Source organism: Tiliqua scincoides, chromosome 5 (genome assembly GCF_035046505.1).
Source record: "Tiliqua scincoides isolate rTilSci1 chromosome 5, rTilSci1.hap2, whole genome shotgun sequence".
Taxonomy (NCBI): Eukaryota; Metazoa; Chordata; class Lepidosauria; order Squamata; family Scincidae; genus Tiliqua; species Tiliqua scincoides.
In genome coordinates, this window is record NC_089825.1 from 110,189,598 (window position 1) to 110,261,110 (window position 71,513).

Below are 71,513 nucleotides of genomic sequence, written 5' to 3' on the forward strand. Positions count from 1 at the left end.
ACTCTTAATTACATCACATTCAGGGTGATTAGACATCCTCTTTTTCCAGGACATGTCCTTTGTTTTAACCTTGTGTCCTAGAAAAGAACTTAAATGTCCTCCTTTTCCCTGTGAGTGGGCCCCTGTAGGCAGCACACAGCCTTCTTGTAATTAATAAACTATATGTAATATAGCCCTGCGGTGAAATAGTATACCTGCCAACCAGAAGGAGGAGAGCAGTTCTCTCAGATCAAGACATTCATTGCAGTGACAAACTCAAGCTGGAAATGAGATTGGAATGGGCCTTGATTACGAGCATCAATCCAAATACATCTAAAGTTGCACAGCACAGATGAAAGATGATTATTCTCCAATGAGGGCATGTAATCAACATTTCTCCTATGAGTCTTCCCAGTTGTTTTTGCATAAAACATGAGTCAGTTGTGATTCCATTGTATACATGACACTGAGCAGTGAGTATACCCACTTGTGTTCCAGAATGAGACTTGCAACACCATTCATATTCTCTTCCCTTAAAGATGTACTCTGTTCTCCTAAGGTCAACATTCCTGCCCTTCTCTCCCCAAAGCCATCTTCAGGGATGCCATTTAGAGAAGAATGGTCATCCAGTTTCCTCTTTCCTCATCCTCCGTTCTTTTTTAAAAAAAATAGATATGAGGGTTCTTCAAGAGCCCTTGTGTTTCTTGCTATTGAAATATGAAGTCTCAACTCAAGTGACTGGCATCAAATGAGGAGGTAGGCAAGGATGGGGTGAAACAATATATACCTTTAATTGTGGGGATAATAATATAATAACCAAGGAGGGAGAAAGTTAAAAAAAATCACTAGACCTTTGCTCATACAACTAGGCCTTAAAAGTCAGTCATTTCTAGGCAAGAAAAGGGAATCCTTACACATGGAGGGACACCTAAGGTCCCAAAGGGAGATGGGGGATCTAGGAAGGGAGAAAAACAAGGGAAATAGTATGGGCTCCTGAGGTTCCTGAATGAGAGGTGGGATATAAATATATGAAATAAACACTGAATAAACATAGTTTGCCTAATTGTCTCTGCCTGACAAACCAAACTGCTGTTGAAGGTCAGAGAATATTGGCCTCAGCCCATGTCTGGTACAAGGGCCACCCCACTTTTTTCAGTGTGGGGTGCTGTGTACGCAATCTTTGCAAAGAAAAAAAGACACATATACACACTTCAATTCACAATAAACAAGACCGACTTGTTTCCTTTTCAAAAAGTGCACAGGTATGGGATCAAGAGCCTAATCCTATGCATGCATACTCAGAAGTAAGCTCCATTATAGTCAATGGGACTTACTCCATGTAAGTGTAATTGCAGGCTGAATTAGAGACAAGATTCCGCCAACTTGTTCACTTGGCCTGAACAAGTTGTCTTGGGTACCTCTGTCAAATGTACAACTGCCTGTCATCTTTTCACACTCACACCAGGGGAAGAGAAACAGCAACAAATGCAGCCATAACAACCACCATGGTACAAAGACTAGTCTCCCCAGGCCGCGGCTACCCACTTGCCTACCCACCTTGATTTACTGCTGATTTATTCTCTGTCCTTTTCTGTCATCATATTCCCTTTTGGAAGCTGCTCTGAAATCTCAAGCTGTCAAACATCCTATAAAAATGAATTCTTTGCTAGACCTGGATGTACCTTCCTATGGAATCAAATAGAACAAGAATGTCAGGATTCAGAGGTACCCCAAGAAAGCTTTTGCTTATTTAGTAGTCTAAAGATGAATTTATTGATTCTGACCCCTACAGAGAGCAACACCCAGCACTGAATGAAAGACTCTGATTTCAGCTTAGTAGCAGCTTCAGGATTAAGTGGCCTCTATTTTTATTCACCTGGATAGCTACCTACACTAATGAGCGCTAAGTATAGTGTTTTTGAGAACTTAGACACCTCTCTGAGGGCTACAATTTCTGACTTGAAAAAAAAACCTGGAAGATTTTATGAAATTTACTCTGTGCTCCTTAGAGAGATGGTAATAGGAAAAGTTAGTTTGTGTTGGACTGCTGTGAACATGTAGACTGGATGTTCACCCTGTTCACTTGGGAGAACAACTGTTTCAAGGTGGCCTCTTTTTGCCTGGGCACCCTAATTTTAAATGATGGTAGCCCAATAAACAGAGGAAAATGAAATGCAGGGATTCTATGCTAGATGGTAAGCACCAGGTGCCATGCCCTGGCCAGAAGTTTGTTTCACTTGGGCTTTGTTTCAAAATCATCACATACTAAAAAAGATAGTGAAAGTCAGTTCTTGGATGTCCATGCATAATTAGGTGAGAAAAAAAGCAAATGAGGAGGATCACTCAACCTAAGAATCCAGATAGATATGATATAATCTCTCAACATAAGAATCCAGTAGGATTCTATGGGGAAAAAATTAAAATAACCCTTGGTTTTGTTGCAAGGTGCAAAAATCAAGATGTTACAAGAGATCCCAGATGTTGCACGGTAATCCCAGGTTCCAAAGCAAACTCAGTAGACAAAGGTGATCAAATCCAGGCCTTTATTGTAATCCATCAGCAAAAGGTTGTAAATCCATCCACGTCTCCAAAGGAGACTGTATGCATCAGAAGTGGGGAGGAGAGAAGCAGCAAAACACCCCCTTCAGCTGACTTTTATTACAATCTGGGGATCCCTCCTTGAAACACATACATGGAGACAATTCATTGGTCCGTTACCCATCACCAGTTGTTCACTTCATACATCTCATTTATACATCATACAGATTAGAGCAGGCCGTAGGTGGTACTGCAACCCCTTAGTTCAAAAGCTAAGCTGACCTCATCTCATCATATGTTCTTCTGTTGGCCTTCGAAATGCAACTTACTTTGCCATTCACGTCACGGTGTGTGTGTTCATCTAAAAACTGCTGCAAAATGATTTTCTCTGGGAATCTGACCTTTGATGTTAACCTGGAAATGATTTTGGTGTGTTCTCTTTTAAACCCTAGAACGAAGTTAGACCTCTAAATCTTACTTAAAAGACTGTTGTGTGTTAGTTTCATGTTAGTTAATGCACCAAGAGAGGTTTTAAAATGAAGAACAAGAAATATAAGGAGAGCTAAGCTTCCTAGTGGTTTCTATGAGAGCCGGTGTGAATATTTGTTTTCTAGCATTTGTGTGTGTAAGTGGTGCTCTGAAGAAGCCTTCAAACCGAAAACTTCAAACTGCTGGAATATATTTTTTCCTGTGGTCTGAAAACAAAGGCTATTCATTCAAATGCATTCTTATCTGTTGTGCTGAGAACACTGCGGCACGTGGCCAAGTCCAGCAAACCGTTTGTGAAAAACTGAAACCATTTTTTTTACTCTAGTTGAACATTCAAAGATGGACCGTGCTGTTTACATTTCAGGTAAGCATTCCTGCTAAACTTCTACTGATAACACCTTGTATCCGTTTCACAGCCTTATGTTGTTTGGTCCACATTCATTCTTCCTGCCTGCCTGCCTAGTTGTTGAATCATTAAGGGCACAATCCTAACCTCTTACCTCTTATGTCAGTGCTTTCCAGCACTGGCATAGCAGTGCCAATGGAACATGCGCTGCATCCTGCAGTTGGGTGTCACTCATGGAGGCCTCCTCAAAGTAAAGGAATGTTTGTTCCCTTACCTCGGAGCCACATTGCCCTTATGTCAGTGCTGGAAAGTACTGACATAAGGGGTTAGGATTGTGCCCTAACTCTCTAGCACCTCCACTCCAGCCTTCCTCCATGAACCACTGTGCCACCCAGCATCCAGGGTGGTAACACTCCACAATCCCCTGCCCCCTTCCTATCTGATTACCACCAATTTATGGAAGTCAAAGCCACACAGGCTGATCAGCCAACTTCCCTGGATTGCTTCTAAGTGCCCTCACTTCTTCTCTCCCATGTTGGGACAACAGGCAACTCAGATCCCTTCCCAGGCCACCTTCAAGGTTATCATATCGCTTGCATGCGTAGTGCTTGCACCATAACACTCTTCCTGTTTCTGTGACCCCTCCTGCCCAGGAGAATTTGCATGATTGACAATTTGCTGCTATGATTCCTGCAATGCTGAAACTCACCATCTCTATTCTGTATCTAGAGCCAGCCCAAGACCTCCTGATTCCTAAGGTGGCATGTCAAATGCTGCCCTTCTCAATTTACAATAGTCCCTTGAAGCAGTTGCTAACAAACTCAATCCCCCAAAGTCTCATTAACTTCCAAAGTCATGAGAGTGGTTCATTATTTCTGACATAAGTTCCTCCTGTACTCAAAGGATCACTGTGTCAATGCAAGAGGGTTCCTTTCACTATGCCAATTATTTCTGTCATCCCTCGGGACTGATAGCTCTTGGGACTGGGTTTAGAAAACAACAGTTAAAACTTGATTGTGTCTTCAACAGAATTCAATAGCAGATGGAGATGGAGAAAGAAGAAGGTTCTCTGCAGTGCTTAATAAAGGCCCACCTTAAAACCAGTATACCAAGCAGGTAACAAATTGGTTCTGATTGTATTTTTTTTTAATAAAAGAACTTTTGACATAGTGTCCTGAATGTGAAAACCCTTCTATGGATGGTTTGATGATTTTAAGAGCTTGAATATAGGATTTCCCATCTTTAGTACAGTTCCAGTTTTCTGTCATTCTCCAAAGAACAGACACTATAAGGTCACACTTCCAAGAATTTCAGCTTTCATTTTCATTAAACCAACAAATATTTAACCCTATAATGGTAGAGAAAAGCTTGAAAGAGTGTGAGAAGGGACAAGAGGCCAAGCAACTTGAAGAGGGCAGCATGCACATGTAGAAGGATCACCTTGTAATAGGTATGATGCACCCATTTACTTTTGGCATAAAATGATATGGCAGAGGTTCTGCCTCCTGAGTTAAACCTTTTTGGGGGAGGGGGTGAAGGCAGAGACATGATCCCCAGGATTGCATCATTAAAGGGGGGATGAAGGGGGCAGTTTTAATTCACAGGGGGCTGCTGCACCATCCAGGAGTTAGACACCCTTGCTTACCTCCAGATTAACACCTTATGAGGTTTCTTTGTCAACAGCCAGATGGTTGGTCAACATGAGTGGTCTACCAGAACTGAGGACATAGCAAAGGGCATGCAAGAACAAAACAGACAAGGCAGGATTCAAGAGGAGGAAGCGCAAAGAGGGGAAAAGGAACACAGAGTAGGCACCTCTTAGTGGAACTATTGACCATCTTTGAAACAAATGCTTTCTGCTTCTTTTTTACAGAGGCTGTTGAAAGGCTACATTCAGGCAGACACATAGGGCTTCAAGTGTGTGTGTGTGTGTGTGTGTGTGTGTGTGTGTGTGTGTGTATTCCAAAGTATGCTATTGCTGTAAATGAGGGGGATACACACTGGGACTACAGTTTATCCTCTTTGGTCACTACAGTCAGTGCTGCTGCTGGATGCCCTGGAGCCAAACTTTACACAGAAATCGCCCCCATGGCAACCTTGTCCATCCCCCGATACTGTGTTGGGCACTTTTTGATTCATTGGGGAAAGCATGTATTGCCTTAGTTTTGAAGACTAGTGGCATGGTCCGTTCTTTTGAATGCACTAGTACACTTTTGTGTTCATGAAAGAGGATTCACCCACAGGCCTTCTGTGAAGACATACCCTCCTCTATTCCAATCCTTTTCTCCTGCTATGCAATTTATCTGACTATGTGTTGTTCACCTACTGCCCATATGGGGGGGGTTGCTTCTACGCCTTATATATGCCTCATGATACATACGCCTCCTATACAATTGTCTAGTGGCCACTCCTCTCCCATATCCCTGTGTGTACCCCAGTCATATTTCTTGTGGGAGGTGCCTTTGTCCTGGGAGCCTGGAAGGGAAAGAGTTTTTGATAACTTGCCTGAGAAGAATGGGGGGGGAGAGTCCTCTTAGTATGCCTAGGTCTTTCAACGCCACCCCCAAAGGGGGCAAGGCAGCTGGACTTCAGACCAGCCGCCAACGTGTCACTGGCCTGACCGTCCAGGTAAGGGGTTTGCCTGCCTGCCTCCTGGAGCCGGTCAGGCATCATGTGAGCGGTTCAGGCTCGCCCCTCACCTTGCTGCCTTGGATGGACACCAAGCCAGATACCTACCTACCCCGCCCCGCACGTATCCTGCCACAGGGGAGGACAGCCTAGCGCTTGTCCTCCCCGCTCCCCACAAGGAGAAAATCTTTCAAGCCCTGTTGCAGATCAGCCAAAAACAGATCATTATTGGTGGGGGATAAATGCACCCCCTCGCTGTGGAACAGGGCAGGCTGCCTGAACCCGATGGCCGGGTGCTGAATCATGGCCCTGCCCTGCTCAACTACTACCCTCCCCAGGTAAGCGTTTACCCTCTTTCTGGTTACATCAATTCTACGAACACTCCGAGCCCCACGCCAAACGCGGCGGGGAAGGAGGTTGGACCAGAGGATAACAATCCCCGGGAACCACGATCTGAGCAATGAGAACTCCCTACAGGCCTGGAGCCTCAAGGACATTGATATCCTCTGGCCCAGGTCGTTCTCCCCTAAATGTACCACGATTACCTGGGCCGGGGGGTGCAATTGCAAATAGTCAAACAACACAGGCAGGAACTGTCCCCAGCACATGCCCCGTCTAGCAGCCCAGGTGACATTGGCCAGGCTGCCCAGCCCCAGCTGGGAACCAAAGCTGCCTGCCAGCGCTCTCTTCCTTGCCCAAAAGATAATTGAATGACCGCAGATCAAGACCCTCACCGGACTCAACCAGGGCGGACCTGTAACAGAAAAGGGGAAAATAAGTGACAAGCCAATTGGAACAAGATGCCCAATGGCAACCAAACAGGGACTCCACCAGGACCATCCCTCCGAACAATCACCAAGGCTGGCAGCGCCAGTCAACACGCCCTCCTAACCACTAGGGGAGCCCGAAACTTGCACTCCTACCCCACAACCGGTGGACTTCAACGAACATAATATCTGAAGGCGGCTGAGCGCTAACGACCAATTCTTTGTATAGCTCCAGCCTGGAAACCCAGTCTGGCAGCCGCAGACGCGGCACCGATCCAAAAAGAATGGTGGCCAAACTGCTGCGGTGCCACTCCAAGCCTGCACAAGGCAGCGCCAAAGACAGCCCAAAACTGATACACCGTCAGAGGAGAAACGTCCTGGTGATGGAAGAATGGCCCCTCTCCTCGAGGAGCCACATGGCGGTATTCCACCACCGCCTGAACTGGGCAAATCTCCACACAGGCTGCCTTTTTCAGGTGGACCCACTGGCCCTTTCCCCTCTGATCCGTTTTAGAGTACCTTAAAAACAGAGAGACACAGTTAACTCCCAACGGACAATCGCCCCAACATAAAGCCCTGTCCCCCGGTGAGGTTTTAGAAGCAGACAGCACCTCACTGGGATGGAAGGCCCCAAAAAACAAAACCAGGCAACAAGCCTTAAATAACACGGTTTCATATAGCGAGGCACAGTGCAGACTAAAATTGGCACATAAGCCCCACAGAAGGTCCGGAGTGACTGGACGCCTGGCGTCCCGGGCAACAGGGAGACTCCTCCTGATCCCTTCCAGCATCTGCTGGACCCGAAAATCTGATGTGCTATCACTCCAGTCGAGGGACTTGGCCAGAAAAGACAGCGCCGCCAGATAAACGGAAATGGAGCGTGCAGATAACTTCCTACCCCTGAGGGCGATTACAAAATGCATCAGATGAGGCACAGGAACAGGCCAAGTGTCTGCCAGACCGCTCTGCCTGCGAAAAACTCAAAACTCATGGACTTTCCTTCTGTAACTAACCCTGGTAGAAGCTGCTAAAGAGGCCCAAATCAGATTTTGGGCGGTTCCAAGCCAAGGCTCCATAGCCATAGAGGCATGGATTCTGGGTCCAATCAAGCCTCCAGAACCAGCTGCCGGAAACGCTCCTCCTGGAAACGAGAGAGAGTGTCGGCAACGCTATTCTGAACCCCCGGCACGTGCCTAGCTGAAAAAAGGACATTAAGCGATAAGCACCGGAGAACAAATGCTCTCAACAAGCACATAACCCTGGGGGACTTCGAGGTCTGTTTATTAATAATCCAGACCACAGCCTGGTTGTCGCACCAGAAGCAGACCGCAGAATTACTAAACTCAGGGCCCCAAATGTGCACGGCCACCAGAATGGGGAAAAACTCCAAGAACGTCAAATCCTTGGTCACTCCTTCTGTTACCCAAATGTCGGGCCAGCGTGCAGCGCACCAGCGACCCCTAAAATAAACTCCAAACCCATGGCCACCCGCCGCATCAGACCGTATCTCCAGCTCAGCTTCAATAAGTTGCCCTTCCCTCCAAAAGGAAACCCCATTAAACTGCTTGAGGAACCGCAACCACACAGCCACGTTGTCTCGAAGGGCAGACGTGACCCGCGTGCGGTGGGAGGGCCTGCACAGGCCCGACATCATGTCGCACATGCGCCTCAAAAAGGCCCGACCGGGCGCCACAACCCGGCAGGTAAAATCAAGGTGCCCCGCTAACACCTGCAATTCCCTCAAAGTCAACTTCCTAGCTGCTAGGGCCCGCCGAAGTAAGCCTTCCAGCTTGCGAAGCTTGGCGTCCGGGAGCCTGCTACACTGATTAACGGTATCCAAATCGATACCGAGATAAGTAAGCCAAGTGGCAGGGCCCTCAGTCTTGTCGTGCGCCAAGGGGACTCCCAACTGTCCACACAAAGACACAAAACTCGCAAGCAACATCTCGCATGTTCCAGTACCCGCCAGTCCCATAAATAAAAAGTCATCGAGATAATGAGCAGTCGAGACCACTCCCGTCTGAAACTGGACTGTCCACTCCAGAAAGATACTGAAACACTCGAAGTGAGTATATGGAACATCCCATGGGCAGTGCCCTGTCCACATAATAGGCGCCCTCAAAACGAAAACCCAAATGACAAAAATCATCTGGGTTGACGGGGAGCAAGCAAAAGGCGGATTCTATGTCCGCCTTTGCCATCAGCGCCCCGGGCCCACACGAATGCAGCCGGCCAACTGCTTGATCCAGGGAGGTATACCGAACTGAACACAGGTCATCCGGTATGCCATCGTTCACGGAGCTACCCTCCGGGAATTACAGATGATGGATTATCCTGTACTCACCTGGGGACTTCTTTGGAACCACCCCAAGAGGCGACACCCTCAGGTTATGAATAGGGGACACAAAAAGGGGCCTACCACCCTACCCGCCTCCAATTCTTTTGCAATTTTCTTTCTAACTATATGCTCCAAACCTTTAACTGAACGCAAATTCTCGGCCAACACAGGCTCAACAGGCCGCTTGGCCGGAATTTGAAAACCTACAGAAAAACCGGCCGCCAAATGTGCGGCTGCAACTCTAACCAGATAAACACTCAATCACCAACACAAACGGGGCAGCTTAATCGGTGTTGGCCCCCTTTGAATTGGGAGGAGGGTTCGAGGGAGGACCCCCTCGGCGGCTGCACCCAGGCTGTTGCCCTGCGCCCTGGACGCCTCCCCTGGCCCCCCCAGCTTCGGGCAAGAAGACACGGGGTGCTTGGCCTCACACAGGCCGCATGCATGCAGGAAAGAGCAGTTGTTCCTACCACACTTGCCCGAGGCGTTATACTCAAAGCATGTTCGCGGATTTAGAACCCACGCAGCACCGTTAGGTGCCTTGTTGGGTTCAGACTTGTTCCTGGCTATGAGGTGACCGCTATCCGAGCGATCACCCCAAGCCAGTCTGGACGGAAGAATCAGCTGCGTCCACAACTCCCATTGTGGGACGCGCCAATCTAGCGCAGGATCGTGCGAAGTGCATAAACGAAAATGCCGGTCATAAGCCAGCCAGGCTGGGCCAGTGTAGTCTCTGAAAGCCCTGTGCACAATGTCTAGATATTTAAAAAGGGCCGAGGCACGGTTGGGTACATCTGCAATATGCTAGAAGCGTAGATTACAAGACCGTTAAGCCAATTGGCCCAGTTCCTATCAATCCTCCGCCTCCATAACAACTCTTGGTCCCGCACTGGCTCGCCCACCTTCGGGACTGGCTCAGGTTCAATCTGGAGAAGGCTGAACATGCCCACATATTCACCCTTCCAGATTTTCTCCTTGACCGAGAGTGCCAAGTGACCCCCCAACGTCAAGGCAATATTTTAGGAATGGGTTAAGTCAGAATGCCAGATGTAGGGGAGAGCACCAGGACGAGGTCTCTTGTTATCTGGTGTGCTCCCTGGGGCATTTGGTGGGCCGCTGTGAGATACAGGAAGCTGGACTAGATGGGCCTATGGCCTGATCCAGTGGGGCTGTTCTTATGTTCTTATGTTAATATCGCCATAGGATACACGGGGGCGTTTAACCTGATCCCCGAAAACACCCAGGGGCACGCCAGAGGCCGCCCCAGGCAGCATCATAGTCCCCAAAGGGGGGAAAATGTTATTCCCAAACAAGCCAGGAGCCCAACCTGGGGGCGGAGGAGCATGAGTGCCCGCTGCCGCCCCAGGAACCTGGGCGAATCCGCTGACAGCTCCAGGCTGATGTGAACCCCCGAAAAAATATGGATAGGGGGCCCTTCACTGAGCCCATGGCCATCCCTGCCCGCCCAGGGCAGCGGAGGGCACCGCCGTGCCCTCCCTCTCATCCCATACCGAACCCACACTACTTCCTGCATCCAATAGTGCCTCACCTGCAGCGCTCGGAGCTGGCTGCGTGCCCCTCTGTGCTGCCTGCGTGGCACCTGTGACCTCCACTTCCGGGACACAGTCCCTCTGTGCCGATGATTCAGGTGTACCAGCGTTCCCCTGTTACTGCACACGCTTCCTGCAAGATAAAAGCTCGCTGAGGCGGGCTCCGCGTCCCTTTCTAGTGGACCTATGGAGTGGGGTCGCTACTCCAGACGCCCTACCCCCATCGCCTTTACTGTGGCCCCAGAGTGTTTTTTCCCTCTCCCTGGCCTCAAAATGCGCAAGCAGCGCTCGCCCTCCGATGAAGACCCAAGAGGGGAAGGAGGAGGAGCTGGCCATTTCGGGGCCTTACCCCCCCACTTCTGACTCTTCTTACCCATGCTGCACCTGAAACCAAATGTCACCTCTCCCAGTGCTAGATTCACAGAGGATACGAGTGCCAATGGAACAAAAATGCTAGAAGTGGGCAGAAGCCCCCGGTCCGAGGTGCTCCCTTGCCGCCTTCACCGCCCTGAAGCGGGCCCCGTCCTTCGCTCCTGGCACTCTGCAGATCCACAGAGCTCCCTCTGCGCTCTCAGCCACGCGGTCGCCGGCCGCACCCTTGCCGCACACCGCTTTCCAGCGGCGGGAAGTACCTCTCTCCTCTCCCATCGCTGCGCCCTCCAACGAGGGGTTAGAGGCTCCTCCGCCTCTCTGCTACCCACCCGGGCTCGCCCTCACCACTCCCAAGAGCGCGCCCGCGCTGGCAGGGCCGCTGAGCTCGCTCCCTTTGGGACGCGCCTGTCCCTGTTGCTGGCTGGTAGCGAACTGAGCCCAGCCCGAGCGCATGCTCAGGCAGGTGCTCCTGGCCCAACCCACCCCTGGCCGCAACAACTAATTGCGGCCAAGCCACAGCCTGGCTGCACGAGGCTGGGGGAAGGGGGCAATCCGGTGCTGGCGCCGATCTGGTGCCAACAGCTGTTATGAAATTTCCAGCATTAACAGTATAAAGTGTGATGCTGTCTCCTGCCTAGGATGTTACAGTATCTTGGCTGAAGATGGACTCCATCAATCTGAAAGGAATACAAAACCAAACAAGGGTCACAGGATTTGTCCTCAAGGGATTCTCTATTGATCCAAAGAACAAGAGTCTTCTCTTTGTTATAGGCCTGTTCGTCTACCTGTTGACTTCGGCAGGGAATCTAGTCATCATTATATTGATCAGAGTTGACCAACGCCTCAAAGCTCCCATGTACTTCCTCTTGGGGAATCTCTCTTTTGTAGAGATCTGTTACACATCTACCGCAGTTCCAAAGATGCTGTGGGACCTCTTATCAGGGGACAAATCCATCTCCTTCATAGGATGTGCTCTCCAAATGTATTTCTTTGTCACTTTGGGAGGCACAGAATGTGTACTTCTCTCAGCCATGGCTTATGACCGCTATGCAGCCATCAGTCACCCTCTGCACTATACCCTGCTCATGAGACAGCCCATCCGTGGCATTTTGCTGGCGGTTTTGTGGATTATTGGCAATATCAATTCTGTTGTCAACACAGCATTAATCTTTTCCCTAGATTTCTGCCATTCCAATGAAATTGACCATTTCTTCTGTGACATTCCACCTATTCTGCACCTTTCTTGCTCTGATGTATTTCTTGTCAAGTTGATGAACTTCACTATCTCTGTGTGTGTCATTATTGTGCCTTTCTCCCTGACTCTTCTTTCCTAACATCCTCATTGTCTCTGCAGTGCTTAAAATCCACAAGACTCGTGGTAGGATCAAGGCATTCTCTACCTGTGCTTCCCACCTCACTGTGGTGAGCATCTTCTATGGCACCATCATTTACACCTATATACGTCCTTCCTCAAACCATTCCTTGGAAGAGGATCGCCTGGTTTCTGTGTTGTATGCCATCATTACTCCCCTGCTAAACCCCTTGATCTACAGCTTTAGGAACAAGGAAGTGCAGGGGGCCTTTTGGAGACGCTTGGGGAAAACAGGTTATAAGTATGGGATCAATGTCTTGAGAAGGTCTGATGTGACACACAGTCAATTGGTAGCCCAACCATATCCTGCACTGGAACAGGAAGGTTGACTAGCCTGTGCTGTATCCAGCGCAGGGTAGGAGGTGGCTGTTGTGCAACTTGGAATAAGGTCTTATTGGTCACCTGTTGGTTTCCTTCTTCTTCTGACCTAGGTACAAAATATGTGCTCAACTCTATGTGTACTAATTGTTGAAACACTAATGCATTTGTAAAGGCCTCTGCTAAAAAAACATAATAAAGATTGATGGAAAATCTCCCAGTGATTTAGTAAGAGTTTGCAAAAGTTAGGGAGGGCCTTCAATGTTCCTCTCATCTTCACAAGTTGTTTATCTAAAGGGGCATGTCAGGAACATAACAGGGGTTAGGTTATTGGGGGAGCTGCTCCTGTCATACCCCCATGTCACGTCCATAGCGGGAGGTGGCCCCTTCCCTGGGGTTGTAGGCAAGCACGAGGGGCTTACCCAGTCCTTGAGCGATGGTCGGCGACGGATAAACAGACGGGAGGCGGGTGCAGTTGTTCGATACAAGCGGTTTAATAACGTCAACCGTTTCACATTCATGAGGCCTGTTTCTTCACAGGCCTCCGTACATTAAGCCGACTTATGGCGGCGACGTTGGGTGGTCCCTGGACCTGACCCTCCCCGTTTCTGGGTGTTCTCAGCCCCAGGCTTCAGCTCCGCATCCCTCGCACCGCGGTCGGGCTCTTGTCGGATATACCTCTACTGATCGGGGTCAGGCTGCCTGGCCTCGGGAGGGCCCCTGCTGTCTCTGTGCAGGTTCTCCAGCCAGCTGGCCCCCTCAGGGTACAGTGGTCTCTGCGACCCAGTCTCTCTGGGAGTTGCCCTCTGGGTCCAGGAGGGTCCTGGGTCAGGGAAGTCTTCCCCCCAGCCTCCTCTCTCCAGGGCGGATCCCCATCCCCTGCCTCTGTAGGCCTTGCTCTTATCCCTTAGGCAGGGAAGCTGCTTTCCCTCTTGATTGCCTTGGGTCTTACTCCCCTCAGGAGAGGAGCGACCTCTCCCTTCCCTCTCCAGGCTCCTTATGAGGCCTCTTCCCTCTTAGGCCGGCCCCACCCCTCCTAACCACGTGCTTGCCTGGTGTTCCCAGCTGGTCCTCATTCCTCCTCCCGGGTAGGTGCTTGGTAAGGGACCCCAGTCCTGCGCGTACTCGGGTTTTACTTCTGAGTAGGCCTCTACCCCAGAGGAGACCCTTGTTCCTGGGGAGCTCCCCACTGCCTGGGCTGGATCCAGGTGACAAACCCCCCCCCCCGCCAAGACCGGGGCCACGGAGTCACTAGGCCACAGATTCCAGGTGTCCTGCCGGGAAAGAAAGTCGGCATTAGCGTGCCTCCCGCCCTTCCGATACTGCACCTTAAAGGCGTACGGCTGTAAGGACATGTAACACCGTGGCAAACGGGGGTTTGTGTCCTACATCCGGTGCAGCCAGATCAGAGGGGCATGGTCTGTGATCAGGGTAAAAGGGGCACCCAGCAAGTAGTACTTGAGGGTTTGTAGGGCCCACTTGATGGCTAGGGCCTCCCGCTCGATCACAGAATAGTGGCGCTCTGCTGGGGTGAGTTTCCTGCTCAAGTACATCACAGGACGGTCATATGGGGGATCCCCCTGGGCCAGCACGGCCCCTAGGCCAACACCTGAGGCATCGGTTTGCACTATGAAGGGGCGGTCAAAGTCTGTTGCTTGCAGCACCGGCTCCGAGCACAACGCTGCCTTGATGTCCTGGAAGGCCCTTTCGTAGGACTCAGTCCACTCTATCCGCCTTCCGGGCTTCCCTCTCAGCAGATCCATGAGAGGTGCAGCCATTGAGGCGTAATTGGGGATAAAGGACCGATAGTACCCCGAAAGCCCTAGGAAGCGCTGCACTTCCCGGCGGTTCCGGGGCCTTGCTTGCCCCCATAGTACATGCACTTTGTCCATAACAGGACAGACTTGGCCCCCCCCCCACTACATGCCTCAGGTACTGGGTCTGTCTTAGCCCAATGACACACTTGGCAGGGTTCGCTGTCAGCCCTGCCTGCCTCAGCGCCTCTAAGACAGCTTCTAAATCCTTCAGGTGCTGCCCCCAATCACGGCTGAAGATAATGTCATCGATATAGGCAGCCGCGTAGGCTTGGTGGTCCTGCAGCACCTGGTCCATCAGCCGCTGGAACGTGGCCGCTGCCCCGTGCAGCCCAAAGGGCACACGTGTGAACTGAAAGAGACCTTGGGGGGCGGCAAAGGCCGTTTTTTCCCGTGAGGAGGGGGTCAAGGGGATCTGCCAGTATCCCTTGGTTAAGTCTAATTTAGACAGATACCGGGCACCCCCTAAGTGTTCTAACATTCCCGGGACGGCGGGCATGGGGTAGGCGTCAAATCTTGATATCTTGTTCACCTGCCAGAAGTCAATGCAGACCCTGGTAGACCCGTCTGGCTTGGGCACCAGGACTGGGTGGCTGCGCCAGGGGCTCCGTGAGGGTTCTATTACTTCCAGGCATCTCATCGCCTCTACCTCCTGGCGGAGGGTCTCTTCCATATGTTTTGGCCACCTCCGGGCGGGCGCTCTTACCACCCGCCCTTCCTTGGTTGCGATGCGATGGGACGCCCGGTGGGTACACCCAGGGATGGTCGAAAACATGTCCTGAAACTTGTTTTCGAGGTCCCTTACCTGTGTGACTTGGCTGGTGGTGAGATCTCCCCGCAGTCCCACAGAGTGGACGCTCCCCGCTTTGGTTCCCGAGGGCCCGAATTCTTCCTCCTCGCCAAGGAGGCATTCTTGTGCCCGCCAGGCCTTCAATAAATTCACATGGTACGTTTGTACTTCGGGGTGATGGTCTTGCCTACGCAGCTCGTAATCTACTGGACCCACCTGCCGCACCACTTCATAGGGTCCCTGCCACTGGGCCAACAGTTTAGAGTCCGTGGTGGGTAGCAGCAATAGCACCCGATCCCCCAGATGGAAGGCTCGGGGCCTGACCCGGCGGTCGTACTGGCCTTTCTATACGAGTTGGGCTTCCCTCATGTGCAGCCCTGCCCAGTCCGCCAGTTGGGTCAACCTTTCCCTCAAGTCCGCTACATACTGGATGTAGGACTTGGGTTGTCCCTGGGGCCGCTCCCAGTCCTCCCTTACTAGGTCAAGCAGGCCTTTGGGCTTGCGCCCAAATAGCAGCTCAAACAGGGAGAACCCCGTTGATGCCTGCGGTACCTCCCGGACCGCGAACAACAAGGGATCTAACAACTGGGCCCAACTGCCTGGTTGCTCGTGGACAAACCGGCGCAACATCCCCTTTAGGGTCTGGTTGAATCGTTCCACAAGTCTGTTTGTCTGAGGGTGGTACACCGAGGTTCTCAAGGGCCGCACCCGGAGGAGATGTCAACAGGCATGTGGATGCGGGAGAACCCGTGGACATTATATATCTGGACTTTCAGAAGGCGTTTGACACGGTCCCTCACCAAAGGCTACTGAAAAAACTCCACAGTCAGGGAATTAGAGGACAGGTCCTCTCGTGGATTGAGAACTGGTTGGAGGCCAGGAAGCAGAGAGTGGTTGTCAATGGGCAATTTTCACAATGGAGAGAGGTGAAAAGCGTTGTGCCCCAAGGATCTGTCCTGGGACCGGTGCTTTTCAACCTCTTCATAAATGACCTGGAGACAGGGTTGAGCAGTGAAGTGGCTAAGCTTGCAGACGACACCAAACTTTTCTGAGTGGTAAAGACCAGAAGTGATTGTGAGGAGCTCCAGAAGGATCTCTCCAGACTGGCAGAATGGGCAGCAAAATGGCAGATGCGCTTCAATGTCAGTAAGTGTAAAGTCATGCACATTGGGGCAAAAAATCAAAACTTTAGATATAGGCTGATGGGTTCTGAGCTGTCTGTGACAGATCAGGAGAGAGATCTTGGGGTGGTGGTGGACAGGTCGATGAAAGTGTCGACCCAATGTGCGGCGGCAGTGAAGAAGGCCAATTCTATGCTTGGGATCATTAGGAAGGGTATTGAGAACAAAACGGCTAATATTATAATGCCGTTGTACAAATCGATGGTAAGGCCACACCTGGAGTATTGTGTCCAGTTCTGGTCGCCGCATCTCAAAAAAGACATAGTGGAAATGGAAAAGGTGCAAAAGAGAGCGACTAAGCTGATAACGGGGCTGGGGCACCTTCCTTATGAGGAAAGGCTATGGCGTTTGGGCCTCTTCAGCCTAGAAAAGAGACGCTTGAGGGGGGACATGATTGAGACATACAAAATTATGCAGGGGATGGACAGAGTGGATAGGGAGATGCTCTTTACACTCTCACATAATACCAGAACCAGGGGACATCCACTAAAATTGAGTGTTGGGCGGGTTAGGACAGACAAAAGAAAATATTTCTTTACTCAGCGCGTGGTCGGTCTGTGGAACTCCTTGCCACAGGATGTGGTGCTGGCGTCTAGCCTGGACGCCTTTAAAAGGGGATTGGATGAGTTTCTGGAGGAAAAATCCATTATGGGGTACAAGCCATGATGTGTATGCGCAACCTCCTGATTTTAGGAATGGGTTAAGTCAGAATGCCAGATGTAGGGGAGAGCACCAGGACGAGGTCTCTTCTTATCTGGTGTGCTCCCTGGGGCATTTGGTGGGCCGCTGTGAGATACAGGAAGCTGGACTAGATGGGCCTATGGCCTGATCCAGTGGGGCTGTTCTTATGTTCTTATGTTCTTATGAGATCCCATAGCTCCCTGAACACCCGGCTCATAAAGTTGGTTCCTTGGTTGGTCACCACTTCCCCGGGGAACCCTACTCTTGAAAACACCCGCAGTAGTTCCCGGGCCACGGTCTGGGCCCCCGTCTTTCGCAGTGGGATGGCTTCCGGGTACAGGGTGGCATAGTCTACTATCACCAGGATGTGGGTAAAGCCGCCCCTGGCAGCCGGGAGTGGTCCCACCAAGTCAATCCCCACCCGTTCGAAGGGGACCCCTACTACCGGCAAAGGGATCAACCCCCCTCCAGGTGGTCCCCGTGGTTGTACCCTTTGACATTCCAGGCAGCTTGCACAATACCTGTGCACCTGGCTGTGAATGCCAGGCCAGTAGAACCGCTGCGTCAGCCTCTGAAGGGTATTTCCTGCAGCTAGGTGTCCTGATGTGGGGACGCTATGCGCTATTCTGAGCACATAGGCTCGCAAGGGCTGTGGCACTACTAGTTGGTCCACCTCCTGGTTCGATTGGGGGTCCCGGCCCACCCTGTACAGGACATCCCTTTTGAAGACGAATTTGATTCCCCCGTCTCTTGGGGAAGGGTTGGCCGCTTGGGCTAACGCAGGGCCTAGCATGGGGTCCTCCCTCTGCAACTCTTGTAAGTCTCTGTCCGGGGGTAGAGGGGCCTCAGTGGCCCCCGCCTCGCCGTCCCTCACTACTTCACCCAGCGCCCCCTCATGGGCCTCTTCCTGGGCCAGTAACGTTTTGAAGTTAGGCCAGACCCTTCCTATCACAGCTCCATAGTTGAGCTGGGGCACCACACCAACCTGCAGGAACTGGCACATCCCCCCGACCTTCATCTTGGCCCACCGCAGGCTGTAGGGTCGGACATCCCCATGGATGCACCGAATCAATAGGGTGGCGTCCAGGGGTTCGCCCCGGGCTTGTTGAACCAAGGTTTGGGTGCACCCCGAGTCCAACAAAGCCCACACGGGGTGTCCGTCCACCCAGGCCTTTACCAGTGGGCGCGTCTCCTCCCGGGCCCCCTTTACCTGGGCTGCGGACCATGCATCTGCCTGAGAACAGTCCATCACAGGGCAGTCCCTCCTTATGTGGCCCAGCTGGCCGCAGGAAAAACAAACAACGGGGTTGGCCCGGGCGTGTGCGAGGGTTGATGTGCCTTCGAGCCCTTGTTCCGGTCGATGACCGGCATATGGTGCTCGAGCCGGCAGGAGCGGTGGTGGCCCTCCGTGGTGTCGTGCCCGTCGCTCATCCCAGCTTCTGCCGCGGGCCGCAGGTGGTGTGATGGTGGATCACCAGCTGAAAGGTCTCGTGTTGGATCTGGGTTGCATGCCCTGCACTCCACTGGCGAAACTAGTACTGGTCACGGCTTCAAACGTTTCCATGAGCGTGATCGCTTTCTCCAACGTGGCGGGCTGGTTGCACAGCACCCAGTTCTGTGCTGCTTGTGGCAAGATCGAGACAAAGTGTTCGATCATTACTAGTTCTGCAACCTCCTGCGCAGACCGCATGGTCGGCTTGAGCCAGCGTAAGCCATTGCTGCGGATCCGATTCCCCGCCAATCGCACGCTGCCACTTCGGGGCAGGTCTACTTCACGTAGTCTCCGTCGATACATCTCTTCGGAGACGTTCAGGGTCCCCAGTATAGTGGACTTTACCATGGCGCAGGTGGCGGCCTCCTCGGGCGTGAGGGTGTCTACCGCCTCCTGGGTGACCCCCGTGAGGCATGGCGTTAAGATGGCAGCCCACTGTGCAGGGGGCCATGCTGCTGCCACCACAATGCGCTCAAAGGTATTGAGATACGCCTCGGGGTCGACTTCAGGGCCCATCTTCATCAGGCAGATGGGAGGAGCACGGTCCAAACCCCCCACGGGAACTGTCGGCATAGCTGAGGGAGGTCCGACCTGGGTTCTGGCCGTCGTCAGGTTGTGCAACAGGGTCTGTTGCTGGTCTGCCAGTGTGGCCAGCAGCCGCTGTTGTCCTTCCGCCAGAGTCTGTTGCTGGACCATCCACCACCGCATCCATTCGGATGGACCGGCCCCTTCGGGCTCCCCAGGGCTTGTTGGGGCACTGCCCGCATTCTCCACCATTGTCACGTCCATAGCGGGAGGTGGCCCCTTCCCTGGGGTTGTAGGCGAGTGTGAGGGGCTTACCCAGTCCTTGAGCGATGGTCGGCGACGGATAAACAGACGGGAGGCGGGTGCAGTTGTTTGATACAAGCGGTTTAATAACGTCAACCGTTTCACATTCATGAGGCCTGTTTCTTCACAGGCCTCCGTACATTAAGCTGACTTGTGGCGGCGACGTTGGGTGGTCCCTGGACCTGACCCTCTCTGTTTCTGGGCATTCTCAGCCCCAGGCTTCAGCTCCGCACCCCTCGCACCGAGGTCTGGCTCTTGTCGGATATACCTCTACTGATCGGGGTCAGGCTGCCTGGCCTCGGGAGGGCCCCTGCTGTCTCTGTGCTGGTTCTCCAGCCAGCTGGCCCCCTCAGGGTACAGTGGGCTTCAATGCCCCATCTCTGCGACCCAGTCTCTCTGGGAGTTGCCCTCTGGGTCCAGGAGGGTCCTGGGTCAGGGAAGTCTTCCCCCCAGCCTCCTCTCTCCGGGGCGGATCCCCATCCCCTGCCTCTGTAGGCCTTGCTCCTATCCCTTAGGCAGGGAAGCTGCTTTCCCTCTTGATTGCCTTGGGTCTTACTCCCCTTAGGAGAGGAGTGACCTCTCCCTTCCCTCTCCAGGCTCCTTATGAGGCCTCTTCCCTCTTGGGCCGGCCCCACCCCTTCTAACCACGTGCTTGCCTGGTGTTCCCAGCTGGTCCTCATTCCTCCTCCCAGGTAGGTGCTTGGTAAGGGACCCCAGTCCTGCGCGTATTCGGGTTTTACTTCCGAGTAGGCCTCTACCCCAGAGGAGACCCTTGTTCCTGGGGAGCTCCCCGCTGCCTGGGCTGGATCCAGGTGACACCCCGCCTGCCCCAAAATGCTCCTAATTCGCACACCCTGTTTTCCTCCCCCCACTCCCATCAAATGCTTACCTATACCAGCAGGTACAACTGAGTCTGATGATTTCCGTCTAGTGTTTCCACCTCTTGCAACAGCACTTGCAAAAATTGCCATTGTTAGCGCGCACAGCTCACCGCCATCCGCCATTTTACAGTAGCAGAAAACCTTCAGACCGCCGTAAATGGCGTGCGCTGGCCTGACACTAGTTAGGATTGAACCATGTGGTAAGGTCTGTCTGGAACAGGAGCAAGTGCAGCCAGAAGACCAACCATGGCCCACACCTGCTTATCCAGGATTAAGGTGGGGTCCAGGACCATTACCAATTTGTGTACCTGATCCTTCCTACGGAATTCAACCTCATCAAGAACCAGTTAACATAATGTCATTGTCCACAGCATAAGGAGAATTTCTATCTTGCCCATATTTCATTTTAATGTATGGTGCAGATTTGTGATTAAATGACCATCTGAGCATAAATATCATCCTCTTATGAAGAGGAAAAGCTTGCCATATGTCACGTAATTGCCACTCTATGTATATTCTGTTGCTTCAGCACCATCTCTCTGAACATTATGTGTTTCATATTTATATATGCCTGTGTTTGACTACTAGTGTGAAAGACATTCAAATCAGGAAATGCATCCAGAATGCACTTTCATTGTGCAAAGTTACAGAGCTACAATTTCCTCACTTGCTCCTTTTTTAATAGCAAGGAGTTATAAGGGAAGCACAAGAGATGGACACTTCATAATTGCCTTTTTCTTTTTTAATTAGATGTTTTCAGCTATCAGAGGGGGAATGTTAATTACCTGGTCCTGATCCAATGTATGTTATGATGACTTTGGAGTGTGGCATTTTAAGGTTGTGTTTATCATCCTGTGACTTGCAATATGTCCAAGAAAATAATTATGAATGTTCCTCTATACCTCAAATGTTGTGTATCTAGTGCTAAACTACCTCTACCGAATACTCTTTCTTGAATTCCCAAAAGGAATAAATAATGTTATCTGTAAGAATCAAAATAGTATGTAGCAATCATTTCCCTGGGCACATCACACTGGCATATTTGCCTAGCCTGGTCTGGGTACTGTATGATTAGGAACTGTGGCTTGAAGGAGCCAGAGGGAGAAGTATTGGTGAACTTGCTCCTGGCAATTTAAGAGGATTTCTCTTTTATTGAGATGCAGTCCAGGATGGAGCTTCAGAATGGCTTACTTACTGCATAAAACAAAAAGATCAATACTGAGCAGGTAAGGTTATAATTGAAATACCATGTGTGATGAACAACATCCTCATTATTTTATTACTTTATTACAACCTATGCTGGGCTTGCAATTCAGGATCTAGCTAGATCATTATAGCTTACAATTCAGGCTCCAGCCAAGATTCTATCATTATCATTATTAATTTCTGGCATTCCATCATCATTTATGACCAGATCTTTAAGCACAAGAAATGATTAAATATTTGTTGACTTCACTGTCTTCAGGAAGACATTCTGAGATGTATTGCATTAGTAAAGATGAAACAAGTGATGTCAGCAGCTAATTTCAATGAAAACTCATAAAAATTTGCATTTAGATCTGAAACCAGTTCTTTTCCTCAGTCCAACAACTAGTTCACACATGTATGTTCCCCGCTTGATGGCCGCAGCGAAGCTTGCATGTGTGAGCCATCACACCTCACAGTCACCAGTTCAAATCACACTCCACAGTTTAATCTTATATTAACAGAAATGAGTTTTAAAATATGATTGCAGCTGCATGCAAGCTCCTTTCCCATCACACTAAACTGGAGAACGTTGGGCAGTATAAGAATGTGGTGGAGCAGGTCACAAGGTCGTCGTCCCGTCCTGTCCAATCCGTCCATCCCCCCACTACATAAGTGGCAATCCAATGAGGAAACAAGAGCTTAGCACTTGGGCTGAAGAAAGGTGACTGGTAGGGGAAGTTTCAGAGGAAAACCAATGGGTAAGGAAGAGATAAGAACCCTTTTCTCACCCCAAAATTCTCCACTACAAATGGCATCATCCCAGTTGTGATTTCTTCAAAGGAGAAGCATGGGCCAGGTTTACATGTTGGAGGAAAAGGGAGAACTTGGAGTTCCCCTCTTGGACAATGCTGTGCTTGAGGCAAGTGATGCATTATTTTCCTCTGACAGATATGCCACATGCAGTTAATTATTTGTGGGGAAGAGGCTAGGAGGAGAAGAATTAGTAGCATGCTCTCAGGTTCTTATAATGAACTTACCAAATTCAGTGGAGATAGCCTCTAGCTAAAGTTCAGATACATTCATTAAAAATATATCCATCAGTAGCCATTACAAGTCCCCAAACCCATATTTCAGGCTGCAGTTCAATCCACACATTCCTGGGAGTAAGCCCCATCAACTAGAATGAGACTTACTCCTGAGTAGACTTGGGCTAACAGAGGTAGAAAACAAATCTCTGTGGGCCCAATCCAATCTAACTTTCTAGCACCAGTGCTGCCACAATGCAGCTCCGAGGTAAAGGAACAAATGTTCCCAGACCTTGAGGAGGCCTCTTTGACTGCCTCCCCATCACAGGATGCAGTGCATGCCCCATTGGCACAGCTGCACCGGCACTGAAAAATTGAATGGGATGGGGCCCAAAGTCATCTGGAATGCGTAAGCATTGTGTACTTGTTACAGTATGTATCTCTGTCAAGTTCTGGGGAGTGTAATAATTCATTTCATTTAAACGGCACCATGTAGAGTCCAATTCTATTCTTATCCCCCCCCCCACTGGTGCAGCCACGCCAAAAATGGGCACACTGTTTCCAGTAGGGGAGGACAAATCAGGAGGCTTCAGAGGCAAAAGGAGTTTAAATCCCCTGACACTTTTGTAAGCCTCCTGCACCTCAGTGGGTTTCCTCAGACTAGCAATTTCACTAGTGGAAGTTTAGGGAGAAGGAGGTGGGGAGGCTGAAGAAAAGGGGGATAGGATCCAGTGCATGCCCCCCACAGCCTCCCTGCCTCCCTTTAATACAGTATGTGGTCCTAGAACTGGAATTTTCCTTACCTTGATATATTGATGATGCAATGGTAAGAGGATTTTCTGGGACATGGCAGAGTAAGGGCTATTTGCCCCAAGGGGGGAGAGATAAAATAAGTATAAAGAATAAACACTGTTTCATCTGAATCTGTTATTCAAACAAATCTAGAATCTGTTAACTTTAAAGTTAAAAACAAATATTAGGAGATCCAATCACAACTCTCTTCCAAAAAGTGTATCTTGGGGGGAAAAAATGTTCTGTGTTATATTTAGCTTTATCTGTGCATCCAAATTTTGTCTCTGGTTGTAACACTGGAGTTACCCCTGCCCTGATACAACACTGTTACAATCAGAAGGGAAGATGATGTGCTTAAAAATACTTAATGTGCGGTGGTTGGAGAAAAGCATTTTTAGTGTCAGCAGGGAATGGAGTTCAGGTGCGGAGGTAGGCTAACCCCCCACCGAATTCCATTATAATGGAATTGGATCAGATATTCCCATAGTCCTGGGAACTGGAGTTTATGAAAGCGAATGTTTCTTCTTGAAAAGTTAAAGGTATATAAATTCTGTGAGTTTCTGAGAGTTCATTAGGAGGAAGAAGCTGGAAAGAGAGAGAGAAAGCAAAGAATGGAAGGCAGCGCAAATGCTTTCTAGGGATTGAAAAAAAAAGAACTGCTGTTGTGCTTTGACTGTTGTCATGCTTGTATTTGTGTGGCTAAACCCTCTATTCCATGTGCCACCTTTTGACAAATATTCCATTTAATATTCCCTCACAGATGGAGCCCCTACATCAGATGGTGCAGAATGGCACAGATGTTACTGAATGAATGAATGAATGAATAAACCTTCATTAGGCATAGATAGAGAAATCATAAAATCAAACATAATTAGTCCTAGTCCCGTTTATCAAAAACGGAGTTAAGATACTAAATTACTAATAAAACATTTACAGTTCAACATAAAATATCAACATTTTGACAAATTACATTAAGAAGGCTTGGAAGTCACCAAAAGTAAAAATTTAGAAATTCCCTCTAGCACATCTGGTGAGCAGTCATTTAGGAGACACTTCAGTTTTGCCTCATCCGAAAGCCCATTCATTTTGCCGAGAAGTGGAGTCATGTAAGTGTGGCGGGATCTAGTGTGCCGAGGACAATAAAAAAGAATGTGTATGATTGATTCAACGTTTCCCAAATTACAAGGGCAGAGGCGTTCTTTATATGGTATTTGCCTATATCTACCTTCTGTGACCTTGGATGGAAACACATTGAATCTTGCCAAAGAGATTGCACGACGTTCAGAGGGGTTGATCAGAATACTCAGATAAGGAGCCATTTGCCCATACTTTAGCGGAATAGAGAAATTAAGAGGGGAGCAAATTCTAGAAGCAAGTTCAAAGAGGTTTTGTGCCTCAATGTCTAGCATTCTTTGCTTTACCCTTTGATAAACTTCAGGGAATGGATAGAAACTTAAAAAATCCAATGAAAAACCAATTGATTCGATTTTTGATTTAATTTGGCTATACCATTTAGAAGAACCAGACTCAGATAGCATTCTGGATAGGAGACTGCCTGGTTTCACGTTATAATGTAATAGGAGCCAATAGCATATGGTTAAAAGCCATGCTCTTGATACTAAGAGCGATTGTCCGGTCTCCAAACATAATGCAGAGTATGGTACAGATTTAGGTAAACCCAGGATAGCCCTCAAAAATTTTGCTTGGATACTCTCAAGGGTGTGATTTATAGAGCTAATCCAGATAGGGCACCCGTACAGGAGCTGTGCCGATACCTTGGCGTTAAATACCTTGAGAGCAGCTGGTATATAACGATTGCCCTGACTAAAAAAGAATCGATTGGTGCTCTGCAAAGTGACATGGGCCAAGTTGGTAACCAATTTTTGATGAGTACCCCAGCAAAGATTGTAATGGAAGTGAATTCCAAGGTATTTAAAGCTTTTGACCTGTTCCAGTTTCTCCCCTCCGATAGACCAAGTACCTGGGCTCCATGATTTTGAAAAGACCATAACTTTGGTTTTCTGAGAGTTCAGTTCAAGTTTGTTACATTTCAGATAGTCAGAAGTTCTATTTAAAAGTCGCTTAAGTCCAATAGGTGTACAGGATACTAGCACTGCATCATCTGCATAAAGCAATGCTGGAATATGCATTGAACCTAGTTTGGAAAAATGTCCATCTATCTGAAGCAAAAAGGGGGTAAAATCGTGCAGAAAAAGATTAAAAAGAGTGGGTGCTAAAATGCACCCCTGTTTCACTCCCCTTTCGACCTGAATTTTGGGGGTCAATTTCCCCGAAGATGTAATTTTAATTTGGCAGGTGGTGCCTGTATAAAGCTTCTGAATAAGAGTTAGAAGTCTAGGGTCTATATTGAGTTTAACTAGTTTGTCCCATAGCAGCGATCTATTAACGGAGTCAAAGGCTCCTTTAAGATCCAGAAAAGCAACATATAATTTTTGATTTTTTAGCCTTGTGTACTTGTCAATCAGATGAGCTAAAACAGCACAGTGATCAATTGGTGAAGATCCTTTTCGAAATCCTATCTGATCCCACCCTGGAAGGCCCAGATCTTCCATCCAGGATAGCAGCTTGTTTAAAAGATGTTTTGCATAAAGTTTTCCCCCCACTGATAAAAGGCTTATAGGTCTAAAATTGGAGGGATCACGATGGTCGCCTTTTTTGTAAATAGGCACTATAGTAGCATTTGTCCATTCAGCTGGTATTATACCTGTTTGGTCCACCACTGTGAATAATGAGGATAGAATAGGGGCCCACCATTCGGGGTCCACTTTCAGGATCTCTGACAATACCAAATCTGGCCCAGGAGCTTTCCCTTGTTTACTTTGAGAGACTAGCTCTATAATTTCTTCAGTGGATACAGGAGGCCATGGGGTGGTTGCTGAAGGATTTAAAGTAAAAGATGCTAAGCCACTTTCACCCTCTTGGCAATATAAGGTGGAGAAAAAGCGGCACCACTCTTGTGGGGAGATGACCATCTGAGAGCGAGGTGCAGTTTTCTGAGCAGAATTGGTGATTATACCCCAAAATTGCTTAGAATTTTTATGTTCTATGGCGGCTAGTAGTTTATACCACAAGCGGGAAGCATAATTATGTCGCTTTTCTTGGATCAGTTGTTTCAGCTGCTTCTTTAGAATAAAATATGTATCGGGAATTTGAATAGCCCCTGAATAGCAGTATTGCTGGTAAACGGATCTAATCTGATTTTTGAGATCCATACAATCCCTATCAAACCAAGGGGATATTGTTTGGGATCCCTCCCCTATACCACCTTTAGCAGAGGGTATACTAGTGTAGGAGACTAAAGTGGATGAAACCCTAGAGATTAATAACTCATATATCTTAATTAGTTCTATCGGATCTGACTCATCTAAAAGTTGGATTCTATAGCTCTTGTACGGCTCCGTGTAGAGCAGTTTGCTCATTTTCTGATTAATTGTAGTATTCCACATGATTTTAGGCCTAATTTCATATTCATTTTCAAGCTCTACATCAGGGGTGGAGTACTGGAAAGAACCTAAATCTAGCTTGAGTATTAAAGGAAAATGGTCACTCATTCCTAGATCATCAACCAAAAAAATCAATAACATTGACCTTGAGGTGAAGTGGAACCAAGAAATAATCTATAACACTGGAACCAATGGCTGAAGCATAAGTGAATTCACCTGAATTGGGGAAATCTACAAGGCCATTTAACCATATCGTATTAAAATTGACACAGAATCTGGCCAAATAGAGGCCAGCTGCATTTGTTTTATTATCTTTGGAAAATCTTTCTAAAGAAAATAAATCAAGGAGAGATGAATCAGGATCTAAGTTTGCGGCAGTACTGAGCAACGGCTCTGAATTTCCAACCCTGGCGTTGAAATCGTCACCGATAAGACAATGGCATGAAGGAAATTCCATGTCTAACTCTGTGACAATTTTACAGAAGGTGCTCCAATTCTGGGATAATAATTGGTTGTTCAAGCCAGGAGGAAGATAAACATTTACAATTATTAACTGAAGATTGTTAAGAATAAGCTTGACTGCATGACATAATTTGCTAGTTGTCTTGGTGACCACCAGTTCTGAATTTAGCTGGGAAGAGACAAAAATTGTCATCCCCACTTGCAAACGCCCCTTGGAGCTTATTCTATAAGCTAGAATGTTGTAGGTATTAAAACCTTGAAGGTGTAAAGGAATTTGAGACCAGGTTTCCTGCAAAAGGATTACGTGAAAATCACATAAATATCTCTGGAAAGTCTCATCATTAACCTTGCTATGCCATCCCACAATATTCCAAGAAAGAAGTTTTAAATATGTCCTTGATGTGAGATCAGGTGTTGCAGATGTAAGTCAATCTGATGGGAGAGCTTGAATGTCTTCCTCTCCACGTCCCAAAGAAATAAGCTTCTGTGTTTTAGACGGTTGAACAGCAGATGGTCGGTGGGGAACGTTAGAGTTCGACTGAGCAGTCCTTGTTCCAATAGCAGTTGAGGTCATGGTCATCTGTCCATCCATAGAGTCTTTAAGTTGGACTCTAATCTTATCCAAATTATCAATAACTTTGGCTTGCTCTCCAGCAGACAAATTTTTAAAGGCCTCCAAAACCTCTGAGGAAAGAGATCCCTCCTCAGCCTCCAGTTGGAACAAAAGTTCTCTAAAATCTAGGTCTTCTTCACCAGTATTGTCTTGGGTGCGTATAGTTTCCAGTCTCATATTACTTCCATTGACCACGCTGGATTTCTGGAGAGCAGCGCTAACGCCAGATGATTGTAAATAAGCTGTTGGTTGTTCTATGTTGGGTGCCTTACCAGCAGTGTTTATTGGCTCCCCAAAGAGTTCAGCAGGAGGGGATGTTTGTTCAACTGTTTCTCCTCCACCTTCTTGTGTAGAGGCCAGTAGAAGTACCAAGTCCTGAGAGTCATCCAGCTCTGCCAATTCTCTCTCAGAGGGGGGAGCTGTATCCATGTCCTCCACATGGCAAACCTGACTTGAATGGACCATAGCCTCTACTGCCACTGTGGGAAGTACCCTAGGCGTTCTGGGCGTTAGCCTTGCCAAGGATTCCTCGAGGGAGGCTGTCATCTCTTCCAATTCATTTATGGCTGTATTCAGAGGGTTTTCCAAAATATCTTGTGGATTTTTAGCACTGCTCCTCTGTGAATCATTAGCAGCACAAGTCCAGGGCAGATTTTTCAAAGTATTTTGAGAGTTAACTACATAGCTCTCCAGCGGGTCATTAGCAGCAGCAGTCGTAGGCTCCACGCCAAGCCTCTCAAACCTTGACCTTGGAATGATAACAGCTGGAGGAGCTGCAGATAAGTGTTTAGAAGGCAGCATTGGTGGCCGGCTTATATCTGTAAAAACTCTCATTGCTCTTATTTCATAGGAGTTCAGAAAACCCTGCATTCTGAAAAGCATCAGGGGGATGGTCGGGCTTGCAAATTCCAGCCTCAATTTTGTTCTATCTGGAGGGGCAGCCAATCGCTGGTAATATTTTAAATCAATACATCTGGGTTCCGATCTAAGTAATCTAGCCAGCGAATCCACAATTTTAAATTTATTTAGCCATTTACCAACATTATACACATTCTTTTTGAGTTCAAGGGTCACCTGTTTCACTAGAAGATGCTGAGATACAGATGGATTCTCTATCTTCTCCATGTTCTCCTTTCTCTTCCCCCACTCTTAGGCTTGGGAGTTAAGCTTTTTTGCCTTTTATGCCTCTCGGGTTTAGGAGTGAAGCTTTTATGCCTCCCATGTGTCTGCTGTTGCGGTGGCTGGGGGTCAACAAAATGTTTACAAAACAATTCTCGGAGGGAGTTAACTGACTCCTGGAGGGTGCTAACACGGGAGGCTATACATTTTATTTCTTGAAAGAAAATCAAGGCGGTCCTCCCTGATATCACACACTGCTCCGCCATAAGAGGCAACAAGGGACTGTTAGGTGGAAACATACCCTCCTTACCCTCCTTTGAGTTCTGAAGTTTGTCCGCGTCAGTGTTATCTTCCAGGAGGCAGTCGGTAAGAATAGTATTTTCCTTTGTTGGAGAGGAGGGTGTAGAAGCTGTGCTGTGTCTCCCAGCTTGCAGAGATCTTTCATAAACAGGTTCAGAGGCATTCTCGCAGCACTCCCCATTTTCCTTTCCAACAGCAGAAGGTGATGATTCCAATACAGAGAATTTGTTTGTAGAAGCAGGGATGCAAGTCTCAATTGCTGTCTCAGTCCAGCCTGATAAATCCTCTAAGCAGAGATGCTTGGCAGCTTTCGTTGGAGAGCCCCGACCCGGGGAAACTCTTTGGCGTTTCTTTTTCCTCCCCATGATTCTTTATCTGTTGAATTCCCCAGCAGTCAGAATCCAATCCAAAGCAATCCAAAGCTTGTCGATTATAAAATCAAGTAAAAAATAGCAGAGCCACAAGAGGGAACCTTGTCAATAAAAGAAAATTAGGTATGCTGAGAAAGTGGACCAAAAACTGGCACACAGATGTTGTTTTAGGAGCACTCCAACAAAAGAGCTGTTAGCCAGAAGCCCTGTTACTGAATTTATACTCCTGGGGCTCTCCAGTGACCCAGACGTCCAACTCATTCTCTTTGGTCTCTTTCTCCTTTGCTACTTGATGGCCCTAGGTGGAAACACTCTCATTCTTCTCATCACCGCTTTGGACAGCAGACTGCACAACCCCATGTATTTCTTTCTGGGTAATCTCTCTGTCGTGGACATTGGGTTCACATCTTCCACTGTTCCCAAGATGCTGATAAGTTATCTCTCTCAGGACAAGCGAATCTCCCTTGCTGGTTCCTTCTCCCAAATGTATTTCTTCATCTCCTTTGGTGGCGTTGAATGCCTCCTGCTGGGTGTGATGGCATATGACCGGTATGCTGCCATTTGCCACCCACTGCACTATGGTGTATTCATGAACCCCAAAACGTGTGTGTGGCTGGCAGCATCTGCCTGGATTCTGGGCTTGGTTAACTCTGGTGTGCACTCTGGCATGATGTCCCTTTTGTCTTTCTGCCGGGACAATGTCTTCCGACACTTCTTTTGTGACGTCCCACCCCTGTTTCAGCTCTCCTGTTCTGACACTCAGGCCAATCAAATTGCGACCTTTGTGGTGGGTGGAGGTGTGATCATGTGTTCATTTCTGGTTACTCGGGTGTCGTACGTCTATATAGTTTCGGCCATTGTCAGGATCTGCACCAAGGAAGGGCGTCTCAAGGCCTTTTCTACCTGTGCTTCTCACCTGACTGTGGTCAACATCTACTTTGGCACCATCATCTTCACATACATCCGTCCCAACTCCACATACTCCCAGGAGCAGGATCGGATTTTGTCTGTGCTATACGGGATTCTCACACCAATGCTTAATCCAATCATCTATAGCTTGAGAAACAAGGATGTGCAAGGGGCACTCCGGAAAGCCATGGGTAGGGCATAAAACTACATTCACAGAATCCAAATGATTGTGGGTTTTCTGCTTCAATATTGTGAAGCCAAGACTCCGTTCTCTATATTAGCTATATTAAATATGCTTCTGCCTGCCTTGCGGAACTTTCAGTTTTCACTCTTGGAGCAGAGGATGTTTGTGATACAATCCACTTTTGAAAGTGTCCCACATTTCAGAAATAAATCACAAAGTGGTTTGGAATGAAATTGCTGTTTGAGAAAAAGATGTCCAAATCAGGACGTTTCCTCGGTCCCCTTCCTCAACCAAGTCCCTTGTGCTTATTGAATTTGTGAGCTCCTCAGAGCAAGGACTTCTCTTCTAATGTAAAGTACCATGCACATTGATGGTGCTATATTTTTATTATTAATAATAATAATTACATCCCACTGGGTGCAAGAAGTTATCAATTTCTCTGGAGTACAGACACTGTCTTTAATTTTGAATCTACAGAGGGTGGAATGGTTAAGACCTGTCTGATTTACACTCAGCACAGGTTCTTCTCCTGGAATTTATAGCTGAATCCAGTGACCTTGATGTAGGTAAGAACGTAAAAACAGCCCCACTGGATCAGGCCATAGGCCCATCTAGTCCAGCTTCCTGTATCTCACAGCAGCCCACCACATGCCCCAGGGAGCACACCAGATAACAAGAGAACTGCATCCTGGTGCCCTCCCTTGCATCTGACATTCTGACATAGCCCATTTCTAAAATCAGGAGGTTGTACATGCACATCATGGCTTGTAACCTGTAATGGATTTTTCCTCCAGAAACTTGTCTTTTAAAGGCATCCAGGCCAGTCGCCATCACCACATCCTGTGGCAAGGAGTTCCACAGACCAACCACATGCCGAGTAAAGAAATATTTTCTTTTGTCTGTTCTGACTCTCCCAACACTCAATTTTAGCGGATGTCCCCTGGTTCTGGTGTTATATGAGAGTGTAAAGAGCATCTCTCTATCCACTCTGTCCATCCCTTGCATCATTTTGAATGTCTCAATCATGTCCCCCATCAGACGTCTCTTTTCTAGGCTGAAGAGACCCAAACGCCATAGCCTTTCCTCATAAGGAAGGTGCCCCAGCCCCGTAATCATCTTAGTTGCTCTCTTTTGCACCTTTTCCATTTCCACTATGTCTTTTTGAGATGCGGTGACCAGAACTGGACACAATACTCCAGGTGTGGCTTTACCATAGATTTGTACAACGGCATTATAATATGAGCCGTTTTGTTCTCAATACCTTTTCTAATGATCCCAAGCATAGCATTGGCCTTCTTCACTGCCACCGCACATTGAGTTGACACTTTCATCGACCTGTCCACCACCACCCCAAGATCTCTCTCCTGATCTGTCACAGACAGCTCAGAACCCATCAGCCTATATGTGAAGTTTTGATTTTTTGCCCCAATGTGCATGACTTTACACTTTCTGACAATAATACACTAACTGACAATAATACTTACTGGTAATGCTGAATCTTGCCATTTCTAAGCTGCAGCTCTTGAATGGGAAGAGGACATTGTGGTTTAGAATGCTGGTTTGCCAGACATGGGGCAGGAATTGTCTTAATGGGATGGAGGGCAGTAGAATTAGAGCTGTGATAGAATTGCCAAATTTCAGACTGAAAGTAACAATGATAAAAATATGGCATTTCTTTTTTTAATGCACTCTGTGGAAATATTCAACATTTAAAAATTGTGTTCAGCCTCATTGTTTCCTCTGGCTTTCACTGCTCAGTCACTCTCTTCTTTGGCCTAACTACATGATTCACACAGGCGATCTTACCCAGTCAGGGATCACATTTGTATGGGACAATGCTGCAGTACTACATAGTAAATCACAGCTGTGAATGCAATTGGAGTGAAGCAAGCAGACTTGCTGCCTGAAACCTTGCAAATCTGTCTTGTCAGCATTGGCATTGACACCCGCCTCTAGTTTACATGCCAGCTGAAACTCCACCCAATTTTGTCCCCCCTTTCTTGCTTGCAGGTGTGTTAGCAGGTGCATACCCTCCTGCCACCACTAACTCCTTCTTGTCCACCTGGCTGCTTTTGCTGAAAGGGGAGGAGAGCGCAGTGCAGTGATTCAGGAACATCCTAACACTTCTGTCATCTTACTTTCATCTTGCCACCTCCCACTTGAACCTGCCCAGCCGCATTCAAACACACTGACAGTACAATCCTAAGGGCCGTTTACACCACTGGAATGAGTGTTCCAACAGCATAGTTTTATGGCTGCTGCAACCATGACAGTGCCAAAGCCTCAAGTCATGAGTGGCTGGGTTTGTGTAAAAACAAGGACTTGACACCCACTGCCACTAGTAAGTTTGTGTAAGGGTTAGGAGGATTGAAGGGAGGGTGGAATGGGGTGGGGTGGGCAGAACAGGAAGGTGACAGGGTGAGGAAGAGGACAGATTGGGTCCAGAGAGGGGGTAGGTTTGGCACCCACAAAAACCAAACCCACTTCCCCAACTATGGAGCTAACGCAGGTTCAAGTTGACCCATGGCAGCTGTTGGGGCATCCCCTGGGGCAAGGGAACAAGTATTCCCTTACCCCAAGGAGGCCCCAACAAGCCAAAATGCCCCTGCAGCATACAGTAGAAGTCGTGTTGGCAAACTGTGTTGTCACTAGGGAGTTATGGAGTAGACCAAAGAGTCCTAGAGGCAACTGGAAGCCCTTCCCAGAGGTAAATAAAACTGTAGGGGCCTTCCCCTGGAGGGGCCTGGAACAGGCTTGTTCCTCCCCAGGGAAGCCTCAGATTGGCTGGAGGGAGAGGGGTCTCCAGCACCCTTGTCCTCTTCCCTAGCAGAGCTGCCAAATCTGGCCTAAGAGCAGGAGCTGTTGACCTCACAGCTCCCTGCTTCACTCTGACTGCCTCTCATCCCTGGCCTCCCTGTTTTATGGAGCAAGCCTGCCCCCTTTGGCCCCGCCCCTTCCTCCAGGTGGGGCAGAAAAGGCCTTTCCTGTTCCTGGCTTGTTTCCTTCTGTGTTCCTTGTTTGCCCTGCCAGCCCTTTCTGGCTGGCTGAGGTGAGCCACCCTGCTTTGCCCCCTTCGAGGGCAGTGAAGCCTCCCCACCCTGGGCATGGGGTGCCTGCTCCTGGGTAAGTCGGGGGTAAGGGCATCTGGAAGGGGCCCTGACAAAAACTTTTATTAATCACCTCTGGTTGGCCTTCAGGCTCCTGTTCTAGCCCTTCCCCACCATTAAATGCAGCACATGCTGCATTGAGTACAATGGTGGGTGATAGGATTGGGCGGTAAGGGTTGTAAATTTTCAGTTCTCCAGTTTTCAGGAAAATTTTATTACAATTCAAGAAAAAAGAAGAAGCAAACACTCCAACATTTATCATCTTTCAATGCCTTTTGTAAACAGTGTTCTCTTAAATAGAATTATCTTAGCAGCAACAATAGACCATAGGATCCAAACATCCCAGTTCAGGGCATATTCCCCTGTGCCAATGCAGTGGCACCATTGCAGATTGAAGGGTGTCTTGCAGGGGAATTTTGCATGTTGGAGGTCTACTCCAGGCAGGGAATAGCCCTGGAGCCATGGAAGAGGTTCCCCTTTCCAAGGAACAGTAACATTCCTGGAGCCCCTGAGCCAGCAAAGAGGCTGAAGAGGGGGGCGGAAAACCCTGTGTAACCAGAACACAGTAAGGTGCAGCAAGGTGGAGTGCTCTCTCTCTGTCTCTCTCTCTTACACACACACACACACACACACACACACACACAGGGGCAGGTGTGGTAGCAACAGAGGGGATTGCTTTAAAAACCCAGGGATTGTTTGCCAAATTTCCCCCCCCCCCAGTTATTGCACAAGCAAGCCTACCCACCAAGCAAAGCATGAGATATAGCTTACAATCCTCTCCACACTTTCCTGGGAGTAAGCCCCATTGACTACAATGGGGCTTACTTCTGAGTAGAAACTCATAGGGCTGGACTCTAAAAAGCTCAGCATCCCACCTGTGAAAAAAGCGGGCAGCTGGCAATGTTGAGGGCTCAGGAGAGGGAGGCCGGGGGAAGAGAGAGGATTGCTTTAAAAAACCCAGGGAGTGCTTGCCAAATCCCCCCCCCCCAAATGATGCAGGCTCTCCTGCTCCAGCAAGCCTTCCCAAGCAAACCTTGGGAAGCCTTGGAAAAACAGGTGAGGGTGAGCAGTGAGCCAGACTATAAGTCCCAGAATGCTCGGGGGCAGAGAGCTTCTAAGATGGTGGCCAGGGAGGGCTGCAGTAGCGGCAGCAGCAAAGAGGAGGAGAACCTGCAGCACTGTTGGGAGGCAGCAGTGCTGTTGGGAGGACACAGAGGATGAGGCTTTCCAAGCAAGCTCAGCATTCCAATTGTGAAAGAAGCAGGGCAGCCGGCAACAGGAGGGCTGAGTACAGAGTGGAAGGGACAGGAGGGGATTGAGAACAGCTGCCTTAGTTTCCTTCCATCCAGAAGTGTCAGGCTGCAGCGAATTTGCGTAACTCTATGGCATTTAGCACAATGCGGTTTTTTGTTCATCATGCGGAACTAACGCGGATAAATAGGCTCCACCTGTAGATCCGTTACCATTTTTTATTTGGAATGTGCATGCACACACACATGAATATATTAGGTTTATATCTTTGTATAATAGGGATGATGATGAATATATTGGGAAACATTTTTCCATACAAAGTCAGATGAGCTATAACTTAATGAGCACAACAAATTTAGATTCTTCTAGCTTGATTCAAAGCACCTCATGTAATCATAATGTAAATTGTTTCCTCCTTTTGCTGCCAATTTTCAAACTTTTATTTCAAACCTTTTCTGCTGCTGGATCACCATTAGCTTAGTTTGCCAGAAATATGGGACATGTTTGTGAGAACACTGTGTGAACTATAACACTGTTATAGTTTCAATATCCATATTTAGAAAGAGGATACTGGGTGGGTAATGGAAATCTTCTCTTGGAGTCCCCACAATGATATTTCTATTATACTGATATCTGACCCTAAGGATCCCAGAGTAGTACACAAGCTTCTCTTTTATTCCCACAAAGCCTGAGAAATAAATTTGTGTGATGAATTTTGACTGGCCTTTGGTTACTCAGAAGTCTTCATGGCTAAGTTGAGATTTGAATGTGCATTTTCTCAGTACAATTCCAGCATGTGATCCACTAAAACAACATTCCTTTCTGAGTTTGGCAATAAGATTCTAATCTGCAGTTGATTTGTTGCCAAGTGGGATTTCATCTCCTGTAGCCACCTTTCACATGTGCCTTAAGCACAATTCTATCCTTCGCTGGAACAGGCAAGCAAAGAGGCTTGTGCTGTATCCAGCGCAGGATAGGCGCCAGAAGTAGCTCAGCCAGAGTCAAGGGGAAATTTTTCCCCTTACCCCTGGGTAAGGGTCGCTGGCCTCTATGGGTCTCCTCGGACGTGCGCCACCTCCTGTGCCGTGAGGTGAAAATAGTTGAAAATCACTGCTCCTGATAATGAAGACAAACGGAATAGAAAACACACATACAGACATGCACAGTGTCTTCAGAATATGCAAGGAAAAGAAAAAAAAGTTATGGGTTTGGGAGGAAATCTGAGCTTCTGGTCACTGACAATTTCCTTTTACCCACGGCGCTTGTGCTAGTTGCTATTCTTTCAGTACGTTCTTCTTCATACCCAACATGCACTGGAGACTTTTACTTCCTCCCCAGTGCAGAGAAGTTTTTGACTGTGGATCCATCCAACATGTTTACTTTAGCCTGGCAGGTCTTCAAGTGCTTTGGGAAGAACAATTCTCAACCCTGCAATTTTCATAATCGGTCAAGTAGTGAATACGCCAAGGATTAGCAGAAGGCACTTGCAGAGTTTGTAACAACAAACAAGGTGACACACTCTTCTCTTCTATAGTGGGTTATAAAGACACAGTACAAAGCAATTTGAGAGTTTCACTGAAAACAGGCAGAGCTTTAACTAAAGGGAATTTCAGGGTCTGTGTAGTGGGGAAGCTGTAACTATTTTCAGATTTGAGGCCCATTTTATAGCTCCTTTCAAGAATGCTGATGGCTGTAACAGCACTGATGATGGGCACATATGTCACAATGAAGGGGGCCCAGTATGTCTGGGGCCAAGGCTTTCTGATCTGCAGGCTGATTCCATTACTGCTGATAACTTTGCTACTGCAACTGCCTCATAGTGTTAGTATGAATTGTGACCCTCGAAGGGCTTCGCTGTCCTGGCTTGTAGGCCCTGATTCTTTAGATGGTATTGTAATTGGTGAATTTACATCTTTCGTACAATTAGAGATCAGGGAACTTCCCTTTAATGACAGACCAAAAAGGTCAGTCAACTTTATGTAAGTAGTTATTTCAGCCATCCTCTCCTGGATAATATCTGAATAGAGAAACAATATAGTTATTTTTTGAATATTAGTTATTTGATTTTTCTCTGTAAACCGCTTTGTGAACTTTTGTTGAAAAGCGGTATATAAATACTGTTAATAATAATAATAAAGAGTTACAGTATACAGTCATTATACAGTTACTCCTGACATTTTTGTTACATTTCTCTGTTTCTTTTTGTGTGACTAGATTCGTGTTCAAGTCAAGTCCTCCTGTTCCCCAACATGTCTGTCACTTTCAGATTGCAATAAATCTTTCTACATTTGGATTGAGAGTAGAAGAAATCCAGCCGTCCTGAAATTATTCTTATGGAAGGGAAGAGATACATGCATGTCAGTTAATTAACCCTTGTTCCATCTTGCTTCCAAGTTGTTCTGCACCGTCTTTTGTAGCCTAATAATTTGGCTGCAAAGAACCAGGGCAAGGTGCTCAAGCTCTGAAAGAGCAGCAACACTCATGAAGCTGAAAATCCCATATCTCAATCCACTGCCAGATCACTGTGGCATAAGTTAGGAGGATGGTGAGCCTTCTCGGTAGTGGTGCCACAATTAAGGAACCCCGTACTGGGAGAATTAAGATCTACCCCCCCCAAGGCATTTCAGTGAGGGTTCAAAACCTTTTAGTTTTGTCTGACATTTGGGTGATGGCTTGTCTCCCTCCTGTGCTTTCATAGAAGATCCTTGAGTGTTTTTGCCCTTTTCAAATTGGATTTATTTATTTTTTGCTGGTTTTATTTATTGTTTTGATACAGTGTATATTTTATCCTTAAATTGTAAGCTGCATAGGGCATGTGCTCCGGCAGAGGAAAGTTGGGATAAATATCTTTTAAATAAATAATTAAAATAAGAAGAAGCTAGAAGAAACCAAAGGAATTCAATTCCTGCCTCAGCTCAAGTCCTTCCCCAGTTACCTTGGCCAAACACAAAATAAATCTCTATTCATCACTGAACTGTTCATCCTGGGGTTGGGATGTACCATATCACAGCGTGGATTAGGATTCAAAGGAGGGACTATCTAAACATAACGCACAAATTCAGATGCAGTGTCTGTTTATCTAGGTAGCTATGTTTAAAGCCTGTGCTATATGGTAAGCAGACATCAGCTTGCAGCAAATAAAATCAAATTTGGTGAGTTCATCACAGCCCTCAAAGGGAGGATTTTAGAGGATTAAAAAAAACATGTGGAAAACAAAATTATTCAAAATATTAACATGATCCTTTAAAGGTTTGAGGGTTTTGCTCTTACATGGCATGACTCCAACAGTTTCTGTAGGAGAAAGAGTTCATTGCATGTGCCTTAATCAAGTGAAACTCTCTTTGCAGTATGTTCACCAGGAAATTCCATGAAGCTCTTGCTCTTGAGTTTGCCATAAATGAGATCAACAGGAATGCCAACCTCTTATCCAACAAGACGCTGGGACGCATCATCTTTCCAGATTTCTTGAATTCAATGGGGAACGCTTATGGCACTCTGAATCTCCTTTTCACAGGGTGTCGCTATAATTACCATTGTGGCCCGAAACAGAAGCTCATGGCCATCATTGGAGGGCTCATCCCCCAAAATACAATCCACATGCCCAGCATTTTAAATACCTACAAACTTCCACAAGTATGTTCCTTCCTTGAAATGAACATTGCACTTGATTAATGGAAATGAAGGGAGCAGTCCAACTGGAGCATTTATTCGTAGGTCATTCCCCCAAAGCAGCCAAGCTAAAAAATTTGGCTCTGTCCATTTGGCTCAACCCAGGTCCTCTTCAGGTAGCTACCGGGTTTTTTAACCAGCATACATTAGAAAAAGAAACTCTTTTTTCTGTTGTTTTGTTCTGTTTAGAAGGGCTGTTATGAATACAGAAGTGTTGTGTGTATGTGTGTGTGCTTTTGTGTGTTTAGTTAAACATTTCTCTTCATGTAGAAAGAATAAAAATTTCTCCGTGCTGAGAGATATGTATGTATTTCTCTATACTTTGGACTTAGCCCTTCAATATGAATACAGAAGTGTGGTGTGTATGTTGGTGTGCTCATTTGTGTTTAGTTAAACATTTCTCTTCATGTAGAAAGAATTCAAATTTCTCCATACTGAGAGATATGTATGTATTTCTCTATACTTTGGACTTAGCCCTTCAATACTCCTGCCAACAGCAAAGCATTAGAGGACATTCAGATTTCACAATATTTGGTGCTGAATCGGAATCCTTGAAAGGCACATTCCCTCTTGCTATAGATTGGGAGAAAGATTTTGAAATTCAGGAGGAGAGGTAGGTTTCTGTCACCTCTAAAAATACTGTTGTCTTTTCTCCTTAGTTCAATTACAACTCCTTTCACCATGTATTGAATGATAAAACTCAGTTTCCTTTACTCCATAACATGCTTCCAACTGGAAATTCTCAGCATGATGGGATTCTTCATCTCCTTAAGCACTTTGGATGGACATGGATTGGTGTCATTGTTTCAGATGATGAAATTGGGGCACTTTTCCTGCAGAGCTTGACATCTAGGCTCCTGGAGAACAACATTTGTGTCGAGTTTACAGAAATGATTCCAGCACTAAAGAGATACTGGGATCCATCTGATGATCTCTTACTTCCGACCACAGAAAGAATAAATTCTTCTCTGTTATTGAGCAGAAGCAATGTGATTCTTGTTAACGGGGATGCACGATTAATGGAGATATTCCGAAGAGTTCTAATCATCAATGAAAATGAATTAAGAAAGCCAATAGAAAAGGTTTGGATCATTACAGCCCAGTGGGATTTCGCAGGTATAAATTATCTGGCTCAGTTTGCACCCAAAACGTTCAATGGTACGTTATCCTTTGCCCTCCACTCAAATGACATGCCCGGATATGAAGATTTCCTGGAGACAATCAACCCTTACCAATCAAAGTTTTATTTCATGGCACAGTTTTGGTCTTCGGCATTTAAATGTTTTCTCCCCTCATCCTATGTGAGAAGAGAAGTAAAGTGCAGTGGAAAGGAAAAGCTGAGGAGCCTCCCTTCACATATGTTTGAAATGCAAATGACTGGTCAGAGCTACAGTATCTACAATGCTGTGTATTCTGTCGCACATGCTCTCCATGCCATGTTTTCATCAAGATCCAAGCCAAAAGCCATCAGCGATGGAGCTACATTGAGTATCTGGAATCTCCACCCATGGCAGGTCGGACTATCTCTCAATTTGAGCATAATAAACCACAAGTGCATTTTGAAACAAACACTGGCTGGATTCTGGTTCCTAATTCTTGTGCAGAAGGCAGTGGAAAGTAATTGTAGTCATAAATGAATTTCTACATTAGCTGATGATAAAACAACAGTGCAATAGTGCAATCCAGAGCTTCTTTATTCAGAAGTATCATCATTATTAAGAATATTTATATCCTTTTTTAAAAAAGCAAAACGTAATTCACAAAGCAGCTCACACAGCTAAATTAAAGAATGGTTCCCCATCCCCCAAAGGGCTCACAATCTGAAAAGAAAGAGAAAAAAAACATGGAGAAAGCACCAGCAACAGCCACTGAAAAAATGCTATGCTGGGGTGATGAGGGACAGTTACTTGCCATCTGCTAAACTTGAGGACACATTTTAAAAGGTGCCTCTTATAGCAGTTGGTAGGGATGGAAGAAATTCCTCTCTATTCAATGCATTTTATTCTCAAGTGTGTAATGATATCTGCACAAATCCTCTGGCCTGCTCCTTGCTTCTGAGCATTTCTCACTAATGGGTTGTGTTGAGCTTTGTAAGTTACAAGTTGTTCAGAACTCGCCTATATTTACACAGTGTGGCATCACATGATCTGAAGTTAACAGCCTGATCCTGATGATGCCGAGTGCTTTCTGGCTTTTTCCAAAGGTGACTTGCCAGATCTCGTGGCACGGTCACTGCCAGAAGTGGTGAACAGCCAGGTCCGCATGACACAGGCAATGGAAACCTGCTGGTTCTAGTAAGTGCATGTAGGTGGTTGGAGGGAGATGAGGAGGAGAGGGCCAGGTGGGGTAGGCAGAATGGGGTGGCAATGGTGCAGGGAGTATGGCAGGTTGGGACTGGGAAGTGGGTAGGTTCAGCAGCAGCAGTAGCCATCAAATCCTGACCCATTCCTGACTTTGATCCCCTGAACTGCGTCCTCACAGAAATGTGTCATATATACAGCTGGCACAGGTCTGAGTAGCCCTTGTGGCCAGGCACAGGTTTATCCTGGGAAACTCAGATCTTCCCTCAAAGGTTTAAGCAGGAGCTGCATTGGGGCCTCTGCACTGGACATGTGGGGAATTAGGTAGTATCGGACATAACAAGTGTCTACCACCACTGCTGCCGTTTGCTGCAATGTCTCTAAAATGGCCGTTATCAGTGAGCCGTGGAAAGGCATTTCTGAAAGCGAGATGTCCTCTCTATGTCATAAATGAGCCATAGGATTGGGTTTCTAGAGAAACATCCACCTCATGGTGAAAAATAATGGGAACACTGAGCATGAGAGGGCTGAGCATGAATGAACGCAAGGTATAGGCTACTGTTTCTTAAACTGTGATTTGGGACCCACTAGGGGGTCGAGCATGAAGGAACCCAAGGTATAGGCTATAACTGCACAGTAAAATTGATTTATATCAGAGATTGCAGGGAATGAAAAGTTAAATGCATCAAAATAGGGAAAAGTTACCTTCTGTGCTTCACAGCAGAGGAGACCGAGGCACACCCACCACATGCCATGCTTCCCCCAAGCACTCAGGTATTGACATATCCTTCCAACACCTATCCTACGTTAAAGCTTTCTGGGGGGGTGTAGGTTAGAGAGGTCACACTGGAAGAGTGGCACAATGGCCTGGGCCAGGCCAGCTCATATTCAACAAAGACCAGGCACAACAACAAAGAAATTGAACAAAGGCCTTCCTAGAAGGGTGAAAGGTCCCCATGCACCACACATCCCAGGCTGCTTCATCGATGACGAGTCAATAGAAAAGTAGAAAGCTGAACTGATGGGAACAGACAACTACAATTGCTCAATTCTGCAATTCCTTCTTGGAAGCAAAGTTCTGTTTTATACTCTCCCCAAAACAGAAAACCCTCCCAAATTGCTTCAATATAAAACAATGAACTTCATTCATTATGAAATGCTTGCCACTAAATACCACCTCACAGAACTAGGAGAGCACTAATTCCTGTTCTGAGCAGGTGTGTGAGATACATTTCCAAAAGCAGCAGCTGGTGTGACTCTCCCTAAAGTCAACTGACAGGCATCTAACAAGGTTCATATGACTTGGATTCACCTGTTTTGTACACACACACACACACACACACACACACACACACAAACAATCTGTTCTTCATTTATCTGTCTTTCTACCTCTCCCCTTCTGACCCAGATCAATTCTTTCCTGAGAAACGTCCATTTCAACAACAGTGCTGGGGAAGAAATTTCTCTTGACCAGCAGGGAGAACTGGCAAGTTCATTTGATATCATCAACACAGTCACATTCCCCAATCACTCCTTCAAGAGCATCAGTGTTGGCAGGATGGACTCCCAGGTTCCTACAGGCAGAGAATTCACCTTGAATGGAAGTGCCATCCTGTGGAATCCCAGGTTCAAGCAGGTGGGGAGGATGATGCTGTTTTCTGAATCAAGAATTGGGAGACTGCAGGGGAGGCTGAGGCTGTAATTCTATGAAAAAATGGAATGAGTTCCATTTAATTGCGTGGAAATGACTTCTGAATAGACATGAACAGGATGGTACTCTAATGGCCCAATCTTAACATACCAGTGTGCCTCCAGCACTAGGGTCCTGGTGGTGGAATACGGTTACAGCATTGTAAGAGCTGTTTGGGAAGTGCTCATAGCTGCTTGCTTCCAGGCTACCACTCTGGATGGTAAGGGTACCCTCTCACCATGACTGCAAAGAGAAGATCCTCTGAAGGTCCTTGGTAAATCAGCAGGGTGGGCAGAATGGGGCCAGGGGTGGGAGGTTTGGGACAGATTTGGGAAGATCGGGTTTCAGAGGAAGGAGGGTGTGGAATGTGGCACAAGTGACTTGTGCCAGAAGCTATCCCTTCTGGAGACAACCAACAGGCGTCCTTTGTCTCCTCTGACTTGTGCCAGCTGAAGAGCTGGTGCAGGTCCAAAGAGACCCAGTGGTGGTCTGGTTATAGAGTGGATAAGAGAAAGGTATAAAATAGCTGGTTACTTTGAGGGCACATGGATTTAAACAGAGGACTAGGTATGTCATTAAATGGAGCAAAATGAACATTCTGTACCATCTAGTTGATACCCCCACACACCCCCATTCCCTGTGATCATTCTTAGATGGTGCCCCAGTCCAGATGTGTTGAGAAGTGCCATCCTGGCCAGAATAGGCTTGTTCGCGAGGGGCAGCAGATTTGTTGCTATGATTGTGTCCATTGCTCTGAAGATGGGATGTCAGTGCAGATGGGTGAGTGAAAGACTGCAAAGTTACTTTCTGATTATTGTTGCTATTATCATTTTTATCATTATTTCTACATGAGGATGAAAAAAATGTTTGTTCAGGTCTGGGAGGAGTCAGGAATGGCGGAGCAGTCCTCCTCTGCATCCTCACCCCCTCCCAGGCCTGAAAATCCTACATGGGGCTACTTGTTTCTGCACCTATGAATAAGCTTGCACAGTTACAAGTAGACCTATAGAGTTTGCAGGGGATTGATAAGGAGTATCCGCCTGGGGGGACATGATCGAGACATACAAAATTATGCATGGGAAGGATAAAGTGGATAGAGAGATGCTCTTTACACTCTCACATAACACCAGAACCAGGGGACATCCACTCAAATGAGTGTTGGGAGGGTTAGGACAGACAAAAGAAAATATTTCTTTACTCAGCGTGTGGTTGGTCTGTAGAACTACTTGTCACAGAATGTAGTGACGACATCTGGCCTGGATGCCTTTAAAAGGGGATTGGACAAGTTTCTGGAGGACATTTCCTTTACGGGTTACAAGCCATAATGTGTATGTGCAACCTCCTGATTTTAGAAATGGGCTACGTCAGAATGCCAGTGCAATTGAGGGCACCAGGATGCAGGTCTCTTGATGTCTTGTGTGCTCCCTGGGGCATTTGGTGGGCCGCTGTGAGATACAGGAAGCTGGACTAGATGGGCCAATGGCCTGATCCAGTGGGGCTGTTCTTATGTTCTTATGAGTAAGGGAACAAATTCTCCCTTATCTCAACGAGATCTCCAGCTGCCTCCATTCCAGCCCTGGATACAGCGGAAGCTGCACCGACCCCACTGGATTGCACAGCGGCACTTTGGTTAGGATTGGGCTGTAAACTGAGTTCAATGAGACTTGCTCTCAAGTAAGTGCGTATAGGATTGCTTCCTAACTCATTCATTCTGAGATATTCCCCATTGAAAGTGTGGTTTTCATTTTAATAGGACAGCCAAAACTACAAAGCTTGCTTAGCAGATACATTCAACAGCCTAACATTTATCATCAAATTATCCAAACACCACATTTCTTTCAATAGCACTGATCAGTTTATAAATATTTGAATCACCTTAATTCATGTGGAGAAGGGCTTTCTTGCATGACTTCACTCAAAAACAGGTCAATCCTCTGTTCAGACATTGCCAAATTTCCTTTTACACAAGGCAAGAGCCTCTGTCCAGCATACCAATATTTTTCTTAAAAAGCAGAACACTTTGTGAGTTCCACTCACCAACAAAAGGGGAACTTTACTCCCTGGAAGAAAACTTGGTGGGTCAGAAAAATCCTGTGGCTTCTGTCACTAACTCTTTTTTCATGCTTCAAAAAAAAAAATATAGTCTGAAGAGTAAGAGCCCAATCCTGGGCTCAGCGCACTGGCTCACTACTGGCACACAATGTCACATAAGAACATAAGAACAGCCCAACTGGATCAGGCCATAGGCCCATCCAGTCCAGCTTCCTGTATCTCACAGTGGCCCACCAAATGCCCCAGGGAGCACACCAGATAACAAGAGACCTGCATCCTGGTGCCCTCCCTTGCATCTGGCATTCTGACATAACGCATTTCTAAAATCAGGGGGTTGCGCATACACATCATGGCTTTTACCACGTAATGGATTTTTCCTCCAGAAACTTGTCCAATCCACTTTTAAAGGTGTCCAGGCCAGTTGCCATCACCACATCCTGTGGCAAGGTGTTCCACAGACCAACCACACTCTGAGTAAAGAAATATTATCTTTTGTCTGTTCTAACTGTCCCAACACTCAATTTTAGTCAATGTCCCCTGGTTCTGGTGTTATGTGAGAGTGTATAGAGCATATCCCTATTCACTCTCTCCATCCTCTGCATAATTTTGTATGTCTCAATCATGTCCCCCCTCAGACATCTCTTTTCTAGGCTGAAGAGGCCCAAACGCCGTAGCCTTTCCTCATAAGGAAGGTTCCCCAGCACCGTAATCATCTTCGTCGCTCTCTTTTGCACCTTTTCCATTTCCACTATGTCTTTTTTGAGATGCGGCAACCAGAACTAGATACAATACTCCAGGTGTGGCCTTACCATAGATTTGTACAACTGCATTATAATATTAGCCGTTTTGTTCTCAATACCTTTTCTAATGATCTTAAGCATAGAATTGGCCTTCTTCACTGCCGCCGCACATTGGGTCGACACTTTCATTGACCTGTCCACCACCACCCCAAGATCTCTCTCCTGATCTGTCACAGACAGCTTAGAACCCATCAGCCTATATCTAAAGTTTTGATTTTTTGCCCCAATGTGCATGACTTTACACTTACTGACATTGAAGCGCATCTGCCATTTTGTTGCCCATTCTGCCAGTTTGGAGAGATCCTTCTGGAGCTCCTCACAATCACTTCTGGTCTTCACCACTTGGAAAAGTTTGGTGTCGTGTGCAAACTTAGCCACCTCACTGCTCAACCCTGTCTCCAGGTCGTTTATGAAGCAGTTGAAAAGCACCGGTCCCAGGACAGATTCATGGGGCACACTGCTTTTCACTTCTCTCCATTGTGAAAATTGCCCATTGGAGAGAAGAGAAAAGCGAAAGCGGTGTGCCTCACAAGACACGCTTGTGAGGCTTACTGCTGGGCAAGCGCCGGTGGTAGCCCAGCACCTCCTGGCACTGGCTTAGCATCAGATGGGCACCTGCGCTCCGCCACTTGGCGGTCGCTTGGACCACCGAGCCATGGTAAGTTAAGCAGAGGCATGGGGGGATGCGGGGATGAGGCGTTCTGGGGAGGGGGAGGGGTGGAGGATGGGGAGAAGGCAGGGAGCAGGCTTGACAGGGAGGCGGGAGGCACAGAGAGGGAGGCGGAGGCATGCTGGGGGGAGGGAGCAGGGATGGAGGGAGGTGGGACTGGTGAAGCAGACTGCTGGATCCTGAGTGTTCGTGTGGGGCTCACTGCCCAACACAAACGCTTTTACCTCATTCGGCAGTAAATCGAGTAACCCCATTCCAGGGCTACTTCCCTTAACCAGGGGAAGGGGACAAAAGTACTCTTCTCCCGAGGTGCTGCCCCCAGCTGCCATGGGCACACAGGATGCAGCGGCAGCCATTTTTGCTGCCGCTGAAGTCGGGCGCCCTAGGAGCTGAGGACTGCACTGTAATACTCTGCAAAGCCTGGATCACATATCCCCAAGTGAAATATTCTGATGATGGTCTACTTATAGACACTGAACAATCTTGATGGATTCTGAAAGAGTCAAATTGAATTCATTCAGTTCAATGACTTCCTGTTTCAAAAGCAAAACTTGCTATCACTTTCTTTTCAGTGAGCTTCTTGAATTCTCTGTAATACCAGATTTCATGCCAGTTACAAGATGCTGATCCCATCAATTTGATTGGGCTAATATAGATATGCTGAAATTATGGAGATTGGCTTATTTCTTTCAGATGCAGAACAGTGTGACAAATGCCCAGAAAATCAGTACCCAAACAGTCGCAAGGATCAGTGCATCCCCAAATTCTTAATCTTTCTATCCTACAAAGAGAACTTGGGAATCCTTTTGTCTTCCTTTGCTCTTTTCCTTGCCCTGCTGACAGTTGTGGTGATGTGGACCTTCATTCAACACAGGGGAACTCCCATTGTCAAGGCCAACAACTGGGGCATCACCTGCACTCTTCTCTCTTCTCTGCTGCTCTGCTTTCTGTGTTCCTTCCTATTCCTTGGTCGGCCCGTGAAGGTGACCTGCCTTCTTCGCCAAACAGTATTTGGCATCGTCTTCACTGTTGCTGTGTCTTGTGTGTTGGCCAAAACCATCACTGTCATTTTGGCCTTCATGGCCACCAAGCCAGGAAACAGCATGAGGAAATGGGTGGGGAAGAGGCTGGCAGTCTCAGTCATCATTCTGTGTTCTCTCATTCAAGCTGGCCTCTGTGTGGTGTGGCTGGCAACATCTCCCCCCTTCCCAGAGTTTGACATGCACTCCCACATTGACCAAATCATTATACAATGCAATGAAGGTTCAGTCTTCATGTTCTACATTGTCCTGGGCTACATGGGATGCTTGGCCTTGATCAGCTTCATCGTGGCTTTCTTGGCCAGGAAGCTGCCTGATACTTTTAATGAAGCCAAACAGATCACCTTCAGCATGTTGGTGCTCTGCAGTGTTTGGATATCTTTTGTCCCCAGCTATCTGAGCACCCAGGGGAAATACATGGTGGCTGTGGAGGTCTTCTGCATCTTGACCTCCAGTGGTGGATTGTTGAGTTGCATCTTTCTTCCAAAGTTCTACATTATTATTCTGAGGCCTGAGCTGAACACTAGAGCCCAGCTAGTACGGAAGAAGGCTACTAGTCCATGACTTTTGGAATTGATCTCATATTTACCATCCCCAGCTTTTCTTTCTCATCTCCTTTATTAGTGAGCAAACAGCAACGAAGTAACCAGAAAAAAATAAAATACGTAAAGGTTACAAAATATTTTAATAAGCAATCTATTGAGGTTTGTTTCTGATGAGTTACACCTCTGTATGAATATTAATAAGCAATTTGCAAACCATCTCTATTAAAGCATTCAAGTCTTTCAAATGCTTCCCTAATATGTAGCTGTTATCTATAAGCCACATGTTTAAATATTGGTAATGTTTTCAAATGTTGTCATCTGTTTCCATTTTGGACAGTCCTTCAAGAAGGATAACATGGCCTATGGTACAAAAGAACACTGAAAGCTCTAGCACTCCTAATTACATCACATTCAGGGTGATCAGACATCCTCTTTTTCCAGGACATGTCCTTTGTTTTAATCTTATGTCCTAGAAAAGAACTTAAATGTCCTCCTTTTCCCTGTGAGTGGGCCCCTGTAGGCAGCACACATCCTTCTTGTAATTAATAAATTATATGTAATATAGACCTGCAGTGAAATAGTATACCTGCCAACGAGAAGGAGGAGAGTGATTCTCTCAAATCAAGACATTCATCACAGTGACCAAAAAAACACAACCATTGCAGTGACAAACTCAAACTGGAAATGAGATTGGAATGGGCCTTGATTACGAGCATCAATCCAAATACATCTAAAGTTGCACAGCACAGAAGAAAGATGATTATTCTCCAATGAGGGCATGCAATCTCCAATGCACTCTCCTACGAGTCTTCCCAGTTGTTTTTGCATAGGTAAGATAATAAAACGTGAGTCAGTTGTGATTCCATTGTACACATGACATTAAGCAATGAGTATACCCACTTGTGTTCCAGAATGAGAAATGCACCACCATTCATATTCTCTTCCCTTAAAGATGTACTCTCTTCTCCTAAGGTCAACATTCCTGCCCTTCTCTCCCCAAAGCCATCTTCAGGGATGCCATTTAGAGAAGAATGGTCATCCAGTTTCCTCTTTCCTCACCCTCCATTCTTTTTTTTTAAAAAAAAATAGATATGAGGATTCTTCAAGAGCCCTTGTATTTCTTGCTATTGAAATATGAAGTCTCAACTCAAGTGACTGGCATCAAATGAGGAGGTAGGCAAGGATTGGGTGAAACAATATATTCCTTTAATTGTGGGGATAATAATATAATAATCAAGGAGGGAGAAAGTTAAAAAAAATCATCAGACCTTTGCTTATACAACTAGGCCCTAAAAGTCAGTCATTTCTAGGCAAGAAAAGGGAATCCTTACACATGAGAGGACACATAAGGTCACAAATGGAGATGGGGGAGGTAGGAAGGGAATTGTTGGGAGAATAAAAAGGGAAATAGTGTGGGCTCCTGAGGTTCCTGAATGAGAGGTGGGATATAAATATATGAAATAAACGCTGAATAAACAAAGTTTGCCTAATTGACTCTGCCTGGCAAACCAAACTGCTGTTGAAGGTCAGAGAATATTGGCTTCAGCCCATGTCTGGCAAAAGGGCCACCCCACTTTTTTCAGTGTGGGGTGCTGTGTACGCAATCTTTGCAAAGAAAAAAAGACATATACACACTTCAATTCACAATAAACAAGACTGACTTGTTTCCTTTTCAAATAGTGCACAGGTATGGGATCAAGAGCCTAATCCTATGCATGCATACTCAGAAGTAAGCTCCATTATAGTCAATGGGACTTAATCCATGTAAGTGTGGGTAGGATTGCAGCCCCAGAGTCTGATCCTGGTGTGAGGGGAGAGAATTATAGACCTGCATTATTTGGCAAACCACAGCCACCCCTGTCCCATTCAGTGGTTATTTAATATGTAAAGCAAATAGTGGGCAAGTATGTGGCAATCTAGATTGAGACCTTCAAAATTCAGTTGCAGAAATCCACAGGGAATAAGTTTAAAGCAGCATACAAATATTGTAATGAGTTAAATAGATTGATAAATAGCAATACATTTCGCGCGCACACACAGAAACACAGACATATTCACACACAATAAATGGTGTGAAAATCACTATTACTACTAATGCCACTAATCTTCAAAAATAAGTAAATAAATAAATAGACCTCATGTATACCGAAAAGTTGCCTGATAAATTGCAGGCTGAATTAGAGGCAAGATCCCGTGTAGCAGTGCAATGCTGCTTTGGGAGGCACACAAGGCTTCAGAACCTTGTTGCCTGAGGGAGTGCAAAGAGCACTGAAAGAGTTAAAAGTGGGAACTGGAGCAGCGAGGAACAGAGCAATGAAAGGGACGGCAGAATGGGATTCAGATAGAGACGCAGGGAGAGCTGAGCCAGAAGCGGGATGAAGTGAGATCGAGAGAGACGTCCGTCTCCCGGCCAGCCTGACCCAAGCTTTTATTCATTCTTAAACATGTGAAGCAATACTGTGCAATACAAAGAGAGTTAGTGAAGGTTGCTAAGATTACACTGCTAGGTGACCGGCTAGCTCTAGCTAACCACAACATTCTTAGATAAGATGCGCTTCTCCATAACATCCTGTTGTTTACCGGCACTGGGCTTAAAGATAGTGTCAGCATATCTCGAGGCTTGCAGAGTGTGCTCTGCGCAGGCGTGCCTGCTGCCATTTGCCACATATTAAGGCTAAGCCCAGTGCCTGTGCATATAATTACCACAATCCCGACAACTTGTTCACTTGGCCTGAACAAGTTGTCTTGGGTACCTCTGTCAAATGTACAACTGCCGGTCATCTTTTCACACTCACACCAGGGGAAGAGAAACAGCAACAAATGCAGCCATAACAACCACCATGGTGCAAAGACTAGTCTCCCCAGGCCGCGGCTACCCACTTGCCTACCCACCTTGATTTACTGCTGATTTATTCTCTGTCCTTTTCTGTCATCATCTTCCCTTTTGGAAGCTGCTCTGAAATCTCAGGCTGCCAAACATCCTATAAAAATAAATTCTTTGCTAGACCTGGATGTACCTTCCTATGGAATCAAATAGAACAAGAATGTCAGGATTCAGAGGTACCCCAAGAAAGCTTTTGCTTATTTAGTAGTCTAAAGATGAATTTATTGATTCTGACCCCTATATAGAGCAACACCCAGCACTGAATGGAAGACTCTGATTTCAGGATGGAAGTACCTCCAGGATTAAGTGGCCTCTATTTTTATTCACCTGGATAGCTACCTACACTAATGAGCGCTAAGTATAGTGTTTTTGAGAACTTAGACGCCTCTCTGAGGGCTACAATTTCTGACTTAAAAAAAAACCTGGAAGATTTTATGAAATTTACTCTGTGCTCCTTAGAGAGATGGTAATAGGAAAAGTTAGTTTGTGTTGGACTGCTGTGAACATGTAGACTGGATGTTCACCCTGTTCACTTGGGAGAACAACTGTTTCAAGGTGGCCTCTTTTTGCCTGGGCACCCTAATTTTAAATGATGGTAGCCCAATAAACTGAGGAAAATGAAATGCAGGGATTCTATGCTAGATGGTAAGCACCAGGTCCATGCCCTGGCCAGAAGTTTGTTTTACTTGGGCTTTGTTTCAAAATCATCACATACTAAAAAAGATAGTGAAAGCCAGTTCTTGGATGTCCACGCATTATTAGGAGAAAAAAAAAGCAAATGAGGAGGATCACTCAACCTAAGAATCCAGATAGATATGATATAATCTCTCAACATAAGAATCCAGTAGGATCCTATGGGGAAAAAATTAAAATAACCCTTGGTTTTGTTGCAAGGTGCAAAAATCAAGATGTTACAAGAGATCCCAGATGTTGCACGGTAATCCCAGGTTCCAAAGCAAACTCAGTAGACACAGGTGATCAATTCCAGGCCTTTATTGTAATCCATCAGCAAAAGGTTGTAAATCCATCCACATCTCCAAAGGAGACTGCGTGCATTAGAAGTGGGGAGGAGAGAAGCAGCAAAACGTCCCCTTCAGCTGACTTTTATTACAATCTAGGGTTCCCTCCTTGAAACACATACATGGAGACAATTCATTGGTCCGTTACACATCACCAGTTGTTCACTTTGTACATCTCATTTATACATCATACAGATTTGAGCAGGCCGTAGGTGGTACTGCAACCCCTTAATTCAAAAGCTGACCTCATCTCATCATACGTTCTTCTGTTGGCCTTCGAAATGCAACTTACTTTGCCATTCATGTCACGGTGTGTGTGTTCATCTAAAAACTGCTGCAAAATGATTTTCTCTGGGAATCTGACCTTTGATGTTAACCTGGAAATGATTTTGGTGTGTTCTCTTTTAAACCCTAGAACGTAGTTAGACCTCTAAATCTTACTTAAAAGACTGTTACGTGTTAGTTTCATGTGTTAATGCACCAAGACTGGTTTAAAAATGAAGAACAAGAAATATAAGGAGAGCTAAGCTTCCTAGTGGTTTCTATGAGAGCCGGTGTGAATATTTGTTTTCTAACATTTGTGTGTGCAAGTGGTGCTCTGAAGAAGCCTTCAAACTGAAAAGTTCAAACTGCTGGAATATTTTTTTTCCTGTGTTCTGAAAACAAAGGCTATTCATTCAAATGCATTCTTATCTGTTGTGCTGAGAACACTGCGGCACGTGGCCAAGTCCAGCAAACCGTTTGTGAAAAACCGAAACCGTTTCTTTTACTCTAGTTGAACATTCAAAGATGGACCATGCTGTTTATGTTTCAGGTAAGCATTCCTGCTAAACTTCTACTGATAACACCTTGTATCCGTTTCACAGCCTTATGTTGTTTGGTCCACATTCATTCTTCTTCCTGCCTGCCTAGTTGTTGAATCATTAAGGGTACAATCCTAACCCCTTATGTCAGTGCTTTCCAGCACTGGCATAGCAGTGCCAATGGAACATGTGCTGCATCCTGCAATTGGATGTCACTCATGGAGGCCTCCTCAAAGTAAAGGAATGTTTGTTCCCTTACCTCGAAGCCACATTGCCCTTATGTCAGTGCTGGAAAGTACTGACATAAGGGGTTAGGATTGTGCCCTAACTCTCTAGCACCTCCACTCCAGCCTTCCTCCATGAACCACTGTGCCACCCAGCATCCAGGGTGGTAACACTCCACAATCCCCTGCCCCCTTCCTATCTGATTACCACCAATTTATGGAAGTCAAAGCCACACAGGGTGATCAGCCAACTTCCCTGGATTGCTTCTAAGTGCCCTCACTTCTTCTCTCCCATGTTGCGACAACAGGCAACTCAGATCCCTTCCCAGGCCACCTTCAAGGTTATCATATCCCTCGCATGCGTAGGTCGCCTTGGTGGATGACCTACGCCGGGGACTGGACAGGGGGAGTGTGTCCCTGTTGGTCCTACTGGACCTCTTGCCGGCTTTCAATACCATCAACCATGGTATCCTTCTGGGCCTACTGGCCTAGTTGCTAGTTGGAGGCACTGTTTTGCAGTGGTTCCGCTCCTACTTGGAGGGTCGATCCCAGATGGTGGTGCTTGGGGATGCCTGTTCGACACCCTGGCCCTTGAGGTGCGGGGTGCCGCAGGGTTCAATTCTGTCCCCCATGCTATTTAACATCTACATGAAACCGCTGGGAGAGGTCATCCGGGGGTTTGGAGTGGGGTGCCATCAATATGCTGATGACACCCAGCTTTATCTCTGCTTTCCTCCAGACTCCAGGGTGGCGGTTGAGGGCCTGGAGTGCTGCCTGGAAGCAATGAGGATCTGGATGGGGGCTAATAAGCTGAAATTAAATCCAGATAAGACAGAGGCTCTCCTGGTTAGGAAATCCTCGATGCAGGTGCTGGACTATCGGCTTGCTCTGAATGGGTTTGCACTCCCTCTGAAGGAGCAGGTCCGCAGCTTGGGGGTCAACCTGGACTCGCAGCTGCTCCTGGATTCCCAGGTGGCGGCTGTGGCAAGGGGGGCCTTCGCTCAGCTTCGGCTGGTGCGCCAGCTGCGGCCGTACTTGGATCGTGCAGACCTGGCCACTGTGATCCATGCTACGGTGACATTGAGGTTAGATTATTGTAATACGCTTTATGTGGGGCTGCCCCTGAAGACGGTTCGGAAACTGCAATTAGTGCAGAATGCAGCGGCCCGTGTGGTCACTGGAGCTAGGCGGTTTGACTCTGTCAGTCTGCTTCTCCGGGGGCTACATTGGCTGCCATTTACGGTCCCAATTCAAGGTGCTGGTTTTGACCTTTAAAGCCCTATACTGCTCTGGGCCAGGCTATCTTAGAGATTGCCTACTCCCGTACAATCCGGCTCGTCCTCTCAGGTCATAAGAGAAGGCCTTTTTACAAGTGCCGAGTGCCTTGGGCGGTGGCCCAAGGAGGTTCGTGGGGCGGCGGCAAGAAATAGGGCCTTCTCAGTAGTGGCACCAACATTGTGGAACTCCCTTCCCCATGACTTGAAAATGGCTTCCTCTCTTGAGTTTTTTCAGCGAGGCCTGAAGACCCTGGTCTTTAAACAAGCCTTCTGATTCCATGGCCTTTTTAACACTTTTATACATCTTTTAGTTTCTTTTTGACAGGCTGGATTCCTCTTTGATTTGCTGTTTTATGCTCTTTTTATTCTGATTTTATTCTGACTACTATTTTTATGGCCTCTGTTAATGTGTTTTTAATATGTTTTTATCTGTCTTAAATCATGTTTTTTAAAATTGTTTTTACATGTTGTAAGCTGCCCTGGGTCCCTTTCAGGGAGAAGGGCGGGATACAAATAAAGTTTATTATTATTATTATTATTATTATTATTATTATTATTATTATTATTATTATTATTATGCGTAGGGCGTGCTCCATAACACTCTTCCTGTTTCTGTGACCCCTCCTGCCCAGGAGAATTTGCATGATTGACAGTTTGCTGCTGTGGTCCCTGCAATGCTGAATCTCACCATCTCTGTATCTAGGGCCAGCCCAAGACCTCCTGATTCCTAAGGTGGCATGTCAAATGCTGCCCTTCTCAATTTACAATAGTCCCTTGAAGCAGTTGCTAACAAACTCAATCCCCCAAAGTCTCATTAACTTCCAAAGTCATGAGAGTGGTTCATTATTTCTGAGATAAGTTCCTCCTGTACTCAAAGGATCACTGTGTCAATGCAAGAGGGTTCCTTTTACTATGCCAATTATTTCTGTCAACCCTGGGGACTGATAGCTCTTGGGACTGGGTTTAGAAAACAACAATTAAAACTTGATTGTGTCTTCATCAGAGTTCAATAGCAGATGGAGATGGAGAAAGAAGAAGGTTCTCTGCAGCGCTTAATAAAGGCCCACCTTAAAACCAGTATACCAAGCAGGTAACAAATTGGGTCTGATTGTATTTTTTTTTAAATAAAAGAACTCTTGACATAGTGTCCTGAATGTGAAAACCCTTCTATGGATGGTTTGATGATTTTAAGAGCTTGAATATAGGATTTCCCATCTTTAGTACAGTTTCGGTTTTCTGTCATTCTCCCAAGAATAGACACTATAAGGTCACTCTTCCAAGAATTTCAGCTTTCATTTTCATTAAACCAACAAATATTTAATGCTATAATGGTAGAGAAAAGCTTGAAAGAGTGTGAGAAGGGACAAGAGGCCAAGCAACTGAAAGAGGGCAGTGTGCACATGTAGAAGGATCACCTTGTAATAGGTATGATGCACCCACTTACTTTGGCATAAAATGGAATGGCTCCTGAGTTAAGCCTTTTTGGGGGAGGGGGTGAAGGCAGAGACACGATCCCCAGGATGGCATCATTAAAGGAGGGGTGAAGGGGGCTGTTTTAATTCACAGGGGGTTGCTGCACCATCCAGGAGTTAGAAACCCTTGCTTGCCTCCAGATCAACACCTTATGAGGTTTCTTTGTCAACAGCCAGATGGTTGGTCAACATGAGTGGACTACCAGAACTGAGGACATAGCAAAGGGCATGCAAGAACGAAACAGACAAGGCAGGATTCAAGAGGAGGAAGCGCAACGAGGGCAAAAGGAACACAGAGTAGGCACCTCTTAGTGGAACTATTGACCATCCTTGAAACAAACGCTTTCTGCTTCTTTTTTACAGAGGCTGTTGAAAGGCTACATTCAGGCAGACACATATGGCTTCAAGTGTGTGTGTGTGTGTGTGTGTGTGTGTGTGTATTCCAAAGTATGCTATTGCTGTAAATGAGGGGGATACACACTGGGACTACAGTTTCTCCTCTTTGGTCACTACAGTCAGTGCTGCTGCCAGGCTGCTGGATGCCCTGGAGCCAAACTTTACACAGAAATCACCCCCATGGCAACCTTGTTCATCCCCCGATACCGTGTTGGGCACTTTTTGATTCATTGGGGAAAGCATGTATTGCCTTAGTTTTGAAGACTAGTGGCATGGTCCGTTCTTTTGAATGCACTAGTACACTTGTGTTCATGAAAGAGGATTCACCCACAGGCATTCTGTGAAGACATACCCTCCTCTATTCCAATCCTTTTCTCCTGCTATGCAATTTATCTGGCAATGTGTTGTTCAGCTACTGCCAATATGGGGGGGAGGGGTTGCTTCTACACCTTATATATGCCTCATGATACATATGCCTCCTATACAATTATCCAGTGGCCTCTTCTCTCCCATATCCCTGTGTGTACCCCAGTCACAATTCTTGTGGGAGGTGCCTTTGTCCTGGGAGCCTGGAAGGGAAAGAGTTTTTGAGAACTTGACTGAGAAGAATGGGGGGGGGGGGAGAGAGAATCCTCTTAGCATGCCTACGCTCTGTTTTCATTGTCAGGGAACAAACAATATCAGGATTCACGTGCCAGTCAGATAAGGTTTGCAGCTACGTTTGCCAGAGAAGACGGAATTCTATAATTGCTTTCTGACATTGAATTTGTTTTGATGCTTCCTGTATCTCTAACAAGCATACTTACAGCACAACCGTATGCTTGTCTACTCCAAAGTAAGTCCTCTGGTCTACAATGGGGCTTACTGTCTGGAAAGTGTGCAATGGATTGCAGCTGTAGTTTTAAAAAACATTTTGTGTTGCATGTGCAGTTTATCTAAGGTAACTGTTGAAATTTGTACTGTGCTGAGAGCTTTTCTGGTTTAAGCAGAACTGATATACTTTTATCTGATGGGAAAATTTTGAGTTTTTGTGTTCACCTTAATTTACTTCTATATTTAGCAGTTCAAGGTCTTTTTCTGTAAAGACAGAATTCTCACCCTCAGTGAGGCTGTCTGGCTGAGAAAGAATTTCATCTGAATGACCATCTTGGAAAGATGGATCACAATATCTGCCCTGGACATTTGCTCCGGCAGATGAAAGGCGGGGTATAAATATTTTAAATTAATAAAAATATTGTATCATTTTCATCTCCCCTCTAGAATCCCTGTGGTTCAACTCTGTTACATTTCCAAAGCAGGAGCAAATAAATATCTCATTTTTTAATCATCTTTTTGAAATTTCCAGCATTAACAGTATAAAGTGTGATGCTGTCTCCTGCCTAGGCTGTTACAGTATCTTGGCTGAAGATGGACTCCATCAATCTGAAAGGAATACAGATGTCACAGGATTTGTCCACAAGGGATTCTCTATTGATCCAAAGAACAAGAGTCTTCTCTTTGCTATAGGCCTGTTAGTCTACCTGTTGACTTTGGCAGGGAATCTAGTCATCATTATATTGATCAGAGTTGACCAACGCCTCAAAGCTCCCATGTACTTCCTCTTGGGGAATCTCTCTTTTGTAGAGATCTGTTACAAATCTACCGCAGTTCCAAAGATGCTGTGGGACCTCTTATCAGGGGACAAATCCATCTCCTTCATAGGATGTGCTCTCCAAATGTATTTCTTTGTCACTTTGGGAGGCACAGAATGTGTACTTCTCTCAGCCATGGCTTATGACCGCTATGCAGCCATCTGTCACCCTCTGCACTATACCCTGCTCATGAGACAGCCCATCCGTGGCATTTTGCTGGCGGTTTTGTGGATTATTGGCAACATCAATTCTGTTGTCAACACAGCATTAATCTTTTCCCTAGATTTCTGCCACTCCAAAGAAATTGACCATTTCTTCTGTGACATTCCTCCTATTCTGCACCTTTCTTGCTCTGATGTATTTCTTGTCAAGTTGATGAACTTCACTATCTCTGTGGGGGTCATTATTGTGCCTTTCTCCCTGACTCTTCTTTCCTACATCCTCATTGCCTCTGCAGTGCTCAAAATCCACACGGCCCGTGGTAGGATCAAGACATTCTCTACCTGTGCTTCCCACCTCACAGTGGTGAGCATCTTCTATGGCACCATCATTTACACCTATATGCGTCCATCCTCAAACCATTCCTTGGAAGAAGATCACCTGGTTTCTGTGTTGTATGGCATCATTACTCCCCTGCTAAACCCCTTGATCTACAGCTTTGGGAACAAGGAAGTGCAGGGGGCCTTTTGGAGAGCGCTTGGGAAAAACAGGTTATAAGTATGGGATCAATGTCTTGAGAAGGTCTGATGTGACACACAGTCAATGGGTAACCCAACCATATCCTGCACTGGAACAGGAAGGCTGACTAGCCTGTGCTGTATCCAGCGCAGGGTAGGAGGTGGCTGTTGTGCAACTTGGAATCAGGTCTTATTGGTCACCTGTTGGTTTCCTTCTGCTTCTGACCTAGGTACAAAATATGTGCTCAACTCTATGTGTACTAATTGTTGAAACACTAATGCATTTGTAAAGGCCTCTGCTAAAAAAACATAATAAAGATTGATGGAAAATCTCCCGGTGATTTTTGCTTGACCTAGGTATGAGTTTGCAAAAGTTAGGGAGGGCCTTCAATGTTCCTCTCATCTTCACAAGTTGTTTATCTAAGGGGCATGTCAGGAACATAACAGGGGTTAGGTTACTGGGGGAGCTGCTCCTGTCATACCCCCACCAGACCCAAAATGCTCCTAATTCACCCACCCTATTTCCTCTGTTTTCCTCCCTGTTTCCCATCCCCCACTCCCACCAGATGCTTACCTGTACCAGCAGGTACAACTGAGTCTGGTGATTTCCTTCTAGCGCTGCCACCTCTTGCAACAGAACTTAAAAATTGCCATTGGTAGCGCACACAGATCACTGCCATCCGCCATTTTACAGTAGCAGAAAACCTTTCCACCACCGTAAATGGTGTGCGCTGGCCTGATTCTAGTTAGGATTGAACCATGTGGCAAGGTCTGTCTGGGACAGGAACAAGTGCAGCTAGAAGACCAACCATGGCCCACACCTGCTTATCCAGGATTAAGATGGGCTCCAGGACCATTACCAATTTGTGTACCTGGTCCTTCCTATGGAATTCAACGTCATCAAGAACCAGTTAACATAATGTCATTGTCCACAGCATAAGGAGAATTTCTATCTTGCCCATATTTCATTTTATTGTATGGTGCAGATTTGTGATTAAATGACCATCTGAGCATAAATATCATCCTCTTGTGAAGAGGAAAAGCTTGCCATATGTCAGGTAATTGCCACTCTATGTATATTCTGTTGCTTCAGCACCATCTCTCTGAACATTATGTGTTTCATATTTTTATATGCCTGTGTGTGCCTACTAGTGTGAAAGACATTCAAATCAGGAAATGCATCCAGAATGCACTTTCATTGTGCAAAATTACAGAGCTACAATTTCCTCACTTGCTCCTTTTTTAATAGCAAGGAGTTATAAGGGAAGCACAAGAGATGGACACTTCATAATTGTCTTTTTTTAATTAGATGTTTTCAGCTATCAGATGGGGAATGTTAATTACCTGGTCCTGATCCAATGTATGTTATGATGACTTCGGGGTGTGGCATTTTAAGGTTGTGTTTATCATCCTGTGACTTGCAATATGTCCAAGAAAATAATTATGAATGTTCCTCTATACCTCAAATGTTGTGTATCTAGTGCTAAACTACCTCTACCGAATACTCTTTCTTGAATTCTCAAAAGGAATAAATAATGTTATCTGTAAGAATCAAAACAGTATGTAGCAATCATTTCCCTGGGCACATCACACTGGCGTATTTGCCTAGCCTGGTCTGTGTACTGTACGATTTGGAACTCTGGCTTGAAGGAGCCAGGGGGAGAAGTATTGGTGAGCTTGCTCCTGGCAATTTAAGAGGATTTCTCTTTTATTGAGATATATTCCAGGATGGAGCTTCAGAATGGCTTACTTACTGCTTAAAACAAAAAGATCAATACTGAGCAGGTAAGGTTATAATTGAAATACCATGTGTGATGAACAACATCCTCAATATATTATTACATTATTACAACCTATGCTGGGCTTACAATTCAGGATCTAGCTAGATCATTATAGCTTACAATTCAGGCTCTAGCCAAGATTCTATCATTATCATTATTAATTTCTGGCCTTCCGTCATCATTTATGACCAGATCGTTAAGCACATGAAATGATTAAATATTTGTTGACTTCACTGTCTTCAGGAAGACATTCTGAGATGTATTGCATTAGTAAAGATGAAACAGGTGATGTTAGCAGCTAATTTCAATGAAAACTCATAAACATTTGCGTTTAGATCTGAAACCAGTTCTTTTCCTCAGTCCAACAACTAGTTCACACATGTATGTTCCCCACTTGATGGCTGCAGCGAAGCTTGCATGTGTGAGCCATCATACCTCACAGTCACCAGTTCAAATCACACTCCACAGTTTAATCTTATATTAACAGAGATGAGTTTTAAAATATAATTGCAGCTGCATGCAAGCTCCTTTCCCATCACACAACTGGAGAACTTTGGGCAATATAAGAATGTGGTGGAGCAGGTCACAAGGTCGTCCCCCCGACCTGTCCCGTCCATCCATCCCCCCACTACATGTGGCAATCCAATGAGGAAACAAGAGCTTAGCACTTGGGTTGAAGAAAGGTGACTGGTAGGGGAAGTTTCACGGGAAAACCAATGGGTAAGGAAGAGATACGAATCCTTTTCTCACCCCAAAATTCTCCACTACAAATGGCATCATCCCAGTTGTGATTTCTTCAAAGGAGAAGCGTGGGACAGGTTTACATGTTGGAGGAAAAGGGAGAACTTGGAGTTCCCCTCTTGGACAATGCTGTGCTTGAGGCAAGTGATGCATCATTTTCCTCTGACAGATAAGTCACATGCAGTTAATTATTTGTGGGGAAGAGGCTAAGAGGAGGAGAATTAGTAGCAAGGTGTCAGGTTCTTATAATGAACGTACCAAATTCAGTAGAGACAGCCACTAGCTAAAGTTCAGGTACATTCATGAAAAATATATCTATCAATAGCCATTACTAGTCCCCAAACACTTATTTCAGGCTGCAGTTCAATCCACACATTCCTGGGAGTAAGCTCCATCAACTGAAATGAGACTTACTCCTGAGTAGACTTGCCTAGGCTTGGGCTAACAGAGGCAGAAAACAAATCTCTGTGGGCCCAATCCAATCTAACTTTCCAGCACCAGTGCTGCCACAATGCAGCTCCGCGATAAAGGAACAAACGTTCCCATACATTGAGGAGGCCTCTGCGACTGCCTGCCCATCACAGGATGCAGTGCATGCCCCATTGGTACAGCTGCACCGGCACTGAAAAATTGAATAGGATGGGGACCAAAGTCATCTTGAATGCATTGCATACTTGTTATAATATGTATCTCTGTCAAGTTCTGGGGAATGTAATAATTCATTTCATTTAAACGGCACTATTTAGAGTCCAATTCTATTCTTATCCCCCCCGCCCACTGGTGCAGCCATGCCAAAAATGGGCACACTGTTTCCAGTAGGGGAGGACAAATCAGGAGGCTTCAGAGGCAAAAGGAGCTAAATAAAAGAGGAACAAAATCTCCTGCTGCTAAATAAAATTGGAGCAGCCACTTGGAAAAGCTCCTCTTAACCAGTTAGCTTAACCAGGGGTTAAGAGGTAGCAGGGGTTAAGAGCAGGGACAAATCAGGAGGCTTCAGAAGCAAATGGAGCTTAATTCCCCTTACACTTTTGTAAGCCTCCTGCTCCTCAGTGGGTTTCCTCAGACTAGCAATTTGGAAGTTTCAAAGTGGAAGTTTAGGGAGAAAAGGGGGTGGGGAGGCTGCAGAAAAGGGGATAGGATCCAGTGCATGCCCCCCACAGCCTCCCTGCCTCCCTTTAATACAGTATGTGGTCCTAGAACTGGAATTTTCCTTACCTTGATATATTGATGATGCAATGGTAAGAGGGTTTTCTGGGACATGGCAGAGTAAGGGCTATTTGCCCCAAGGGGGGAGAGATAGAATAAGCACTATTTCATCTGAATCTGTTATTTCAGACAAATCTAGAATCTGTTAACTTTAAAGTTAAAAACAAATATTAGGAGATCCAATCGCAACTCTCTTCTAACAAATAGTATCTTGGGGAGAAAAGTGTTCTGTGTTATATTTAGCTTGATCTGTGCATCCAAATTCTGTTTCTGGTTGTAACACTGGAGTTACCCCTGCCCTGATACAACACTGTTACAATCAGAAGGGAAGATGATGTGCTTAAAAATACTTCATGTGTGGTGGTTGGAGAAAAGCATTTTTATTGTCAGCAGGGAATGGAGTTCAGGTGCGGAGGTATGCTGACCCCCCACTGAATTCCATTATAATGGGGTTGGATCAGATATTCCCATAGTCCTGGGAACTGGAGTTTATGAAAACTGATGTTTCTTCTTGAACAGTTAAAGGTATATAAATTCTGTGAGTTTCTGAGAGTTCATTAGGAGGAGGAAGCTAGAAAGAGAAAGCAAAGAATGGAAGGCAGCACAAATACTTTCTAGAGATTAAAAATAAACTGCTGTTGTGCTTTGACTGTTCTCATGCTTGTATTTGTGTGGCTAAACCCTCTATTCCATGTGCCACCTTTTGACAAATATTCCATTTAATATTCCCTCACAGATGGAGCCCCTACATTGGATGGTGCAGAATGGCACAGCTGTTACTGAATTTATACTCCTGGGGCTCTCCAGTGACCCAGAGGTCCAACTCATTCTCTTTGGTCTCTTTCTCCTTTGCTACTTGGTGGCCGTAGGTGGAAACACTCTCATTCTTCTCATCACCGCTTTGGACAGCAGACTGCACAACCCCATGTATTTCTTTCTGGGTAATCTCTCTGTTGTGGACATTGGGTTCACATCTTCCACTGTTCCCAAGATGCTGATAAGTTATCTCTCTCAGGACAAGCGAATCTCCCTTGCTGGTTGCTTCTCCCAAATGTATTTCTTCATCTCCTTTGGTGGCGTTGAATGCCTCCTGCTGGGCGTGATGGCATATGACCGGTATGCTGCCATTTGCCACCCACTGCACTATGGTGTATTCATGAACCCCAAAACGTGTGTGTGGCTGGCAGCATCTGCCTGGATTTTGGGCTTGACTAACTCTGGTGTGCACTCTGGCATGATGTCCCTTTTGTCATTCTGCCGGGACAATGTCATCCGACATTTCTTTTTGACGTCCCACCCGTTTCAGCTCTTCTGTTCTGACATTCAGGCCAATCAAATTGCGACCTTTGTGGTGGGTGGAGGTGTGATCATGTGTTCATTTCTGGTTACTCTGGTGTCGTACGTCTATATAGTTTTGGCCATTGTCAGGATCCGCACCAAGGAAGGGCATCTCAAGGCCTTTTCTACCTGTGCTTCTCACCTGACTGTGGTCAACATCTACTTTGGCACCATCATCTTCACATACATCCATCCCAACTCCACATACTCCCAGGAGCAGGATCGGATTTTCTCTGTGCTATACGAAATTCTCACACCAATGCTTAATCCGATCATCTATAGCTTGAGAAACAAGGATGTGCAAGGGGCACTCTGGAAAGCCATGGGTAGGGCTTAAAACTACATTCACAGAATCCAAATGATTGTGGGTTTTCTGCTTCAATATTGTGAAGCCAAGACTCCGTTCTCTATATTAGCTATATTAAATATGCTTCTGCCTGCCTTGTGGAACTTTCAAGTTTCACTCTTGGAGCAGAGGATGTTTGTGATACAATCCACTTTTGAAAGTGTCCCACATTTCAGAAATAATTCACAAAGTGGTTTGGTATGAAATTGCTGTTTGAGAAAAAGATGTCCAAAACAGGACGTTTCCTCGGTGCCCTTCCTCAATCAAGTCCCTTGTGCTTATTGAGTCTGTGAACTCCTCAGAGCAAGGACTTCTCTTCTAATGTAAAGTACCATGCACATTGATGGTGCTATATTTTTATTATTAATAATAATAATTACATCTCACTGGGTGCAAAAAGTTATCAATTTCTCTGGATTACAGTCACTGTCTTTAATTTTGAATCTACAGAGGTTGGAATGGTTAAGACCTGTCTGATTTATGCTCAGCACAGATGCTTCTCCTGGAAATTATAACTGGATCCAGTGACCTTGACGTAGGTAATGCTGAATCTCGCCATTTTTAAGCTGTAGCTCTTGAATGGGAAGAGGACATTGTGGGTTAGAATGCTGGTTTGCCAGACATGGGGCAGGAATTGTCTTAATGGGATGGAGGGCAGTAGAATTAAAGCTATGATAGAATTCCCAAATTTCAGATTGAAAGTAACAATGATAAAAAAATATGGCTTTTTTTTTTTAATACTCTCTGTGGAAATATTCACCATTTAAAAATTGTGCTCAGCCCCATTGTTTCCTCTGGCTTTCGCTGCTCAGCCACTTTCTTCTTTGGCCTAACTACATGATTCACACAGGCGATCTTACCTAGTCAGGGATCACATTTGTATGGGACAATGCTGCAGTACTACATAGTAAATCACAGCTGTGAATGCAATTGGAGTGAAGCAAGCAGACTTGCTGCCTGAAACCTTGCAAATCTGTCTCGTCAGCATTGGCATTGACACCCGCCTCTAGTTTAAGTGCCAGCTGAAACTCCACCCCAATTTTGTCCCCCCTTTCTTGCTTGCAGGTGTGTTAGTAGGTGCATTCCCTCCTGCCACCACTAACTCCTTCTTGTCCACCTAGTTGCTTTTGCTGAAAGCTGTGAAGAAGGCATGGGAAGTGGATCACAGTGCCCTCCCACTTGAACCTGCCTGACCACATTCAAACACACTGACAGCACAATCCTAAGGGCCGTTTACGCCACTGGAATGAGTGTTCCAACAGCATAGTTTTATGGCTGCTGCAACCATGACAGTGCCAAAGTCTCAAGTCATGAGTGGCTGGGTTTGTGTAAGAACAAGGAGTTGACACCCGCTGCCACTGGTAAGTTTGTGTAAGGGTAAGGAGGAACGAAGGGAGGGTGGAATGGGGTGGGGTGAGCAGGACAGGAAGGTGACAGGGTGAAGAAGAGGACGGACTGGGCCCAGAAAGGGGGTGGGTTCGGCACCCACGAAAACCTAACCCCCATTCCAGACTATGAAGCTAATGTAGGTTCAAGTTGACCCATGGCAGCTGTTGGGGCATCCCCTGGGGCAAGGGAACAAGTATTCACTAACCCCAAGGAGGCATCAACAAGCCAAAATGCCCCTGCAGCATACAGTAGAAGTCATGTTTGCAAACTGTGTTGTCATTGGGGAGTTATGGAGTAGTCCAAAGAGATCCAGAGGCAACCGGAAGCCCTTCCCAGAGGTAAATAAAACTTTTATTAATTACCTCTGGTTGGCCTTCTGGCTCCTGTTCTAGCCCTTCAACACCATTAAATGCAGCACATGCTGCATCGAGTACAATGGTAGGTGACAGGATTGGGCAGAAAGGGTTGTACATTTTCAGTTTTCCAGTTTTCACAAAATTTTTAGAACAATTCAAGAAAAAAAGAAGAAGCAAACATTCCAACATTTATCATCTTTCAATGCCTTTTGTAAACAGTTTTCTCTTAAATAGAATTCTCTTAGCAGCAGCAATAGACCATAGGATCCAAACAGCCCAGTTCAGGGCAAATTCCCCTGTGCCAATGCAGTGGTACCATTGCAGCTTGAGGGACATCTTGCAGGGAAATTTTGCATGTTGGAGGTCTCCTCGAGGTAAGGGGACATTCACCCCTTTGCCACGGGGAAAGCCCCAGCCAGTGTCTACTTGGACTTAGGCCAACCAATTCATTAGTGCAAGTCTGAGTTTATCCATGTTGGCGAAGTACACCTGGGAAGGGGGATGGGATATGGCAAGCCAATCCCACCCCCTTTCCTGAGCCCAATCTGCTCATCCTGTTGCCACCCCCCCGGCCCATTCCACCCCCCTGCCCTCAGCAGTCATTACATTACCTGGTCAATTTGTGAAGGATTTAAATGTGTTCATTTGGAATTCGTACGAATTCTCACTTCCTTTGGGGGCAAGCAGTGGAATGTAACTGCTTTAGCAACACACTACTGGGGGATGCAGGGAGGACCCATTGATTGTTCAGTTCTACATCTTCACTGTAATGTGTACTTCTTCTCAACTCACAATAGTCCCTTGAAGCAATTACAGACAAGTTCAACACTCTCTGGATCTCATTAACCTCCAAAGGCATGAGTGTGATTCATTATTTTTGACACAAAATATTTCTGCACTCAAAAAACCATGCTGTTGACCACAGCGAGTTATTTTCTGTAGCAGTTCTACCTGCTTTGGGAAGCACCCAAGGCTTCAGAGCCTTGTTGCTTGGTGGGAGTGCAGAGCACTGAAGGGTTAAGAAAGGAAACTGGGGCTAAAGGAGCATGGAATCAGAGCAAATGAATGAGAGACGGCAGACAGGTTTGAAGGTATAGATGCATCAGGGAGGCTTGAAACTGGAACAGATCTAAGTTCCTCGCCCCGCCTCTACCAAGTTTTTTATTAAATCTCAAACACATGAAGCAATACTTGGTAAGGGGCTAGTTACAGCTAGCTGGGCCTGAGCTAAACCACAAAGCACATTCTTAAATATAATAGCATCCTGTTGTTCAGGCACTGGGCTTAGACACTCAACATATCACCAAGGCCAAGAGTTTGCTCTTGTGCAGACGCAACAGATGCAGGCGTGCCCACTCTCATTGTTGCCACATACTAACACCAAGCCCAGTACCTGTGCATAATTACAACAATTTTCACCACGCCAAATATTTCGCTCAGCACTAGGGACAATTTAGAAAGCAACAGTTAAAATGTAGTAGTGACTTACACAGGATTTAATAATAGAGGGAGAGAGATTGAGGTTCTCTCAGAAGATTGATAAATGCCATCCTTAAAAGTCATATGCCCAGTAGGTAAGAAATTGATGCTTACTAGATTTTTTTGTTTGTTTGTTTAATCAAATAACTCTTGAAAAATGTCCTGAATGTGAAAGACCCTCTCTGTATGACTTGAGAATCTGAGAGACTGAAAATATGATTCCCCATCTCTAGTTCAATTTCACCTTTCAGTCACTGTTCCAAACATTTTGACTACCATTTTCATTAAACCAGCACTTTTGGAGCAATGAGAAAAATAATTGAAAGGATATGAGAAGGGACCATGAAGCTCTGAAGAGTTTTGCGTTTATCAATGTGTAAAGCCAGAGATATGGTATTCATTGTTGTGAGCTCCGCCCCCCATCAGACAGTTCAAGATAGCATGAAAGAGAGACCTGTGCTTGAAATGAGTGCACTCCACCAATTTGCTGTTGGGGTAAAATGGTAGACAGTCTGGGAAGGAAAGCTCCTCTCAAACCATTCTCAACTCTCAGAAAACCATGTTTGCCTCCAACTTGGAGAAGCATCTTTGTCAGTGGGCAGACCTCGGCATCGGCTACATAACAGGAACAAGAGCAAAGCGAAGGGCAATATAGAAGAAATGGACAAGACAGGAAGAGGCAAAGTAGTGCAAGCAAACAGATCACAAACTTGGCACTTCTAAGGAAATTTCCTAGGAGCTACAGATCATCCCTCTATCAAACTCTTTCTTCTTTTTAAAGAGGCAGTTGCGAAGCTGCGTTCAGGGAAATGCAAAAGGCTTCAGGTGAGTATGTATTCCAAGGCTAGCTGAGGCTGAGAGGAGTGATTTTCCTGAAGCTACTCTATACAACTGGTGCTGGTGCTGTACAACTGGGCCCCGGAGCAGAGCCCAAGCCTGAGATTCCTATGACAGCCCACCCACTTATGGTGCACTGAGCACTTCCATTAACATTGTATGGAAGTTTCAAGAGCGATCAAGGCTGCCGTGTAAACTGATTGACTACAGATGCAGTGATTGCCTGCCTCTTATTTTTTTTGTCTTTGTGAAAAGTGCCAGCATTAAAAGTTGAAACTGTGATGTCCTCTCCTACCAAAGAAATCTAAATGGACTCCACCGATCCTATAGGAAGACAGAACCAAACAAGTTTCACAGGATTTGTCCTCATGGGATTCTCTGTTGATCCAAAGAACAAGAGACTTCTCTTTGGTGCAGGCTTGTTTACTTTGGCAGGGAATCTAATAATCATCATATTGATTTGCGATGACCAATGCCTCAAAACTCCCATGTACTTCCTCCTGGGAAACCTCTCTTTTTATTGAGATTTGCTACCACCATATTCCCAAAGGTGCTGTGGGACCTCCTGTTGGGGGACAAGACGATCAGCTTCATTGGATGAGCTCTCCAAATGTATTTCTTTATCACTTTAGCAAGCACAGAGTGTGTACTCCTCTCAGTGATGGCATACGATCGCTATGCAGCCGTCTGTCACCCACTCCACTACACCACACTCATGAGACAATCCATATGTACGGGACTGCTAGCAATTTCTTGGTGTTCTGGGCACTTTAATTCTATTGTCAACACAGCATCAGTCTTTTCCCTAACGTTCTGTCACTCCAATGCAATTGACCACTTCTTCTGTGATAGTCCTCCTATACAGCGCCTCTCTTGCTCTGACATTTTTGTCAGCCAGTTGGTGACCTTCACTGTCTCCGGGTGTATTCTTGTTGTGACTTCCTCCATGATTCTTCTTTCCTACATCCTCATTGCTTCTTATGTTCTCAAAGTCCGTACAGCTCATGGTAGGATGAAGGCATTCTCCACTTGTGCTTCCCACCTCACTGTGGTGAGCATCTTCTATGGTACCATCATTTACACCTACCTATGGCCCTCTTCCAGTCATTCCTTGGAACAAGACCGCCTGGTGTCTGTGTTGTATACTGTTCTTACACCACTGTGAAACCCCCTGATCTATAGCTTTAGGAACAAGGAAGTGCAGGGGGCACTATGGAGAACTCTTGGGAAGGGTAGGTCATAGGTACAGAATCAACACCTTGAGGGGTTTAAATCCATAGGATAGTATGTTTATTGTCTCTCATGCACATACATGTATGGCTCTCTCTCACCCTCACATAAAAATTTAAAAGTTTACCATAACTTCCACAAACATTGGGCAACATCATTAATTACAGGATAGTTTGTTTCAAAATACGCATACATTGAATGAGTTGTCTTTTAACAAATACAGGTGCAGCCTATTTATCCATGGATTTTTTATCTGTGGATTTGTCTCAACTCAATGAAGTGGGGTACTGAAAGTCACACACGCCTTTGCCTCCTTTGCCCTGCGCTGGTCTCTCGCTCTGTTTCCAGGCAGCCCAAAACACTGCAAAAAGGCTCTGCCTCATTCAGGCAGGGAATAGCCCTGGAGCCCTGGAAGAGGTTCCCCTTTCAAAGGAACAGTAACATTCCTGGAGCCCCTGAGCCGGCAAAGAGACTGAAGAGGGGGGGCAGAAAACCCTGCGTAACCAGAACACATGCAGCAAGGTGGATCGCGTGCCGCGTGCACTCGCTCTCTCTCTCTCTCACTCACTCACACACACACACACGCACACACGCACGCACGCACGGCAGGTGTGGTAGCAACAGAGGGAATTGCTTTAAAAAATACAGGGAGTGTTTGCCAAATTCCCCCCCCGCCCCGCTGAGATGATGCAGGTAATCACTGACACAAGCAAGCCTTCCCACCAAGCAAAGCATTAAATATAGCTTACAATCCTCTCCACACTTTCTTGGGAGTAAGCCGCATTGAATAAAATGGGGCTTCTGAGTAGAAACACATAGGACTGGACTCTGAAAAGGTCAGCATCCCACCTGTGAAAGAAGTGGGACAGCTGACAATGGGGAGGGCTCAGGAGAGGGAGGCAGGAGGGGGAGGAGTGGAGATTGCTTTAAAAAACCCAGGGAGTGTTTGCCAAATTCCCTCCCCCTCAGATGATGCAGGCTCTCCTGCTCCAGCAAGCCTTCCCAAGCAAGCCTTCCCAAGCAAACCTGGCCCAACACAACTGCTCTCAGCATGAGGACAATTGTTTGACCTCTGGCATGAACTGTGGGACGAGGGCTCCCTCAACTGCTTGCTGTTTCATGTCTGTGATGCAGTAGCGGCAGCAAAGGAAAGGCCAGCCTTGCTTTGTGCAAGGCCTTTTATAGCCCTTGTGCTATTGCAAGACCTTCTTTCATTCATATAAGTTCAATGTCTAATATATTCATTTATGTAAATTTATTCAAATTTTAAATGTAAATTAATTCTTTTTTTCCCCGGCCCTCAACACATTGTCAGAGAGTTGATGTGGCCCTCCTGCCAAAAAGTTTGGACACCCCTGTTCCAGCTTAATTCAAAGCACCTCATGTAATCATAATGCAAATTGTTTCCTCCTTTTGCTCTCAATTTTCACACTTTTATTTCAAACCTTTTCTGCTACTGGATCGCCATTAGCTTAGCTTGCCAGAAATATGGGACATGTTTGTGTGAACAGATACACTGTTATAGTTTCAATATCCATATTTAGAAAGAGGATACTGGGTGGGTAATGGAAATCTTCTCTTGGTGTCCCCACAAATGATATTTCTATTATAATGATATCTGACCCTAAGGATCCCAGAGTAGTACACATGCTTCTCTTTTATTCCCACAAAGCCTGAGAAATAAATTTGTGTGACAAATTTTGACTGGCCTTTGGTTACTCAAAAGTCTTCATGGTTAAGCTGAGACATCAATGTGGATTTTCTCAGTACAACTCCAGCATGTGATCCACTAAAACAACAGTCCTTTCTTTGGCAAGAAGATTCTAATCTGTTGTCAAGTGGGATTTCCTGTAGCCACCTTTCACATGTGCCTTAAGCACAATTCAATCCTGTGCTGGAACAGGCAAGCAAAGAGGCTTGTGCTGTATCCAGCTCAGGATAGGCGCCAGAAGCAGCTCAACAAGAGGCAAGGTGAAATTTTTCCCTTTACCCCTGGGTAAGGGTCGCTGGCCCCTATGGGTCACCTCAGACTTGCACCACCTCCTGTGCCGTGAGGTGAAAAAGGTTGAAAAGCACTGCTCTTGATAGTGAAGACAAATGGAATTGAAAATACACACAGAGACACACACAATGTCTTCAGAATATGCAAGAAAAAGAAATTAGGTTATGGATTTGGGAGGAAATCTGAGCTTCTGGTCACTGACAATTTCCTTTTTCCCTCAGCACTTGTACTAGTTGCTATTCTTTCAGTACGTTCCGCTTCATACCCAACATGCACTGGAGACCTTTACTTCCTCCCCAGTGCAGAGAAGTTTTTGACTGTGGATTCATCCAACATGTTTACTTTAGCCTGGCAGGTCTTCAAGTGCTTTGGGAAGAACAATTCTCAACCCTGCAATTTTCATAATCGGTCAAGTAGCGAATATGCCAAGGATTAGCAGAAGGTACTTGCAGAGTTTGTAACAACACACAAGGTGACACACTCTTCTCTTCTATAGTGGGTTATAAAGAC

General features: G+C 46.1%; 4 protein-coding genes and 1 pseudogene across 4 annotated transcripts; all 5 read left to right on the plus strand.

The window, feature by feature from the left end:
- The first annotated feature begins 11,669 nt into the window (after window positions 1–11,669).
- LOC136653130 (olfactory receptor 5A1-like) lies at window positions 11,670–12,708 on the plus strand (annotated as a pseudogene).
- Window positions 12,709–26,963: 14,255 nt separating this feature from the next.
- LOC136653131 (olfactory receptor 5AR1-like) lies at window positions 26,964–32,896 on the plus strand (the record flags this gene model as incomplete). The annotated part of the gene is made up of 3 exons (XM_066630051.1): window positions 26,964–26,989; window positions 29,870–30,798; window positions 32,802–32,896. Coding segments are annotated over 3 exons (1,050 nt in total), but the record flags the coding sequence as incomplete, so codon positions are not given.
- A 19,711-nt stretch (window positions 32,897–52,607) lies between these two features.
- On the plus strand, window positions 52,608–58,338 carry LOC136653132 (olfactory receptor 5F1-like). Its single transcript, XM_066630052.1, has 3 exons — window positions 52,608–52,632; window positions 53,154–53,207; window positions 57,374–58,338. The coding sequence occupies exons 1-3, from the start codon at window positions 52,608–52,610 to the stop codon at window positions 58,336–58,338; spliced, it is 1,044 nt and encodes a 347-aa protein (XP_066486149.1).
- A 4,424-nt stretch (window positions 58,339–62,762) lies between these two features.
- LOC136653133 (olfactory receptor 5AR1-like) lies at window positions 62,763–63,701 on the plus strand. Its single transcript, XM_066630053.1, has one exon. It carries the CDS (start codon window positions 62,763–62,765, stop codon window positions 63,699–63,701), a length of 939 nt encoding a protein of 312 aa, XP_066486150.1.
- A 4,731-nt stretch (window positions 63,702–68,432) lies between these two features.
- Window positions 68,433–68,936, plus strand: LOC136651080 (olfactory receptor 5B12-like). The gene has a single exon (XM_066627189.1). It carries the CDS (start codon window positions 68,433–68,435, stop codon window positions 68,934–68,936), a length of 504 nt encoding a protein of 167 aa, XP_066483286.1.
- Window positions 68,937–71,513: the final 2,577 nt, after the last annotated feature.

Excerpts from the sequence above, each read along its gene's own strand:
- LOC136653132 (XM_066630052.1), top strand. The coding sequence starts at position 52,608 with ATGGACCATGCTGTTTATGTTTCAG. Across the intron at positions 52,633-53,153 it reads CCATGCTGTTTATGTTTCAG|GCAACTCAGATCCCTTCCCA; the intron begins GTAAGCATTCCT and ends TTGCGACAACAG. Across the intron at positions 53,208-57,373 it reads TTATCATATCCCTCGCATGC|GCTGTTACAGTATCTTGGCT; the intron begins GTAGGTCGCCTT and ends TCTCCTGCCTAG.
- LOC136653133 (XM_066630053.1), top strand. The coding sequence starts at position 62,763 with ATGGAGCCCCTACATTGGATGGTGCAGAATGGCACAGCTGTTACTGAA.
- LOC136651080 (XM_066627189.1), top strand. The coding sequence starts at position 68,433 with ATGGCATACGATCGCTATGCAGCCGTCTGTCACCCACTCCACTACACC.